The sequence below is a fragment of the Fistularia commersonii genome, chromosome 4, assembly GCF_037954325.1.
Source record: "Fistularia commersonii isolate RoL2024-O1a breed Wild chromosome 4, RoL_Fcom_v1.0, whole genome shotgun sequence".
NCBI classification, from domain to species: domain Eukaryota; kingdom Metazoa; phylum Chordata; class Actinopteri; order Syngnathiformes; family Fistulariidae; genus Fistularia; species Fistularia commersonii.
In genome coordinates this window covers 10,937,245-11,009,333 of record NC_141287.1, presented here as the reverse complement: position 1 = coordinate 11,009,333, position 72,089 = coordinate 10,937,245, and the positions used below count along the sequence as shown (strand labels likewise).

General features: G+C 43.1%; 1 protein-coding gene across 1 annotated transcript; it reads right to left on the bottom strand.

Moving 5' to 3' along the window:
• Positions 1-29,318: 29,318 nt before the first annotated feature.
• wnt10a (wingless-type MMTV integration site family, member 10a) lies at positions 29,319-52,996 on the bottom strand. Its single transcript, XM_086145289.1, has 4 exons — positions 52,419-52,996; positions 50,787-51,052; positions 43,161-43,534; positions 29,319-30,784 (listed from the first exon to the last, which is right to left on the bottom strand). The coding sequence occupies exons 1-4, from the start codon at positions 52,478-52,480 to the stop codon at positions 30,236-30,238; spliced, it is 1,251 nt and encodes a 416-aa protein (XP_086001415.1). The 5' UTR covers positions 52,481-52,996; the 3' UTR covers positions 29,319-30,235.
• Between the last annotated feature and the right edge of the window lie 19,093 nt (positions 52,997-72,089).

Sequence of the window (72,089 nt, the reverse complement as noted above, 5' to 3'; positions counted from 1 at the left end):
TCTTTGAGAATGTTAATACAGAAGTACAGAGAAGGCATTGCGTTTTTGTAGACCTTGAAAAGCATATGACAGGGTGCCAAGAGAGGAGCTCTGGTATTGTTTGAGGATATCTGGAGTAGCAGAGAAGTATTTTAGACTGGTGCAGGACATGTGTGCTAGCTGTGAGACAGTAGTGAGGTGTGCTGTTGGGGTAACAGAAAAGTTCAAGTTGTGGAGGTAGGGCTTCATCCGGGATCAGCTCTGAGCCCCTTCTTCTTTGGACAGGCTGACAGATGAGGGTAGACATGAATCTCCATGGACCTTGATGTTTGCAGATAACATTGTGATCTATAGTGAGAGCAGAGAGCAGGTTGAGGAAAACCTAGGGAGGTGCAGGTATGACTTTGAAAGGAGAGGAATGAAGTTTAGTCACAGCAAGACAGAGTATAAGTGAGTGAACGAGAGGAACTCGGGAGGAACACTGAGGCGACATAGAGTAGAGATCAAGAAGTTGGAGGATTTCAAGAACTTGGGGTCAGCAGTCCAGAGAAGCAGAGAGTGCGGAAAAGAGGGGAAGAGACAGGTTAAAGCTGGTTGGAATGGATGGAGAAAAGTGTCAGGGGTACTATGTGATAGAAGACTCAGCCAGAATGAAAGGAAAGGTGTACAAGACAGTGGTGAGACCAGCGATGCTGGATGGACTAGAAACAGTTACACTGACAAAAAGACTGGAGGGAGAGCTAGTGGTCGCAGAGATGAAGATGCTGAGGTTCACTTTGGGAGTGACATGGACAGATAAGATCAGGAATGAGTCCATCAGAGGAACAGCATGTTCTCTTTTTGGAGAGAAGGTCAGAGAAGCCAGACTGAGATGGTTCAGTCATGTAGAGTGAAGGGATAGTGAATATATTAGTAGACGGATGCTAGAATTGGAGCTGCCAGGCAGGAGGTCTTGAGTAAGACCGAAGAGAAGATTTGTGAATGTAGTGAGAGAGGATATGAAGGTAGTTGATGTGAGAGAGGAGAATACAGGAAATAGGGTTAAATGGAGAAGGCTGATTCGCTGTGGCGACCCCTGAAGCCAAAAGCAGAAGATGAACATTAAAAAGTTGTGTGTCTTTAAATGACATGTGAATGAGGGGATTAAAAGTTTCTTGTTTTTATATGACGTGTAAATGAGCGAACGAGTGGATTTATGTCTCTTTTTGATGTGTGAATGAAAGCGTTTAAAGTTGTATGACTTTATATGACATTTTAACTACAGGGTGAATCGTTGTATGTCTCTATATGAACCATGAATGAGTGAGTGAGTGGCTCTCTGTATTATGGCCTTTGCGATTGTCAGGCGAGGGTGAACCCCAACTTCTCCACCAATCACAGCTGAGGACAGGCTCCCCTGAGACCCTGACTGCAGGATCAACAACACAGTTAATAAATGCATGCCTTCATGAAAGAATGAATGTTTCGTTTGCTTCCTAAAAAGTCCCAAGGTTTTTCATCAAGGCCAAAAGTTTCACCAGGCTCACCAGGGATTTCATGAAGGTTTTAGAAGGACCTGACCGTCGCCTGGTTCCCATCTTGCAGAGGGCTTTGAGATGGTGCAACGAGAACCGACAGCCTCACAATTCAATTACACCCTCTAAATTCAAGGCAAGACATGGCCTGTTTTTATGTTGGTGCTGAGACCACATGTGACCTCCACAGGTCAGCCAGCAGGTGGATCAAAGATGGCAGGATTATGGAAAGATTTCATTGAGATGTGGAAAAAACATATACATAAACACACACACACACACACATGCACATATTTATATATATATTTATACATATACATTTATATGTATATATATGTTTTTGTGTGTGTAATATATGTACATATATTAAATCATATTATAAATATAAAAGGATATTATCAAAATCCAAAAATAAATTAATTGAAAAATTATTGAAACATTTCAAATTAAATTAAGTTAGATTTTGTTTTTTAATATATATATGTATATTAAGTTAAAATATTGAAAATTTAAGATAAAATTACATTACGTTATAAATTCTGAATACATATTTTTTAACATATCTTGATGAATAATTCCATAAATTATCAATATATATTACATATTTGCATGTACATAGACAAACACACATACATATGCACACACAACATGCATGTATGTATATATATATATATGTATATATATATATATATAAATAGGTGTGTGTGTGTATATATATATATATATGTATTTTATTACATCTGTCCTCAGACTGGTCAGTGGAGGTCACATATGTGTAAATATATATATATATATATATATATATATATGTATTACACATAAACGGCCGTGGGCGCTGAAAAAATGGTCGAAATTTTACAGGCCTCTGTTAAAACCATGAGCGTTCCAGCCAACTCATGGTAAACACATGACAGATATTACTTTCTTTATATAGACGCGGCCCTGCCCCAAGGTTTCCCCATGTTCTCATACGGGGAGGGAGATTATATTATGGGATGCAGCGATTAATAAAGCGAACATTTTGGGGGGAGGTGAGCGATGGCTGTCTTGTGTGAAAGGCGGAGGATGAGATGGGGAGATGAAGAAGAGGAGGAGGAGGAGGTTTAGTGAAAGAGAGATCAGAGAGGGGATGGACGGAGTCTGGATCTGAGCTCTTCAGAGGGAGAGACCGCAGAGAAAACCTCTGCGGCTGACGCATCCATCATCCTCGTGTTACCACCATGGGAAGGGATCCCTGACCTCACCGGCAGATGTGCAGCCCGCTGGTCCAGGCCGGGGCCGGGGCCGGGGCCGGGCCGGGACAACGCCATCGTGCACATGCTCAGGGGCGGATGTTCCTCCTAAGAGGAGTCAGCGACGCAAGGAGATATTTTGGAATCCCTCAGGTCCAGAAAGACAAAATAAAACTGGAGATCGGTGATCCGTGAAGTGACTGGATCAAAGTGGCACGTGCACGCCAACAAACACACACAGACATAAAACCTTTTCATCATGGCAACATCAATGCATTATTGTTGAGGTGCCATTTCAAATTGATTGATTCCTAAACCTTCAGTGAATTTAAGCTTTTTTGAGTATTTTCACTTTGCAGGTTTTTCGTTTTTATTTTATCTTGTTTTTAGAATTCTACTCACTTCTATGGATTATGTGCAATTTTAACCTTGTTTTTTTTTTTTTTTTTTTGGAGGGCCAATTACGATAGAAACGTCTCATTTAAATATATGGGTGATGAAAAAAAGGTTAAAAAAATTTACATTTTACAATTACAAATTTACAATTCATATTTACATTGGGACCCACTCACGAAGCATCCAATGCAAATGCGGTGAATGGAGAAGAAATTATCTAACACTAACCGTTCTAACAATAAAATGAAAAAAACAACACGGGTCATCAAACATAATTGAAAATGCGTTTTAATTTATTTTCCGCATCGCACCAAGTTCCAGCGAGTGGGGAGGGGGGCTTGGAGCTGATTTAGAAAAAAAAAAAACCCAAACCACCCCTTTCTTCAAACCTTAACCGACTGTTTTAGTAGCTATAATCACATGTGGGGAGCAGGACTCCGGCCCCGCTCTTCTAACAAGGCTTTCATACGACGCACGCCGTCGCCAGATGGGAAATGTTAAGATCATTTCAGAAAACCTATTTGTTCAGGCAGTAGTCTCTCTAGACACCGTCCTCAAGCGTTGTTTCAAACGTGAAGAAAAATAAAGTAAAAAATGACATATTTACGATGCTTGGAACGGGACATTTGGGACTTAAAAAAAAAAAAGAGAAGAAATGGCCCTGACACTGAAAACAAAAACAAAGCTGTTCAGTAATTACGGCCCAGCATGGAGAGTACGATAAACATGTTTACCTCGCGTTGACCACTCAGCCTGCACTACATGTCAAATACTCTCCTCCACTCATTCATTTAGTCAGTTTATATGTCAAAATGACCGTTTATAAGAAACGCTTAAACCCACATACGTGAGGGGGTGATGCTTTGTGTCAGATTTTTTCCAAATCTCATCGGCAATCCTCACGGCACCCTGGTTCGAGAGTTTCATTTCCGGGTTCTCTGGTTTCCTCCAACAGTACGTTCTTTGGAGAACAGATTTATGAAAGAATGAATGGTCGTCTGTATGTGAATGAGTGAATTTCCAATGACGCGTGAATGTTTATATGTGTCTAAATGACGTAAATTAGCGTCATCAGCGATCAGCTCTGAGCCCCTTTTTCTTTGCAGTGGTGATGGACAGGCTGACAGATGAGGTTAGACAAGAATCTCCATGGATCATGATGTTTGCAGATGACATTGTGATCTGTAGCAAGAGCATATTGGTAGACGGATGCTGGAATTGGAGCTGCCAGGCAGGAGGTCTAAAGGAAGACCAAGGACAAGAGTTATCGACGTAGTGAGAGAAGATATGAAGGTGAGAGAGGAGGATACAGAGAATAGGGTTAGTTGGAGAAGGTCAATTAACCCCTGAAGGGAAAAGCCAAAATGATAAGAAGAGGGAGGTGGTATGTCCTTACGTCATCCTTTGATGAAAGAGTGACTGATTTTATCTCTGTGGTAGTTCTCAGTCATCCAAGTTCTGGTGAATTCTTGTCAAAATCTTCTTGTCGTGGCAAATGGACTTGAATTTCTTCATTTAAAGCTATTTACGGCATTTATATTTGGAAATGACCGAAATTTTGGAAGAGGAAGGATGGCAGCAACTGCCTCCTGCCAGCTCATGTACGCCCCCTTCAGGTGCGGCACCGTCCTGCCTGCCTCACCTCATGTTTATATAGTCAGTGATCTTCTTGTCATGGTAATTGGACTTGAATTTCTTCACTTGAAGACATTTCCAGAAGATGTTGTTCGGAAACTTCCCACAGGTTATGAGAACCAAAAGTGAAGAAATTCTAGTCCAGTTGCCACAACAAGAAGAATTAAGAAAAAAATATTATTAGACCTTATTAGACCCCCTTTTTTGTCATTTTTGGACGACATCAGCATAGTTTAAAGCAGAGTTTAAATTCTTTCCACGTATTTTTGTTAAAAATGAGCAATCGCTGAAGTGGAAAATAGACACTTCTCTGGGTTCGACGGAATAGGACAAGACAGGGGATGCCGATGCTTACGTGACACAGGGTGAGAACGTGTAGAACAGTTGTGTGTGTGTGTGTGTGTGTGTGTCTGACACAATGATAACATGTTGATAAATAAATGATTGTATGTTCCTCAATGAGATGAATGAGAGGGTGAATGGTTATTGACATTTCTATAAGATAGATATACGATAAGAGAAACTTTATTGATACCCACAAGGGAATTGTCATAGCAGCGTAACAGTTATAAGTGTCAATAAATATGAATATAAATATAAATAGAGAGGCATTTAGGAGACAATTAGAAAAACCATAAGACATCCACAAATAAATAGACACCAGCGAGAACAACAACAACATTAATATGATGTTGGGACAGATGGGATAGACTCCGGTAACCCTGAGTGCAGGACAGGCCGGATGAGATAAGATAAGATAAGATAAGATAAGATAAGATAAGATAAGATAATGACAAGGATAGGAAGAGTGACCCGAATGACAACAAGGATAAAAATATACTGGGTGAGAATGGAATGACAACAATAAGGGATCAATAATGAATGAATAGATCAATGAATGAATGCATGGAATCCAAAGAAATCACGGCTGCAAATGAATACATGACCTTCGAAGTATGAAGATGGTTTTGCACAGACGTCCTGAACCTTTTTCTCTCTACACCCTGACCTTTGCTTAAACCTCCTCGGCTTTTTTCTCAGTATCCCTTGTTTTTCTTGTCCTTCCCTCCCCTGCCCGCTCCCGTCTCGGAACGACTTTCCCCGTTTTTTTCTCTTCTTTTTTTTTTTCTTTTTTGTTCTTTATTTGTTGACACATCGCACTCTCTCCCCGCTCAAGTTTCCCGAGCGTCCCGCTCCCACGTCTGCTCCTCGACTTTAGCCGTCACACCGGGGTAGCTGCGAGTGGTGTTTGGGTCACACTGGCGGGAGGAAGGCACGCTACTGGCGGCCGGCCTACCACATTAGAGGACTTTGTCGTATGTGTGCATGCTCGTGTGTGCGCGTGCACGTGTGAGTGTGTGTGTGTGTACAATAATAAGAGCCCTGCCGCCTGTAAGCCGCAAGGCAGCAGCTGCACCGGCCCACAGATTAGAGGCTTGCACTGCACTGGATGCCCTTAAAGAGCGGTTAGATGGATGGATGAATGAACAGATGGGAGGACGGATGAAGGGACGGCGGTGAGCTGTTGGGAACTGACCGTTCCTCTAGCCTCGCCCCTCGCTGTTATTTTACTACACCTGTCAAGCATTGCGTTCTAGCGTGACAGCAACACTTTTATAATAACAGCTTGCCATGTTTTTTCAGTGTCATGGCAGGGGGAAACTGGATGGCGTGATTGATTAAGGGATATTTATAAAGCGAATCTTGCCCGCGAGGGTATCAATACAGGGATTTATTTTCTGTTAAACTCGCGATTGTGTGTCTGCCGTTCGTGGCTGGTGAGGCAGTGACACTTTTTCAGATTTACAATGGTGGGAGATTCAATTTTCATGCATCGATATTGTGTATTGTATAATAATATGTTCTCATCAGTGTTTTTAGTTTTTATCTGCTTAACTTTTTTTGAAAAGTTTTAAATGTAAGGAATTATTCCAGAAAAGTCATGAAGTGAGGCAAGCAGTACCGTGCCGCAAGTGAAGGGGGTGTACGTGAGCTGGCATCCTTCTATGAGCAATATAGGATAGATAAGACAAACAAAACTAAATAATGAGGACTTTTACAACAAGGTTACAGGGCTTTTCAAGCAAACAAATAAAAGCAAGGCCGAAAATAGTTTTCAGTTTTGTGAAAAAATAAGCTGAGACTCGGTATGATTGATTAGGGGTATTTATAAAGCGAATCTCTCTCGCGAGTGTATCAATAAAGGGATTTATTTTCCGTTAAAGTTGCAATTCTGTGTCTTATCTTCACGCCTGGTGGGGCAGTGACTCTTAAGGAGTCAGATATACAATTGTTAGAACTTAAAAGAGTATCTGATTCAGTTTTCATCTATCAACATTGACTACTGGTAATGTTCATATTCATACCTCATCAGTGTAAATGTGTGATGGAAATATTCGCGGCTGATCAGGGAAAAGTCAAGAGGTGAGGCAGGCAGCACTGTGCCGCATCTGAAGGGAGCGCACGTGAGCACGCAGGAGCAGGTTGCTGCTGTTCTTGGAATAGGATATAGGTTAGATAAGGGTTGATGGCATACGGATCAGGGGAGGAATCATGAAAAATAAACAAACTAAGAATGGTAACATGAAAAAAAACTGAAGATTTATTCAACGAATAACATGAATGTATTTTCTGTGCGATTTCAATCATTTTTAACAATTCCATAAGGAAAAATCGCTTGATCAAAGCCAGCGTGAAAGCACGAGGTGAGGCAGCGGTGAGCCTCGCCTCATCTCACCTCTGCACGTGCACCCCCTCACAAACTCGGCTGCATGCCCGTTTCTGTTTCTTGACATGCCGCCAATAAAATGTTTGTAGAAAGATTAATTATATTATTATATAAAGACGGACTTTCTAAAGGCTGAAAAAGGTTTTAAGCGTAAGTGTGACAGGATTATTCCTGTTGATTGGAGGATAAACTGCAAGGAAAAGTTACGAGGTGAGGCAGGCAGTACCGTACCGTACCCGAGGGGGTTGTACGTGAGCTGGCAGGAACAGGTGGGCTGGTGTCTTTCTATTAGCAATATAGGATAAATAAGACAAATAAAACTAAATAAGGAGGACTTTTGCAACAAGATTACTGGGCTTTTCATGTATACAGTTAAAAGTAGGGCTAAAAATAGTTTACAGTAATAGAGTACATGTGCACAGGTGAGGCTCGGTTTGCCACCGCCTCACCACATGTTTTTGCCCCAGCTCTGATTGGCAAATTCAGTGATTTTCACTCAAGGCAATGTTAAAACCGATTTGAATTACACAGAAAATACACTTATGACACTGATGGGTGGACAAATATTCATGTTTATTCTATGTTATCATCGACCCCCATAAGTTAATCTTTGCATTGCATCAGGGATTGAAGCACCTACTCAAAACCAAGAATTCAAATACCGAAACCAGACCAGAGCACGTTTTTGCAATGATAATCCAGTCAGTCAGAAAAGACCTCAAAGTGAGGAGATCGCAAACTCACGTCCATATCCTCGTCATCAAATTGTACTTTTAGTTCAGGAAAAAAGACATATTTCCAGCACTTCTGGATGTCATCTGCAAATGCTTGCGTTTTATTCCGACTCCTGCTTAAATATAATCCGTTTTAGGGTGGAATTTACCCTCGGGTGGCAGCCATCAGTCGAGGCGAGGTACCTGCCGCCCACCCTCCTGACTCTTTTGTGTTTTTTTTTCTGGATGAGATAAAGGCTGTTTCCCTGACAATGGGAGGTAAAGGTGCGCTCTTAAATGGTGCCTCTTTGTGTCTGAACTCTGTGTTCCCTACACACATGAAGGCAATGGGGGGGCATGATGTACATGCAGACACACACACACACTCATGCACACACACGCCGTTTGTTGATCCTTGTAAGAGTATACTCTTTATGTCATAACCCCAATAAAAGTGTAGCCCTCCAGATGTCTGGTGTGTGTGTGTATCATTGTCAGATCATGTAAGCCGTACGCTACATCAGAGAGAATCCAGACGCGCGCACACACACACACACACACACACACACACGCACAAACACACACAAGAGAGCGTCATTCAGCGAGAAGGTGCGATCACGTCAGTGGTGGTGTTTGTCTCATACGGAGAGGAATGTTGTTCTCATGACATCTGGTGCAGGTAAGGATGTAACCTGGTCAGATGTTATGTCATCATGTTTCCGTTCTAATGAAGAGGGGGAAATTGTTTTTGTGTGCCTGACGGTGTCACGAAGTCGCACACCTGCGCCGAGCCAAGCTGCACAACAGCACGATAAAGGAATTCGCTACAGGACGTAACGAACAATTGCCAACAAAGTTGTTTTCATCACTGAATAATGAGTAATGTTGTTTCAAGTAAACATACACAGCTTTACTCAGATTTAGCGTAGATTTTATCCCAACCATTCAGAAAATGTTTTTCAGTGATGCGAAGCCGAATGCATCGTCGACGATGAAGTGATTGTACCTTGTGATCAAAAAATAATGTGACACCTTAGGTGTCAGTGATAGTTATTGATGACTTTCAATCGAGGGGGGATTCCAGTCAAGAGGAGTCATCCTCTCCCATTCACTGGGAGGTCCATGATCTGCAGAATATATACATTCACACATACACACACACACACACACACGCATGTGCAACGAATGCACGGGGCAGGTTTGAACACCGGCAGAAGTGAAACACTGGCACTCCTCACACTGACAAGTTCAAATCTGTCCTCGTTTCCAGATCCCTGCCCGATCACCTCGGGCCTGTCACATCAGAAAAGAAGAGGGGCGGGGGGGTCGTATTGCAGTTTGCATGCTCATCTGTATTTACCTTATATCTTAATAGCAGGTCAATACGGTTTTGCTTGGTTTAAGCTTAAAAGACAGCTGCGTTTTTTTTTTTTTTTTTCAAGGTTTTTGACATTAAATCAGCGGCTGGCGCCTCGGCGCTCCACTCCCCGTCACACCTGCGCGATGCGGTGAAAGTCTGAAAGCGACATTCCTCATACTCTTCTCTTTAGTTAAACGCTTGGACTTTACTGTATTTACCACGAGCATGCTTTCTGGAGGTAGCAGTTAGTGTAGCGTTTAGCGCCTCAGATACGAATGCAATGTGTGCCCCCAAGGGGGACGAATACGCTCGCAGATGCAGAAAGAGGAAAAAGATGCAAGCGGGTGTAGATTATATTACGGCGACGACGAGCGTAAGTGCAAGCCAGGTGATCCGGACCTGAACCTGGCCGGCCGCCCGCGCAGCACCACCGTCTGCGCAGAGGGTTGCCCTGCGGGAGCTTGGATGAGGTGGAAAGGTAGGGATGGACAGGAGTGGAAGGGGTAGGAAGGAATGCCAGGAATGAAGGCTAAGCTTAAACCTGGCAGGTCTGTGCAGAGACGGCGCGCGCCGTGAACTCGGGGTTGAGGTGGTGCAAAGGCCCCGGGGACATGTCTTGGTCTCTGTCTCGGGGCAGGAAAAGTTTTTGCCACGGATTCAACTGTATCCATTCGACTGTCGTGCAAGATCTGCCAGCCTCTGTCGGCAACCATCAGTGTTTGAATTGGTTGGGAAATAAACCGACGTTACTGCGCCCTTGCACCTGTGATGGGTTATTTCCAATGTGATTTAAATCCACCTCTCCCTCCGATGTGTTTATTTTGAAAAAGCCACGGGACGGGATGGACAGTAAGTGGGTTAATGGGGTGGGGGGGGTTCTGGCGTACCATTTCCACGGATATAATAATCAGTCAAAGCTTCGGGACAGATGCTGGCTAATATTGGGAACTCGCTTGGGCTGCTTTTTTTTTTTCTTTTTTTGGGGGGAGGGGGGCATTGCATTGATTATTGGGTTTCATTTTTTTGCATTTGCAATGATTATTTGCAGTGATTATTGGATCTCATTATTTTTGTCAACGGAAATAGAATGGAAATTAAAAAAAAAAAAGTAAATATACAACATCAGACGCTGATCCTTCCAGCATGGATCCTTCTTGTCTCTCCGGGTGTTCCATTTCTCTCCGGCGGTCCAAAAACATGCAGTGGTTGAATGGAAAAAAAAAGAATGGCAGGCTTAGATGTCTCTATATGTGGCCTTTTGATTGACAGGTGACTTTCACGGGGTCTACCCTGCTCACCTATGGTTGGTTCCAGTCTAAAAGCTGCTGGTGAGCAAAGAGATCAGATATGTCCTCTCACTGGGATTTGTTTGCAAGTAAAACAATGTAATATGGTTGTATTTATCAGCCCTTTTTGCACTGTAGGGATTTTTTTACAGTTCCTTGAACTAGGCTGTTTCTTGGTGCAATTGGACAGCATAGGAACCAGAGACTATTGAACTCAATTCCAAAATTATTTTAGCTCCTACTCCGAGGCAGGGTCTTCTCTGTGACATAGCTTGGTGGTTGGTAAAACTCATAAACTCTCTGCTTAGCACCATTTTTTTGAAAATTACTGCAGTCACTGATCAACTGATTCCTTACGACAAAAGCCTTTTCATTGTATTGATTTATTTTGGACTGTGGTGCTTAAGGTACCCATCGCAGACACTTACATCACATCCTGACTGCCTGCTCAGATGCAAAGCTAAAGTTTGCAGTGAGGTTCATGGCTGGTGAGGCACTGACTTCATCACAATCAGTCTTATGAACCTTACAAAGTAGTTTTACACCATTTGATGGGCAGTGGTTAATGGATTAATTTTACACATGTAAACACATGCAGTTGCTGGCAAAAAAAAAGCACTGTATATCGGAAATGTAGTTCATATAGCAAATGTATTTAAACATTTTAATAGCAACATACGGAGAGACAGCAATACAGTCCTAGTGTCAGCCACTCAATCTACATTGAGGCTCTCCAGTCCCCGGCCTCACCGCACATCTCTTCTTATCTGAACAGTAAATGTGAAATTCCAGCGATTTTGAATAAAAAACTAAAATGAAATCTAAATCTAAAAATGGTGAAGTTAGATGAAAAATACTTTTATAGGACATCACTGTTAAATATAACCATTTAATTACTTTTTTCTAGATTAGAAAGTGAGGCACGGCTTCTCCTGCCTCACCTGACTGCACGTCACTGAAACTTGGTATTTCTTTAATGGCATTTTGTGTCAACTGTAAATATCTAATCTAATTTTTTCTGTCCGAGTGAAAGCTCATGATCCCTCCTTCTGGGTTTGTGGCCTGACGATATATTTTTATAGACTTAAACAGACTGTTGTCTGAACAGGATAACTCCTTAATCTGGCTCTCTTTCCTCATCCCGTCATTTATAGGAGATCCGACAAGGGTTGAACATAAGTATTTTTTTAACATCTGGTTGTTATTTAGGAGGAGAGGCAGGTGGAACCTAACACAGACGGTCAGCGGATTTATTGGGGAGCAAAAAAAAAGAAGCAAACCAGGAGTAACAAAAGCACAAAACTGAAAAGATAAGGGAGTAGGAAGGAGTAGAAAAGCAAAATTGATATGGATCGCATTTTTTAAAACAAATTCTGGAAAAAGAAGCGTTCTGACACAAACTAGACCACAAGATAGAGGCAGGTGAGGAGCTGATTGGTGGAGAAATAGGTGGAACAGGAAGTGACTATTCAGCACTGATTACCTCACCTTACCTAAACTTACCAAATCACTATTGATGACTGATGGGATATCAAACCTTTGTGCTGTGATGCCAAAGCACTGACCACTGTTCCGCTGTGCAATAAGAAACGGAAAAAAAATTAAAAGCAGAGCAGTTCTACACAAACTGGGCTAATGGCTAACAACGAGTTTATACTAGAACCGCCAATGGATAAAATTTACCCGCTATCGTATATAAAGTCTATGAATCCCCATTTTCGACTTTTGTTTAAAAAAAATATAAACATAAACACAAACTTACGTTTTCAAAAATGTATATTCAGTCCTAAAAGTAGTGACTTTCACACGATTCATTTCACGATGTCATATGTTCCTATACCAACAAGTTTTTTTCAACCGCTGATTCATATATCATAAATAACAAAGCGATATGAAGACAGGCAGGCGGTGTGGAAATCATAATTCTGGCATTATATTTCCAAATTTCAATGAACTAAGGAGAATGTGATGGCACGGAATGCTGCTTGTGCTTGCGCCACCACGCCAGATGCTCTCTGGACTCAGCGACATTTCCCTTTGTGATTCACGCTCGGAGTCATCTGGAGGATATCCAGAGCTTCCCTGAAATGCAAGGCCGTTCCGCCCACCGCTTGGAGATTTAACCTACAGCCATTGCATTCATTTTAGTAACATCAATCATCAAAACTAACCATGATAGAGATATAGTTCCCAGCTAATTTCCAAGGTCATCTTCAGCACATATATTATTGTAAAAGTTTACAACACCATCGTCCCTGGTGCAACACCCTGGTGCAGAAACTTCATATACTCAGACTGAAACCCTCCCTCTGCAACTGGCTGCTAGACTTCCTGACAAACTCAGGACAGAGATGAAACCGTTGGGATGCATCACTAACAACAAGTCCAAAAACAGAGAGAAGGTGGAACACCTGTAGCAATGGTGCAAAGGAAACAACTTCTATATCGAGATGACTGAGGACTGGATGACTGAGGACCCCCTCCTGTGTACATTGGAGGAGCGGCCATGAAAGTGGTCTCCGGCTGCAGGTACCTGGGCGTTCAGCTTGGAGACGACCTCACCTGGAGCGACTGCGCATCCCACCTGGTCAGGACGGTTCATCCGCACCTCCACTTTCCAAGGAAACTGATCAGGGTTGGACTTAGAGGTTCAGTCTCATCCTCCTTCTACGGATGTATGGTGGAGAGTGTCCTCTGCATCTGTGTGGCACAGCAGCTGCTCTGTGGCTGAGAAGAAGGCTCTCCACAAGGTGGTTAAGGCTGCAGGGGGACCCCCACATACCCTGCACATGCACTTTTTTTGTCCCACTTCCTTCGGGGGAGAGGCTGCGGAGCATCCAGAGCAGGACCACCAGGCCGAAGCAAAGCTTCTCCCCCACAAATGTGAGCCCGCTGAACAGTGGTGCTGCAGTGTGCACACTGCAAACATTGCAGATTACCTGGTACATTTTACTTGGATGTACAGAGTGCCTTATCATACCGTGGTTTAATTATCAAGGCTTATTTTATATTATCTTTTCTTTTCAACTGCTCCCATCATGGAAGACGAAGAAGAAATGCTGTTATTGTGACATATAGTTATACTTAGAACACAACAAATTTGACAACTGTATTCAACCAGTACTTGATGAACCACGAGCACCTAAGGAGAGATGGGTGCTTGGAGATGGGAGTCAGAACCCCTGGCCGGGTTGTTCACACCTTCCTATCCAGATACGTCAAGCGCCTGACTCCCACACTGAAGCAGTACCACAGCGGCAAGCTTTCAGCCCACTTCCAGATGCCCACACCCCCTTACCTGGCCTCCGGTTCCTGCCCTTACCTGTATTTCAAGAAACTGCTCACCTGCAGCTGGACCATAAGAAACTTGTTCTTTGAACCCTCTCCGTTGGTGCGGCGTCTGGTGTTGCATTTGGATCCATACACACAATGAAACGTGACATGTCCAAAACATCAAACGTGAGGTCCCTCTGAAGAACTAATTCCTGATCCTATCCATTATTGTCACTCTCAAAAAGAAACCGCAACATCTCTGCCACCAACAGCTTTGCTTACTATTTTTTCCTGGCCTCAACACTGACTTGTACACCTCATACACACATTTCCTTCTTATTACTTGTATTACTGCTATTGGCTGTCTACCAGCATCGAGTAACACATTTTGTTCCATTCTCATCAAAATGGAATTACAATAGAAATCCTTGCAACCAAAATGACCTGCCATTCCCATCAAAGAGTAGTTAAGTAACATATAGAGACGTACAACTGTTCACTCGCTCTTTCACATGTCTCCAATGAGGCGACTGCAAGTTTTCGGAAGTGGGGGGAAACCCATGCAGACACTAGGGTAGCATGGAGAAGCCACAGAGAAAGGAGTGAACTTTGGACACAGACAAATGGGGCAAATGCGGATCCATCTTGAGCTGCCATGCAAGTCACTAACCAGGCCACCAGGATCACCTCTGGGTTCAGTGTTCTGCTCGAGGACAGTTCCGAAAGAAGACGGGACCCTGGATGGAATGACCAACCTTTCTGAACGGAAGGATGCTGGCTCTCCCAACTGAGTCACATCAACTTGGAAATACTGTTTCCTGGACGTCGGCAGAAACCTAAACAGATGCAAATGCAAAGGGATGAGTTGACTTTGCCTTTTATTTATAAAGAATTGATTAATAATTGCACTCAGGATCAGGGTAGCTCATTAATGAGATATCTCTGGACAGTTTGGGGTCTCCAATTAACCTACCACATGCTTTTGGACTCTGGGAGAAAACCAGAGGAAACCGAAAGCAGAAAGGGTCCCTCTTGGAATCCAACATTCTTTGTTGGGATTCAGGTCTATGAGTCTGCGTGCAGTTCCTTTCACCTCTCAGCTCTTGCAGCTCTTCACCAGAGAACCTCATAGAGCAGCAGCCCTGTAGGAGAATTGACTTCAGCCTGGTGCAGTGCACACCTGTAGATCAACAAGCCTTGTCAGACTTAGAATAAGAGGAACCTGTCGGCAGCCCTTTAGTGGCAGAGTGTTAAACTACAGCGGTTACTGTTACCAGTGTCCTGGACCTAATTGCGTGTCCTCCCGGCTTTTTGTGATTGACTGCAAAAATCTCTGAGGATTCAGCTGTGTTTTCTCCCTTGACACTCCTCTGAGCCCCCACATGGACTCATTCTGCTGAATTCTAATCATCCCTTCCTGGTGGATCTTCATCATCTCCACAGTAAGCTCTATTACTCCTTATTGTTCCCAAGTCCAGAAACCATCTCCGCATTCTTGAGGCTCCCGCAACTCCAGAAATAACTTGGACCCAGCACAATCATCCCTTTATAAATAAACACCTTACCTCCTCAGTGTTTTGCATTTGGGTCAGGTACTTGTTAAAAACACCCACGACATTCTTGCTGTGAAGCAGAAGCTCTTACCACTGTGCCACCATGTCATCCTTCACCTTTTATTGATCAAGCAGGCCTTCATTTAAAAACATCCGGGTCATGATATAGTAGGTTACTGATCGGTGACAAATGATTTCATATATCTAAATATAATTTCAAGAACTGAAGAGAATGCTTTGTTGTTTAACACAAAGGTATCAAGTCTTGTAAACATGGTGAATCCGCCACAATTGGGGTCCGGAGGTGCAGCATCTCGCAGTGGAGCTGAATTTAGCGCCGGAGTGCTCTGAGAATGGGAGGACACCATGATGTAACGTCTTCAAGAGACGGATGCATCCATTAAATTTTAAATGATAATCCCTGAATACAGTTGGTACATTTCCACTCTGCGTGTGTTTAAGTAAAATGTTCTGGCGGAGTGAGGGGATGTTCCATTCAAGAATGTCTGTCTGAATTCAGACCTTGATGTTCACCTAAGAAACTCCTTTTTTTTTTTTCCCCCGCTTCTCTTTTAAAGTCCTCATCGAGTACATCTGCAAGCAGTTTTGGTAATGACCATGACTGAGTTTGGTGATAAAGTGTTTCTTTTTTTTTTTTTTAATACTGAAAATATTTGGAATTCCTGGGGGTTGCATAGCTTCGCTGCAAATCTGGAATCTATATGGCGCAAACCAAAAATGGTGGGACAAAATGATGAAGCCTTTAAAAGTGCATGGCTAAGAAAATAAGTTTTTTTTGTTTGATTTTTTTTAAATGCAATAAAAATGAGGCAGAAAATAGGAAAACCTCAAGACTTTTAATGCTTTTCTTTTCCCATAATTTTTTTTTCTTCATAATGGACAATTTTACTGAATTGTAAATTGCTGTTTTGACACTTTTATCCATGTAAATTGTTGCTTTTGTTTGTTCAAGCTGTACATTATAGATGGACCAAAGCTCCATTTTGCACCAGCGATATGAGTTCTCCTTACTAGACTTTTGCACTTTGAAACTTTTTTGCAGATTTTAGTACTTTTTCAGGAAGTAAGCCTTAATGCGTTCATATTCCTTTGGAACATGGACCACAGACCTCAGGTCCTGGAACAATTTTAACTTCTGCTCTATGGCAGGGTCTTTTTACCATTCTGAATGTTAAAGTTACTATTCTACCCTGTCAGCAAGAACCATGTAATAGTTAGCGCTACTGTTGTCATTAGCAATGGATCATTTTTGGCTGTCCTGCCCGTGCCTCAACCAGTCGAGGCAAAAGGCCGCCCGCACCGAGCTGGGATCCGCCCAAGGTATCTGAACCAATAAAAAGCAGTATTTCCTCGCTGTGCTGTCGCCAGTTGCCTGCTCACAGGGGAATGTTGGGTTTCAGTAGATCCTTTTAAAAGTTGTGGCCTAGACCTGCTCTACATGGAAAGTGCCATCGGACAACCGGGTTGTGATTTGGCGCCATATAAATAAAATCCGACTTGAGTTAACTCATTTTACAAAGTGCAAAGACTCATTGTAAAAATTCCTCGACTCTTGTGATAGACGCCGCCGACGCTGTTAACTTCACTTCTTCCTCCCAGGAGTCAGCGGTTTGGCTATTTTGACCCGCCCGCTGTTATCTCTATCGTACCAAACCCGCACACGATACACAGAGGAGTGTGTTTCCTTATTCACCGGCGTTGCCTCCACCCAGCGTGTCACTCCGCATGCAGGGGAAACTTGACGACCGCAGAGGCTCTCAACCGAAGCTACCAAGGAAGAGATTTAGATTCACTATTCTCAGACTGCTCTCTATCCCCGCCCGATATTTATTAATATTTCTCGGTGTAAACCGTGGAGTCTCTTGAGATCATCTAAGGCGAGTAAGAAAATACCGAGTCTGATGTGGCGCGCAGCCCCTTTTTAGCTCAGCAGGAGTGAGGAAGCAGGAAGAACGTGGACGGGATAAAAGAGAACTATTAATCCAAAAGTCACTAATTCACAGTCCGCGACCTCCGTGGTCTGATCAATTACACGGCAGTTTAGCTATTACAAAGGAGATAATTGATCAAACCAGGGCTTCAAGTTCACGTAGAAGGAACACAAACAAAGGAATGATTGACGCGACAACATGGGATTGTGGTTCTGAGCATACAAGTACATTGGAACTGATAGTATCTTCAACGTTTTGGACATAGATATTTACTTTGAGGTATGTTTATTAGCAAAAGTAGGCATGAACTGTCTTTGAGGACAAAAGCATTCTGCACATGTAATAGGGGCTATTTGAATAAAAGTATCAGTATAATCTAATTATATCGTAAAAGTGTTGCGATGCGAAGCAATGAAAAAACAGGAAAGAGGAAAAACTACAACCCGCTCAACGCCCCCCAGACTCTCTCGGCCGTCTAGCATTACTCAAAATTGCAGGGTTTGAATGTGTTTAGAAAAAAAAAAAAGAAAAGAAAAAGGGGGGAGATAAATGGTGATGTTAAAAAAAAAAAAATCTCTGACTTTCAATTCGGATAAAGCTAATAAATGAGGATGAATAAAATCCTTTCTAGGTGCGACGTATTCCGTCGCTTCTTCTCCGATCCATTACTTCACCGGAGGAGCATTTGGATGCTTTCCAGAATTAGAACAAAAGGAAAAAAAAAACAATTCTTCGCTGCCGTTCTACTGAACAAGACAAATTCTGTTGGAACGTCATCAACATACTTAATACCTTTGATGTTCCAAGTATAATCAAATTTGGATGTGGGCTTCGGTTCCAGTGGGATTTTCGAAACATTCATAATTTTAACTTCTTCTGACAGTGATTTTAGGTTGCTTTTAAGTCGAACACTGGACCGGCACCAACGATGGATTTTCATGTCAACACGATTTTCATTCCAAATAAAATTTAACGTCTGCCCAACACCCTCCTGACACCAGACTGACATCCAGTTCCAGCTGGGATTTATCTATAGATTGAAAATTATAGCTTGACAGCTTCCGCGATGAGGAAAGAGACCGGAGTGGAAGTTCAGACGGCGCGGGGCCCGCCACTGTGAAATCCAGGTTTGAGCAATCCAAACCGGCTCTGCCAGATCGCCACATTATTGTAGTTAGACTCCCCGACTGTCCAGCTGGAGAGGGGGTGGATATGAATAAAATGCTTTCTGGCATTTTTTTTCTGGCCAGGAAAAAAAACAAACAAACAAACAAACAAACAAACAAAAACATGACGGATGAGGTAGGATGAGGAATGGCATGTAAGTCAAGAAAGATTTTATTTTAAATGATACTAATCCTACTGCTGTTGTCTCCTGACTCTGCTCAGGACAGAATGAATGCCAGAAAACTAAATAATTTCCCCGTGACAGTGACAAGGAAATATCTCAATGTGGGTGGCCTTCTGTCTTGACCAGATTTTCAAGGTGCACGGCTTGTAGGTTTTGAGTTATCTGAACAGCTGTAAATGGTCTGATTCAACAAATTATATCTGTTTTGAGTCTACAACCTTGTAAGCTTGCTGAAAGAACTGGCTGGAGTGAACTGGGTTAAAAGTTTGGACTGATTAAATTGAGGGCCATTTGTAATTGACGCTTCCTTGTTTGGAGAACAAATACCCGCCATAATCAACTCTTTAATTTGTCCAGATTGGCCAAATTTACATCCAACTTTTCTCTCTTTTAGCGTCCGTGGCATCCATGCGCAAATTTTAAAATTACCTTTTTTTTTTTTTACTTTAATGCAATAAGAAGAACAATTTGTTGTGATAGAAAAAGACTCATTAAAAAAAAAAAAATTGATCCCTCGCAGGAAATTCCTCTCTTTAGTAAAGACCACATGACCAGAGACCGATGTCCAGAGACAGCGCTGTATAACCCTGCGAGATACACCGATCGAGAGATATTTACATCGACCGATTGGCAGACCACGTGGCCTGTTCGAAGCTCTCTTAATAAAAACTTTTTATAATCAAGACGATATCAACAGAATCATCTTCTTCTACATCATCCTTTTTTGGGACACTCCGATAGGATTGTTGTCCTTCTGCTTAGCATACAGCTATATAAATGCTACCGGCTTTTTAGGTGGTGTCTGGTCAGTGGACCCGGCCAAATCTTCCAGTTTGCTGTCTCACCGAGCCAATCACATTCTGAGACTCGGCTTACGCCGGGTGACGCTCCGTGGAATGCACAAGGAGACGGGGACTTGACCGCCTCAGACTAACCTATTTCAAAAAGTTTTGTCGTATTCATCTAGATATTTGGGGCGCAGCGGTTCAGATTCCGACAAGGGTGGTCGAGTCCCGAGAGGCTCACCTGGAAACATCTGCGGTGCTGGATCACGGCACGCCACAGCAGCTTTACTCAGCCAGCAATGCTGGTGAGCATGCCGGCAAGACCGCCTCAGATTTGTGCCGACGGTCTTTTCACACCCCGCTTGCCTTGTGAGGCCCAGGAAAAACAAATCTCTGGATTCACGGTCTTCCGGAAAAGTTGGGACTCTGTCAATTTCCGATGAGCCGCGGCCGTCGCTCATTCAAGACCGTAATCGGACTTGATATCGAAGCCAATGCTGGAATCCAAGGTTACAGGAGACGGAAATATTTAAATAGGCCCCTGCAGCCGCTGAGGTTAATCTGAACCACTCGGTGTCAGGTGTTGTGTTATCAATCCATAAATTAGTAATATACAGTCAACTTCACAAGCCAGACTGACGATCGGCTTGGAAGCAAGAACCGTCTGTCCGACTTCGGTCGCGTCAACTTTGATTGAGACTTTGTCACATTTTAGTCAGATGTGCGAAGTTTCCCAAGTTTCCCAGCTGCCAGAACAAACCCGAGAAACGCACCCCACTCCCTTCCCCTGGAAAAATGTGTCCCTATTTAAATATGACCGCAAGTTGGCTTTCTTCAGGTGATCACATAAAATCCTGGGGCTAGAACAAGAGAAGTTGTTTTATTTTTAATTTCACAAGTGGTTAATATCCATATAAAAATATAAAAAACATTGTGGTCTTGCTGATCTCCTGCTGTCACTTCCTGCTTGATATAGTTTTTTTTACTGTCTCATTCACGCAGAGTCGAAACCGGTCACCCTCTTTTTCCACACGTCGTATCGAGACGTACGACCACTCGCGTTCATTAGATAATTGCCACGTAGCTTCTCCTCCGGGGTGACGGAGTTTGCAGTTGGACGAGAGGGACGGCGACGGAGACGCAACGTTCCAAACTTCTCCTCTTGGACTGATCCGCCCGGAACGATGAGGCTTGACCCTCTTCCATATTTAGCCCTCCTTGCCAGGGGATGTTTGACCCTCGTTAATCAATATTTCAGGGAAAGCATTTTCTCCACACCGCCTTATTCCCCATCAGGCTCGGGGAAAATGGAACTCCGAATCCAGCGAAGCGGGTGTCATTTTAGGTCAAGCGGAACATGTCGCAAATGGTGTTAAAAGCATGTACTTGTTGGCCTCCGCTCTAAATAATTAATGAGAGGAGGCACACATAAAATGATCTCTGTTTTCTCTTCGATCCTTCCCTGGTGGAAGGGAGCATGAATTAATAATACAGATCAAACTGTAGCGTTAGCGCAGATCAAGTATTTGTAAAGAAGCTGAAAGGGCTATGGAAGACGCCAGCCAGGCCCTTTCCTTGTTCCTGTCACATTGAATCTTAATGTGGAATGAAGCAATTCTATGAGGTATAAGGACGATAAATTAGTCATTAACAGCCAAGACCTATTTTTAGACGGAAACGTCCGGGGTAAGTTTTTTCAATGCCGTTACAAACTTTAAACCGAGACGTTCTCCGGTATCGCCGATATCCGAGCGACCCGGAAAGCGTAAGATTATACCGTCGTCGATCTTCTGGAGAGCGTGCGTGAATATAATTTGAAGCCGGCGGACAAATCGCTCGATTGCAGATAACTTTGAACCGATTCAACCTCGAAAGTTGGTCTGCAGCAGATTATTGGATTAAACTGTCCACTTGTGTGGGCTCCTCTGATCTAGCATCAACCGGGGCATACATGCCGACGTGGTATGTCTGGGATGACGGGGACGCCATGGCTTCAAACATTTATGTGGATTTTTTCTTTTCTAACGTGTCAAACGGTCCGCGCGGAATGCGGAGCGACCGGTCGCTTTCCGAAAGCACTAGATAGTATTTCTCTTAAATACATAGCCTAACATCACCCATGCCGACGCGTGACGCTGCAAAAATCCAGCATTTTGGGATAAATGCGGGGGATCTTTTCTTTAGTGCCGCTTGATTGACACTCTTAGACAGCACTCTTGGATTACCGTCATGCAACCGTCAATGTTCTGCCTCCTAAATTAACTTGTGGGGACCGATCCGTTACATCGGTTCCTGCCATTCTCCCTCCAGGCAAAAGAAAAGGAGAACATTTATTCCCCCATTAAGCTTGTGTAAGCCGTGTTGTGTAACAACCAGAGTACCGAGTTGGACTCAAACTTGGGACTCCCGGCAGGAGAGGCAGGCGTGATACCGAGGAGGCCGAACGTAACGGGCGCTAGAATCTGCCAGCATTTTCTCCAATGGAGTTTGAGGAGTGGATGATTGTGAGCCTGGTGGACACCGTTATACTCCAACTCTCTCCATGGTAGGAAACCGATTTCCAATTTGGTAAAGACGGTGACAAGGATGGTCCAAATTTGGCATCTCAGTTACATCTGCTCTAAGCTTGTGAGATTATTTACCTGCAATCGCCAATCAGAATATCCAAAAGTGTCTCAAATGTTGAAGAATATACAATAACCGTGAAGACACATTCAACGTTCCAACAAAGAAAACATTAAGATGTGCTTCTGAACTATTCTCAAGACGGTATGCTCAGACATAGCTAACATTCGGTACGGGTTTACTTAAAGTAAAAGCCCGGAAAAATCCAAAATGAAAATCGGGGATTTCGTTACAATTTCAATGAGTACCTTGAATCCTGCACTGAGTTGTGTTGGAGATTGATGGTGTGAATCCCCAAACCTACCTTGCCATCCATCCATCCATCAGTTCCCTACCGCTTATCCAGGATCGTGTCGCGGAGGCAGCAGCTGAATCAGAGAGGCCCAGACCTCCCTCACTCCCGGGGTTGTGTTGACAAGCTCCTGCGGGAGGATCCCGAGGCATTCCCAGGCCATCCTAGAGATGTGGTCTCTCCAGTGTGTCCTGGTTCTTCCCTGGGGCCTCCATCCGGTTGGACAAACCCGGAACATCTCACCGGGGGGGTTCAGGAGGCATCCTGACCAGATGCCCGAGCCGCCTCATCTGACTCCTCTCCGCATGGAGGGGCAGCGACTCTACTCTGAGCCCCTCCAGCATGGGTGAGCTCCTCAACTATCTCTAAGGCACAGCTCAGACAACCTGAGGAGAAGCTCATTTCAGCTGCTGGGATCCGTGACCTTGTTCTTTTGGTCACGGCCGATAGCTTGTGACCTTAACCGAGGGTAGGAATGTAGATCAACCGATAAGTTGAGAGCTTCGCCTTTTCACTCAGCTCCTTCTTCACCGTGACATGTCACTACTGACGATGCACCAATCCGCCTGGTCATCTCCATTATGATTGGCTTAGAATGGATGGACCTTGCAGATGTGCAAAGGCAGAACAAAACACGAGCCGGCAGATTCATCTGGCGGCCAGGCCGAGCAACCGTTGCTTTTCCATGGAAGAGAGCTGCCGTCAGCCGCCCTCTCTGACGCACCCTTCACTCAGCAGGACGCAGGGTCTGCGCGGCACCTGACACCACAGACGCGAAGGAGCACATGTGCACCGTGGTTTGACTTGAGAGGAAGCGCCAGCCCTGCCGCGAAAACACAAAAATAGACAAAAAAAAAAAAGAAGTCAACGTGCTCATTTTGGCCAAATTCATATTTGCTGGTAAACTGGAGTTTTGAAATGAGATGGCGGCTGTAAAGTATGATAAACATGTCCGTGCTGAACGAAAGAAATGCAAAAAAGAATGCAGTAGGTCCAAGCTACGAATTTTTTCTTTATCCTATCAAGGGCCATTTTAATTTTATGACATCCTCTGAGGCATTGCTGAATTATTGAAAATATGGACCGTATCACACTGCCCTCCCTAATGGGACGACTGGAGAGGCCTCTCTGTGGCAAGGCTTGCTGCCTGGGAGTGATGGTGCTACTTTCAGCAGGGTTTTAGGTCAGTCGATCTTAAGCGTTTTTTTACGTCCCGAATGGCGAGAGGAAGTCCGAGTCACGTTTTCTTGGCTTTGCTTCGCACGGCATTTGCGCCGCTGAACGCTGAAGCAGAAGGGAACACAACTCGGTTCCTTTTGCTTTTCTTTTTATGGCCCCAAATCTGTGGCCAAGTGCCTGCGAGAGTTTCACACACTCACCCACATGCTCAGAAATCACAACTGACTTTTGTTAGTTGTTTGCAACAGAGGGAAGTACACTTGTCTGGGTTACTACTCCTGACTTCTATTGTATTTCACCTCAAACAGAACCGGTTTCAGTTGGGTGGAGCATGCGGTACGGTGATTAGCGCTTCGGTCAAAATGCTCATTTTGACAGCGTTTGGGCAGCGTGGCGCAAGGGGAATTGGAATTGTATGTTTCAGGTTTAATTCCTGGCTCTTCCTAGCCTGTTGAAGTGTTGTTGAGCAAGACGCTGAACTCCCAACTGCTCCCCTGCTGCTGTTCAGGGGCTTGCTTAAATGCAGTGGTCAAATGTGGCTAATGTTGTGTTCTATGAATGTGACAATAAAACGTTTTTTTGTTCTCCATACAAAAACTTGCAGTAATTTATATGGAGGCTAAATTACCCAGATCTGTGACCGTCTCTATATGACAAGTGAATGAGAGGGTTAATATACTGCTCAAAAAAATAAAGGGAACACTTGAACCACACAATGTAACTCCAAGTCAATCACACTTCTGTGAAATCATAGTGTCCACTCAGGAAGCAACACAGATTCATTTTGACTTGTTTTAAGGACATTACATCAAAGTTGGATCAGCCTGGAGTTTGTTTTTACACTTTAATTTTGAGTGTGATTCCTAATCCAGACCTCCATGGGTTGATACAATTGATTTCCATTGATCATTTTTGTGTGATTTTGTTGTCAGCACATTCAACTGTGTAAAGAGCAAAGTATTTCATAAGAATATTTCATTCATTTAGATCTAGGAGGTGTTTTTTAAGTGTTCCCTTTATTTTTTTGAGCAGCGTAGTTGTCTCTATATGCTGTCCGGTGATCCACCAGCAACTGATCCAAGGTGAACCTTGTCTCTCAGCCAGTGGAAGCCAGGATGGGCACCAGGGCCGCCACCACCCTGCGGACAGGATAGTCATGATGAATAAATGGATGGATGAAGGTATGATTTTTGGTTGGTGCGCAAAAAAATCCATGTCCAGTTCCAAAACTCTCTAAAATTCACTTGAGTCTGATTCAATTTGTACTCACCAGTCTTTTGACCTGCCTCGCCTGTTTCACTTTTAGATGAGCCAATCGGAAACACGTGAAAAGGAGATAAGATTGTTTTGAAAAAAAAAAAAAAGTTTTACGGTCACCGTCCTGGAAAACGAGCATCGACCTTGGAAATATTCAAGCGTTTGATGATGAGTGACGCGGACCTGCCGGGTCACGTCAACGGATCGCAGCGTGATAAATCTCATTCGCCGGTGCGCTGTTGTTTCAGCTCGAATCCTCACTCTCTTCGGGACTCGCTCCCTATCAAAATAACTTGCTCAGATAAAACCCGACGCACAAGCCCGGGCCTGGCGTTCTGACAGTCACCCGTCCGCGACCTATATCGCCGAAGATTTATGCACGGCGTTCGCTATGGAAATCTGATATCAAACGGGTGTTTATCGAGGATTACGTTAGAAGTTCGGGCCCCCCGAGTGGTAACGCGATCGTCCGACAGGTGTTTCTTTCCGTGCGAAACCGAAATGACGAAAAGTCGAACGCGGGGAGGAGTGGGAGGGAGGTTAGTCCTTTTTTATGTACAATTTATTTATAAAAGAGGGGAACTTGGCTGCTCGTGGAAGCACGTTTGCAGAAAAACCCCGGGGCGAGTTAACCCTAGCCCTCGATGTCTCGGTACCTCGTAACCGCACGCACATACGCTTAAAGCCGTGAACGGTGCGCTTGAAAGGAAAAAAAAAAGAAACATGTGCTTGTGTAAACACACATGCTTGTGTAAACAAACAGGCGCGCGAGATCCGCACACGCGGGAGTAGCGTATGTGTACTCACATCAAGTATTTATGCAGGTAGAGAGGGAGATGAAGAGATGGGATGTATCAAACATTCAGTGCGATGAAAGATGCACGACAACGCATAAACCACGACGTACAGATTGCGTGCAGGGGGGGGGGGATCTGCTCCCCCCAAGCCGAATCTGAAATCTTTGGTTAAGAATAGAACCACGCTGCTCTGAAAATGGTTTGAGCTGCACATCTGTTTACTTAGAAAGTGTATCTCTGGCGTTATTACACTTGACTTGGTGACTTCATCGCCCCCCCAGCAGAATACCGAAGTGAGTCGGGACACTCAACAGGATTTCTCTCGCACGCAAGCAACTAGTAAGGGAGGGTCTGCACTTGACCGCAGGCTTGGAGGGGGGCGAGTGGGTTATCTGATTTGGGCCGCATCCTAAGGCTCTGTAGCAAGAAAATATTAAAAGTAATGTCAGGACTAAACTTAAGTGCTGCCAAATACGTGCATAAATATGTGTTATCTGTCAATCATAGAATCGCAGTTTCCTGTACATCCACCAGATTTTTGGTGTTTATTAGTCATGTCCTGCTGCCTCCAGTGGCAGTGACAACCAGTTTGGCACTATCGATAGATAGATCTATATATGATATGATGTGTGTGTGTGTGCACGCACACGCATGCACACACACACACACACACACACACACACACACACACACACACACACACACACACACACACACACACACACACACACACACACACACACACACACAAGAGGTGGAGCAATTTTCTGTGGAACCACACATTCCTGGTTCACTTCCTGGCTCCTCCTATTGTTTTGACGTGTTTTTGAGCAAGAAACTGAACCCCTAACTGCTGATGGATGGCAGCCTTCTGCTCATTTTTCATTCATGATGGGTTAATTGCAGAGAATGAATTTCCCCATGAGGGTTTTAATAGATTATATATAAAAAAATGAAATTGAAAATGTATTATAAGTAGACATAGATATAATTATACATATATGTATACTGTTTATCTACATTAAAATACAGGACTGTCTCAGAAACTTAGAATATTGTGATAAAGTTCTTTATCTTCTCTAATGCCATTAAAAAAACAAAAATTACTTTTTCATATTCTAATATTTTGAGATAGGATTTTTGAGTTTTCTTAAGATGTAAGCCATAATCGGCAATATTGAAATGATAAAAGGCTTGCAATATTTCAGTTGATTTGTGACAAATCCAGAATGTATGACATTTTTGTTTTTGTAATGGCATTACAGAAGATAAGGAACTTTATCACAATATCCTAATTTTCTGAAACAGTCCTGTATATTTATATATATTACATTTATTTATTTGTTTTAAGATATGATATATATAATTAAGATAAGATATGTATTTAAGATAAGACTGTTGCCAATTGAAAATAGTTAATAGATACAGCCGGGAAGAAGGTTGTTATCCTACGAGGAAATAAAAGGATATGTTTTCAACACATGTAATGGCAAACATGTCGTAAAAACAGTAGTAGTACTTTCAACACTACTCTGGAAGATAGTTGAAAAAAACAACTTTTTTTACATCACATTACATTCACAGAGAGGAAGCCTGCCGGATAGCCCTTTGTCTGTTTAGAGCATTCTGACTTGTCAAGGCAAGAGAAGAAATGCGGTTAATAATACAATTAAGAATGGCTGTATTCCAAGTTAAATTGTCTGCTGTGGAGAAAGAAAAAAGAAAAATAAATCTCATGCATATAGCATTTGAAATGCTGTCATAAGTAGGTCAGTCTCTTGAGTAATGTATTAAATGCCAGGTCAGGTACATACCTCTACCTGAGATAGCATGTCGGAGATGCAATGGGACCTCTCACTTTAGATTTCAAATTTACCCGATGCTTACGAAATGAAATGTCACATACGTATGATACACTGAAATACAACATTTGTGCCTTTGTGTCGCGGTATTTATGCGTGGTAAGAGCTTGTGAACAAAAAAACGTAAAACTGTTTTTAGGAAACACAGCTTTCATGTGTTTTATTGTTTCATCACATCCAGTCCCCTTATAATATTATGGTCTTTTTCTTTATTGTTTTACAAATATTAACTTATCCACAAAAATAAAATAACTTAGATAATAACCATATTAAAAACATAAAAAATACATACATTACATTACATTTATTACAGGGAAAATAACTGCCGTATAGCTCCCAGAGTTCTCCTGGACACAGTTATGGTATGTGCAAACAACTTATCAGAACGAAAATAATCCGCAACGTCCAAATTCCAGATTTTTCCCTCTGCTCTCAGCGCAGAAGCATATTTTAACCCCAAAAAATAAATTACACTTGTCTGATAAGAGGCCTCACTCATACGTGTCTGGGGGTGAATTCAGAATGTACGCGTATCAACACCGGTATTAATACTCGGGGGGCAACTCAACATTACGCCGTCCGCGGGTAGTACATATACACATGTAGCAGAGGTGTGAGGAAACTAGTGTATATTACAGTGTCACACGCGGTACTTTGTGGGATGACGCCGGCGGGCTGGGACCGAAGACATCCTCTGACGGTTGAATCGCGGACGTGTTTGAACGCATTTGCTCGCTTTTCAGAGGCGCGAGGGGACCGACCAGTATTTTTACAGCATCAATACCCATTTATTTACAACGCTGTTTGGCCGACGACGCTCTGAACGAAGCTGCGGTTCCAAGCGATGGCTTCGGCCAGGTTTACACGAAGAAAGCGGGCCGCAAGCTAAGCTAGCTGTGACATAATCAAAAGTTTCATGCAGATTAGCTCATGTGATTGGATCGGCTCTCTGGATTCATCCACTGCGATTGCAGTTTTGGTTGCATCCCAAAGGGGGGATCACTGGATATCAGCATATCGTTAGCTTTAGTTTAGCCAAGGCTAACGTTAGGCATGGCTAACTGCAATGCAAAGCAAACCTTGCCGGGTTCCTGTTTGTTTGTTCATGCAGTTAGACAAAAAAAAACAAAAAACTTGAAATGGAAAGTTTCTCAATGAGACTGTTGACATTTATCCTGTTTTGTTTTGTTTTTTTTTTTTTTTTTTGGGGGGGGGTGGAAATCCATCACAGGAAGTGATAGTGCACCGTCAACAATGGTGCAATGTCACCGCCCGGCGTCGTGCACCTTTATTGGAGGGGTTGCAAACACAGCCGAGACGGACGCCAATTTTTGCTTGAGTTTGCAAGGAACCTCCAGTGTGTGACGCCAGCCCTTAATACGAGGGTCTCACACACACACACTCACAAGCACATACACACAAACATCTCACCCACCCAAAGCTGATTAACGTCCATTTTCATTCCCTCTATTGAAGGGAAGGAAACTTTCTCAAGTTGTTGCGGTCTGATAGGATGATTCCCGGGAAGCAGCAGCAACAATAAGTTCTGTTTTGTTTTCTTTTTTTTTTTTTTTGATTTCTGATTCATCATCGCGGTGTCCTCCTCGCCACGTTGCTGTGTTAAAAAAAAAAATCCTCCTTGAGCGCAACCTTGTGGCCCAGGAGTCCGTTTAGGTCCATCGTTTGTTGGCAAAACACCTGGGTTTTCTATTACGCTGACGATGTGATGTCGCCGATGCAACGGCGTGTCAAATGATAAGCCCCCTGATTTTCTGCTTCCATCTCAAACTTGATAGCCATTATTAAAAAGACTGAAACTTCTGTGCTGCCCTTGAACAAGGCACTAAATCCTCGAGTGATCCAGGCCTGCTGAGACAAATCCCGCACGTGGCCAATCCTGTTTCCGGAAAGCAGTCTATATTTGTTACTGTATGTCAATACGGAATGGAAAAAAAAAAGCACTGCGTAACATTGTGTTTGTGCTGCAGACACACGCACACACACACACAAAATAAAAGGTCAGATCTGCGACAGGACGACTCACTGTGTAAAGGGTGATGAGTCTGAGAATAAATATCGGACGTCCTCCCCGACTTTTTTTAAGTTTCACAGGCTTTGGCTCCTGATGCAGATGGAGCTTTGAGGATTTTTATTTTACTTTTGTTTTACCTTTATTTGAGTCCTCTCCCCTAGCTTCCGGATGCACTGTCATCAACAAGAGCATTTGGAAAGACGCTCGACGGTGTGTGTGTGTGTGAGTTCGGTTTGATCACGCGCTCTTTACAGCATGCTGGCTCTTTAAAAGGGAAACGGTGGGCCTTCTGCAAAAAAAAAAAAAAAAAAGGACCCAGGTTGCGTAGAAAAAAAAGTCGGAGCCCCCGTTTGTTTTAAGTAAGCATCTGGATTTTGTGAAGCGTGGGGTTTTTTTTGGTTTTCTTTGCAGCGCGGTCTCTCGTTTTTTTTTCTTCATTTGCAGACGCTGACCCACTCGGTTATCCGGCACTCCTCGCACACCACGTAGCAGCACCAGTGGAACTTGCAGTTGCAACGTTCGCTCCGCGTCTGCTGCAGGATGTTGTGGCCCCTCCCGCAGCACAGGCTCTCGCAGTTGTCCATGCCGGGGCTGGTCTTGTTGCAAATCCGGCCCTGCGTGCCCGCCGAGTCCGACCCCAGGTCGCGCTCGCAGAAGTCCGGCGACTTTTCGAAATACACCAGTTCGTTGACGCTCGGCCTCCGCCGATGGGCGTGATGGTGATGATGATGATGGTGGTGATGATGGTGGTGGTGGTTGTTGTTGTTGTTGCTGTGGTGGTTGTTGTTGTTGTTGTGATGCGAGTGATCGAGCTGCCCGGTGTTTCGGTTGTGAGCTTTGATAAGCGTGGCGATGTGGAAGCGCTCTTTTAGGATCGAACCGACCACCCGGAACTCGGGGGTGACCTGCCAGCAGGTCTTCAGCTGGCAACTACCGGACGTCCCATGACACTTGCATTTCCTCCTCATGTGGTCGAGCACCACCTGGAAAAAGGGAAGGGAGGGGACGGAAGGTGCGAAGTGGGAAGCAGGTTGACAGACAGAAGAGAGATTCATGATTTTCTGAAACTGTTGCTGCACGACATGTTCTCATGAGGCATCACGAAACCTTTTTGCAATAGCCTCGGATATTAATTCCTTCAAACATTATTTGCAACCCTTACAGATAGCCAATGGTAGCTTAGAGTGGGTTCAACATGAGGCGCATTGATTAGTACTTTTATGTAACTACAGGAATGTCACGAGTTAAAAAATAACATATTTTCTATCACAACAAATCCTTCTTCTTCTTGCTTTGAAGTAAAATAAAGCAACAAAAAAAACATAATTTTAAAACGACTTTCAAATGTTTCAGCCCGCAATCGCACATGGATACCCCGAGCATTAAAGGAAAAAAAATTGGATTTAAATTTGCCCAAACTTGGTCAAATTTCACTAATGCTGTGCTCTATCTGTAACGGAATGTGACAATACAAAAGGTCTTTCTTCCTCATTCAAAAACTTGCAGCAATTTATCTAGAGACTATATTTTTGATTGTCCCTATATGACATATGATCAAGAGTGTGAATGATTGTGTGTCTGATCCTCTGATCCACCGGCGACCAAATTCAAGGTGATGTCGTTGTGCAGTATGCATAACTGAATGTGACAAGAAAGGTATTTCTTCTTCTTCTTTAGAATAATATTCAGTTTCTCATTGTGAAACGTGTCACATGGAGACATGCGACCATTCACTCTCTCATGTCTGTGGAGGATTCTCAGTCACCCAGGTCATGGTGAATTCTTGTCAAAATCTTCTCGTCCGGCAACTGGACTTGACTTTCTTCACTGAAGAACTGAAGAAGCTTCTCAAGTGAAGGGTAAAACGTCTTCAAGGGAAGAAATTAAAGTCCGGTCGCTACAAGTAGATTTCGACAAGCATTCACTCTCTCATTTACACGTCCGGTCTCCTGTGTGTTTTTGCACTGTAAGAGCAAACGGGAGAGAAAACTCCCGTTTGCTCCCACGCAGACACAGGGGAGAACACAGCTACGCACAGAAAGGCCCCACTCTTGGAATCAAACCAGGGACCTTCCTTCTTGCTGCGAGGCAGAAGCGCTAACCGCTGCGCCACCGCGACGCCCCTGGTTTGCATTTCAGTTATTTTGTGACAGCAAAATGCCTATGTCTGATTTCTGCCTATTATCCTGTTATACAGGCATGCCCACCCGTGTTAGAACACACACAGGTACATCCCACGTGGCGGGAGCTCTACTCATCCCTGTAATATTCCCTCAAGGCTCTGTGCGTATGTATGCGCGTGCACGCCTCGTGCATGTTTATCAATCAACGGTAGTTCTAAACTTTAAGATCCAATTACCGACAGGAACACCGGGGCCACCCAGAATACTGACAGACACAGCTTCTGCTGCCGCCCCTATCAGCGCAACACACAAACACACACGCATACACACACACGCTGGACACTTGCAGTTGAACATTTCTACACATGTGCTTGCAATAATGCTAATCACACACAAGCAAAAACTTCTGTCAGCGACACACATAAAATAAAGCAGAATCACAGGTGATATAAACTGCTAGTCTGTCCGGGCAGATTAGACAGTCATGCGTATGTGTGTGTGTGTGTGTGTGTGTGTCTTTGGTGTGTTTGTGTGCCTGTGAGTGCATGTTGTCATATAGGTTTGAAATGAATGAAACCCTACCTTTAAATGTGGTAAACAGATCATTTTCTCTGTTGAAATATTGGAATATTGTTCTGAGAAGTTTGTTTTGCAAAAACGAAGCTTGGTTACATTCCGAGTATTTCCAAATATCCAAAACGCCTAAAAAAATCAAATCACAGCTATCGGAGACCCAGGCTTAAAAAAATTCTGTAAAACCTATGTTAGCCCTAGGCTAGCCTATAGTAATGCTACCATAGGCTTGTTTTGCTGAGCGGACATCCCATGATGCACTTCTCTCATTCCTCCCCCTCGTCCCATCCCTCCATCAACACATGAACCTCGTATCTTCTCCTGGGCTCACACATCCACCAGTGTTATTTATTTTATGAATAATGAAGCAGCCATTGAATAATTTTGGCTATTAGCATGTAACTGCTAGCGCTACTACTATTATCAGCATGGGATCATTAGGGCCAGTCCCTCCCAACCCCCCGCTCCGCGTTAGATTCATGCATTATGTCGCCCTTTCCTATCTCACTCTCTTACTTTGTGCACCACTTGGTTGAGGCAGAAGGTCGCCCACCATGTGGTTGCGAATGTTTCAATGATAGATTTCTGACAGTCACTCTCGTGTGTTGTCCAGAGCCACTGCATCACTGCGCTACGATTTGGCTCTTACAAATCGACTTGACCCGGCCGTTTCACATTGTGATGATACTTGATCAAAATCCAAATTGCAGTGCAGCGAAATTTTTTTCCTCTGTTCAAAAAACACAGTTGTACCACCTCCATCAAAGTGTCAAAACCGACGCTTCCATGTGATTTCAGCATCAAAAAAAAAACCTCGGAGTGCAAAAACAAGTTATTATGATGTGCATTATGGTGTTTTTGTGAACACCCCATACGTGTGAACACGGCTTCATTTTGCAACTTGACAATTATAGATTCAACAAATAGATTAATAATCACCAACCTGCCTCCGATTAGCTTGTCATAACATTGGCCAGGGGCCAGATGTTTTTCTTTTTTTCGCAACGCCTCCAGATTGGCTCACCCCTCATCCATGTGGATCCTCGGGTCACATGTGGTGAGACCACTGGAGGTGAAGGACAAGAGGCAGTGCTGCTAAGTTACCAAGAACTAGGAGTTACCGAGCTCCTCTTCCATGGAATCATCTTCCGATCTCCATCTTTAAGCACTGCTTCCTTTTGAGAAAGTTAACAGTTAGCACTAAGCTAGACCATTGTTATGCTGCCATATGCATACCCTCCTGAAGGAGATCCCACTCTTCCAACCATTTATGCACTCATGTCCCTTCGCCAATGAATGATAGTAACCAAATGTCTACTCCCATGTCCCCAGGCTCTGTCATTTATTACCATGTAACTACCGACGCTACATCTATTATTAGTAAGAGATCATTTGTGCCTGTCCCGTCATACCACCTCTCTGGCTCTATCCCACTCTCACATTCTGTGTCTCCGCACTTTTCTCCCTTGCTCTCTCTCTTTCTAGCCCAACCAGTCGAGGCAGAAAGCTGCCCATGTTGTGCGGGGATCCGTCGAAAGTTAAATAAAAATCAGACTTGACTCGGCAGCCAAAGCTCGGGCCGGCTGGCATCGACGCATTCCTTAATTTCGGACAACGGATAAGAGGATGAAGCTGCGAGCACTGAACTGAGCCATCCGGCTCATTTGATCAGAATGGGTTGGAAATAAAGTGAAAGACTCTGAGTGTGATCCACATAGTCCAAAAATAATAGAACTCCACACCCTACTGGAATTGACGCAACTAACAGCTAGGGGCGACCTTTGTAGCCTTGGGATTTAGACAGCGTAAATACTCAATCACGCACGTTTGCGCTATCTTTGTAAATCCTTCAAATAACCGGGTTACGTTACCGTCACTCATCGAACCCGCCAGCAATGCGCGGTTATTTGGGAGAACAAAAATGTCATGGATTAAAATAACGCACAGCCGTACATTCTGATGAATACACAAAAGAATGCGAAATATTTTCAGCTTTTGGATCACTTGTATTTTTCTTTTTTTTTTTTTTTTTTTCAAAAATGCATACATTTTTTTGGGATAAACAGGGTTATTGAAAGTGTTGAAAAGGGAGTTACCGGGGGCCTCAGAGCCTCTTCTGTAAACAGCGATATAATAGCCGCCACGGCACTCACGCCGAGTTCAGACTGCAGCATTTGGTTCAGTTTTTTACATTCGGGTTTGCAGAGGCAACCCCAGAATCACAAACACGCCGGCCTTAAACACACAGCGGAGTCTGTAATCATAAAAAACTCTCTAACCCACTCCGACTTTAAAGAGTCGAACTGACCCGGGAGACATAATTGCATCCACATTGGCTACCGTTTGATGGTGCGTTCGCAGTGCGGCCGGAGGGCTGGGGAGAACGGCGACACCAGAAAAAGAGACGAAATCGGTGACGGCTAAATGTTTCCTCACAGAATTAAAAGGAAGATGGCATGATTTTTTTTTTAATGTACAACCATTCACTCTGACATCTGGGTTTCCAATGAACCTCCTGCACTGGGTTAGCGAGAGCGGTAACTACTGCGCCGCTCCACGCAAGAACCCATCATGCAAAACGTCCTAAAAAGGCGTTATCGCCGAACTTCCTGTTTTGGTCAGACAGGAAAACCCAACATGTAACCACAACCGATCGAACGTCGTGTTGGGTGGCTTTGAATCGACGTCGGGATGATGGCGTCACATTCAACACGTTCACGCAACGTCCGACAACCTGGGCAAGATAAACAAATCCCACTGAACTTCACCTTTGGTGTGGGAAATGTCAAATGTTCCTTTGACATTCAGATGAAAGGGGAACGAGCCGGCTCAAACCCCTAACAGGTAAAGAAAAAATAAAAAAAAGGGAACGGGGAAAGCTGTCTGCTCATGCCATTCCAGAAGCGGTCTGTCAGCATGCTCATCCAGGGTGTTGATCCGGCCGGCAGCGATCATTTTGTGCGCGTGGAGAAGAAAAATGGCAACAGTAGAGTGCAATTCAAATAACAAAGACCAGGATTAAAAAAAGTTATGTGAACCGACTGAATACATTTACTCAATTACTTCTACTGCTTGCAGTAATTGAGTAATTTCAACGCACTTCGATGCACTTGAGCTGCTATATCGAAGTTACGATACCAACAATTATGGATAAGAAGTTCCTGTAAGGCATGAATGAATGAATTCATTTACGTTTGATTGTTGTTACAATACCGCTTATGTTCAAGTGAAATCACCCGAGGGGTTTTACCTGTAATCAAGTACTTTTAAGCCACGGGATTTCTATATGACGCCAAGAAAGGCTGTGATTTTACGTCCCCGTAAAATGAAAGCTCAGCGAGCCGGGAGATGACACGTGTGTGTGCTCTGCCTATCTTTGTCTGAACGCAAGATCCGAATCAGCAAACTTTCTTTTTCTGTGGGCGGGGTGAAGGACCTGACGCTGTGATTTGTTGATATCCTGCTGTAGATCATGAGAATCGGCCTCGTCGGAGGAAGAGAAGCGGAAAAGAAAATGACTCGGGGGGGAGGAGAAGATCTTTGGACTATCTCTTTGGTGTTCCTTTCATAGCTTCTGTACAAAGGATCTGCGTGTGTGTTTGTGTTATAAATTGTAATCCGACTTTAACATGCAGCAATTTTCCACCCTGGTGCATCCCAAACACACATTCACACTCACAAATTATGACTCATATCACATTAATAACATAGTCTATCTTTTTGTTGTAGCAAAGCATTTATGACTATGTAATTAATGCGTTACAAAAAAAAAACAACTCAAAACTAGTTTTCAGTAAGGTCTTAAATCACGTTTCAATTGTTGGAAATAAACACTGATCTGGTCATGGGATGTTCACTACAAAGATGCCGTTTGCTTCAAATGCGCTGACCGCAGCGCCGAAACAAACATCTGGCGAGTGTTAATTGGCCCGCGGAGCGAGAGGGAGACATCTATAAAACAACACCAGACAGAGATCAAATGCAACATGTTGGTGGCAGATTAGGACTGCGGGCTACATGACACGCCAGGGTGGCGCAATGCGCACAACATATCTTGTGGCGTCGACTACTGTGCAAGGCGGAGGAGGTGAACCAAGCCGGAGATCAGAGGTAACTTTCTGGCTGGTTATGAAAAAAATCTGACGTCCAAAAATTAGCTCAAACTGCCTTTTTTTTCCTTTTCCTTTTTAGATAAAGTGGAACGTGCTACTCCCATTTTGGCTAAGGTCTCCGGGGGCAACCCCTGCAGTTTTAGATTCCTTCTCTGCAATATGCAAATAATCACTAGGCCATCGCTTTGGCATGCGACCGCCTGTCGTGTTTCTACGCCGCTACCGTGTGTGTCAAAGGTAAAGCATTTCCCCACTCCGATGTGTGTGTTTTTGACAAAAGTAGCATTCGGCGGAGACTCACCGATATCGCGTAGGGAAAAAAAATTGCATTCTGTAATTGTAACAGATTTGACAAAAAAATCCTGTGCCAGGATAAAAAGAAAAAAAAGCTTCATATTACAAATATCAATATGTGTTCTTGAAAATTGCCACGCCCAAGATAAAGCTTATATTTTAAGGTGTATCACGAGGATTATTATATCCCTATTTTTCGTGTGTATTCAACCAAATCGTCGGCCGATCGTGTCATCACCGCTGTGTGCCTTGGGGAAGCTCCTCATCTGCGTGTCCCGCGTCCGACCTTTCTCGCCGATATACGGCAGGCCGTCTGCGCGCTGCCTCAAGTTTGCCAGTTCAAAGCAAAAATCTACTGAGAGGCCTTGAAAGCGGCGCTAAGAAGCCGGGGAATATCAAAGCACACAAACAAATCCCACAGCAGCGCATTAAGCCCAGGCATCACTTTAAACAAATCAAATGCCTCGCATCAAAAGAACAGTTAAACGTACACAGGCTAGCACACTTGTGCGCACACACACACACACACACACACACACACACACACACACACAAACACTCGCATGCAGAGACAATGACATGCAATTACCACGCAAATACATACACCGGGAGTGAGTGTGTGTGTGTGTGTGTGTGTATTTACTCACATACAATGTCCACAGGTCTCATTTAGAGGCTCCAATAAAATGTTATTACCAGAATAAGCACTTCCACCTGTTGAGGGCTCAGATGAAACACTAGCGTGTGTAATGTGTGTGTGTATGTGTATGTGTGTGTGACAAGGGGAGCGGGACGGTTGTGAGTGGGCATGTGATAGATGGTCAGATCAAATGCTCGGCCTCCGTAGGTCAGGGATGGCCTCTGAGGAGCGGTTAGTCCCGTGCTAATAAGATGCACTTGTGCTAGCCTGCCCGGATTAACATGAGAATAATTCCATTTCAGTGAAAGAACAAAAAAAAAAATAATAACAATAGAAATTCAGAAATTAGTTATAAAAAAAAATCTGACACTTTCCTGGGCATTTTCTTATTTTCACACGGCTTGTTTCAGGAGCTTGCGCTAAGCGATATAAAGATGGGAATGGAACCTATGATTTCCATGCCAAATAGGTTGAAGCCGATGACGACGCCGATCAGCACGAATGAGAGTTCGGTCAGATGGAGGCAAGTGATTTTTGCTGACGTGACCCCGCGGCGAGGCCCAGGAATAGCATCTTTGAAATAAACAGCAAAAAACACATGAAAAATGAAAGATAATAGTATTTGTAATTTCAAGTACTTTTTACAGATCTTGTGGATCAGGAAGAGCACACACGAACGAAGTGTGATGAGCCGACCGAAACCGAAGCTAAATTTAGCTGCCAGTCGGCAAAGATCAGGGAATCAGCGAGTCTGCAAGTCTGGTTCTGCCTGGAAATTTTTTTTTTATTAAAAAAAAAATCCCCTTAACAGCAGCTTTAGAGCTCATTGAATAATTCTCGTGTCACATCTTGTTTTCTTTGAATTCTCACCAAGAAACTTAGCGAGGGGAATGGATACATTTCGACACATTTGCACGCCAGCAGTGGCGACAAGGATAAGAACACGCTCTGTAGTTTGGCGGAGCAGGACAATACCTCAGACCATCACAATATTATGGGATGGACACTAGATGACACCACTATGCAACCCCCCCCCCCCCCCCCCGGTACCATAAGAGCACTGGCAGTAAACTTTAAATACCCCCACGTTTTCCGGTAAATACTCAGGGGCAGGATTCAACAGGGTTAATGTTTGCGCCTACTGCAAACATGAACAGCGAAAAAGTCTGCCGGGCATTTTTGTTTAGAGGTGTGCTCGCCAAAGGACAGAGGTGAGCCCTTGGGTTATGTTTGAAAAAAAAAAAATTGGCAAAGGATTTTACAGCGCGAGCTCTTTGAACATCTCATAGTTTTTTTTTTTTTGTTTTGTTTTAATTTAAACTGCTGTTATTGACAGGAGAATTGTAATACACTATTGCGGCTGCAGCATTTTTATTTTTTAGGAGGTGCTAACGTGACATGCGTGGATAAAAAAGTATATATATATTCATGAATCAGCTGGCGTTAAGGGTGCATATTATTTATCAGCCCTTGACTCGGGCTACTTCCTAGAATGAAAACCCAACCTAGGTAGTCCTTCCAACTACATTCTCGCGTCTCTGCAACCGACGACCACCAGATTGCTAAACGTCAGTGAAAACGATAAAGAGGCATGAAACGCGACTTGAAAGACAAGGTCTCTTTCAGAAGGCGGGACGTGAAACGTTAAGTACGTGTAACATTAAAGAAAGATTTGCAGATAAGCCCCCCCCCCTCCACCGCACCTTTCTAGTGCTTCCAGTGTTGTAATCAGGAGAGGAGCTGGGATAGGCAGGCCGGGGGGAGGGAGGGCTCCAGGGGAGGGAAGGAAGGGCGAAACTCTTTCTACTTTCCACCCCGCGCTTGTTTGAAGTCTAAAATCTTTTTTGCAGGGTTTTTAAACATCTGTTTCCAAACTGCCAGCAGCCACTAATTAGGGCTAAAAACAAGACGGGACGTCGTGAGAACCCCGGGGTGGGCGTGAGGGGACATGCACACCGGCTAAAAAAAAAAAAAAAAAAGAAAACCCGCCGCATTCCTACACTTAAAGACTACTTCTCCGAGAGGGGCGGTGGGAGGATTCGGTGGCGGTGGTGGTGGTGGTGGGGTTCGGCCAGACCGAAAGACACGCGGGAGGTATTATCCCACCTGTCAGGAAAGGCTCCTGTGTAAAGGCCACAGTTTTTTCTGAAGATTTAAAAAAAAAAGTCATCGGGCCGACGTCGCGTAAATTCATACAAGAGGACGGCATCTGCTTCATCCCCCTTTTTTACGCGGGGAATTAGATCGTCTGTTTTGACTTATCAGTAGCAGCTTTGCACTCAGTTTACAGTTTAAAAAACCTTCAAGCCCACAGATTGAAAGTTGGTTGGAGGGTTCGACCCTCTCAATGATGATTGGAAGGAGAAAACTGCAAGTACAAGGATAGATAGATAGATAGATAGATAGATAGATAGATAGATAGATAGATAGATAGATAGATAGATAGATAGATAGATAGATAGATAGATAGATAGATAGATAGATAGCAGAAGGTCGAGCAGAAAGTACATACCATACATATGAAAAGTAGAAATGTTGAGTTATTTATAATGAATACAATAAAAGATTTCCCAAGTTGCTATTTAAACTCAGAATAAAAAAATAAATAAAATTCAGTTTAGTTTTAATATTTAGCTCTGGGCTGTCTTGTATTTTTATTGCCCACTCTACTACAGTCCTAGAAATGAATAAATTTAATAGCTGTGTTTCTTTCAATCTTCCCAAACAGCTGCCATTGGTTTTTAGTGGCATTTTAATTTATTTTTTTTAGAAAAAAGCAGTGTATCATCAGAGTATAATTTCTGTCTTTTTTTAACAAGAAACAAGTGAGCAGGCCAACTGACTTCTGCAGTAATTATATAATGGGAAGTGTCATGTCATCATCAGCTTAGACAATTGTACAAATAAATAGCACTTGACTATGGTGGAAGGAGGATAAAAAGCTGTGTCTTACCTCCAAAAAAGTGTCATTATTGGAAATTTAGAAGTGACTCGTAATAGTCACATGACTGGACATTTAAAATCTGAGAAAACTCACCTTAAATCTTTGCACTCAGTAATCTAACTTCTCTGATTTGTGTTGGCTGCGTGTACATGTGCACGCACACACAGACACACAGTTTCAGATAGAACTAGCCAAAAACAAAAAAAATATATATATAAATATATCTATACACGGTGAAACAAATGTACAGTGAAAACACATGGAAGGCACTGTGAAATAATTGTCCTCTAATGTTGTCTAATATTTTCGTGTTTTTTGGAGGATATTGCACTTTGCAGTGGCATTATTATCATTATTATTATTAGTAGTAATAGTAGTAGTAGTAGTAGTAGTAGAAGTAATAATAATAATAGTAGAAGAATCAGTGGTAGTAGTCATAGTTTTATTATTAATATAAAGAATCTGATAGTATTACTTGTGACAGTAATAGTATTATTCATCAAATATTTATATTTAAATATATTTATATACTACTGCAACTACTACTAATAATAATAATAATTCTTATTGTATTAATACAAAAATAATAATAATAATAATAATGAGAATTTTAATTTATTGGCAGTCGATCATTTATACAGGGAGTTAAGGCATAGTGAAATGCTGTCCATTTTTAGCCTATTCGATGGCACATTGAAATTCGGCCAGTAACAATTTTAGAGTTATAAGCACAGGACTGCATCGGGGTGTATAATCAGAACTCCACGGCGGTACAGTGGCACGCGCTTCCAAGAAGGTCCCCGGGTTAATTCCGACAGGGGGCCTTTCTGTGAGGAGTTTTCATGTTCTCCCCATTGATGCGTGGGTTTTCTATTACCTCTCTGGGTCCCTGCAATGGTCCAGGTTGTGGAATTTTAAAAATCAAAATGTTTACACGACACTTGTGTAGTGTTGCATTGCTTTAATCCTATTTCCACTCATGTACTCATGGGCAAGGGGAAGAAGTGGGCTGACAACCTGGTCCTTTGATTGACTTCATCCAAACAATACAATAAATCAATAATGATTGCCTTACGAGCGGTATCGACTGCCACTAGATACAGACTGCAAAATGTTTGCAGATTTTAATTTTTTTTTTTTTTTAAATCAGCCATCAGAGCTCCCACTCCAGCCATCAGCATCTGTGTTTTGTCTGCATAATCAAGGAAACCAGGAGTCAGCTGATGGAGAGATATGGGGCCAAATTGCTCCGTAGGAAACGGGGAACAATGAGCAATTTGCAGTTGCTTCTTGTCTCCTCTCTCTCGCTCTCACAGCCCGAGGCACGACGCTCTGTGCACGGTTAGCTATTCGGTCGAGACGGGAATTGCACTAAGGTGCCGAGCTTGGAGGTGCATCATCACATCAGACCTTATCCTAAGCATGGAAGACACAATTGACGGATGCTTGTTTTCAGGAGATCTTCCTTTTTTCATGCTTCCATGGAATTATATTTTCCCCGTGATTTAGCAAACAATGGCAGATAAGGACAATTTTTTTTTTTTTATTGAAGTAAGAGAACTGCCAAAAAACATAAAAAAGAAAAGGAAAGAAACAAATTTTGTTATTTAAAGCCACTAATGGATGTTGAAATCATATTGGATCAATATTAAATTAAAATTAAAATTAAAATTGATTTTACTTTTTTGTTTGCTTGTTTGTTTTTTCAGGTCAAGTGCAGAATTGACAGTCATCCAGAACCTTGCTCTTGGACAAATCCCTTGCGTCTCATACCACAAAAAAAAAAGGCCGTTGATTGAGACTCGGGATGCTTCTTACATTTTTTCAGCCTGAATCTCAAACAATCCAATGACAAGCGGAAGATCCTATCAAAAGAACAACAATGGCACGACAGTGAATTAACGCTTTTGAAATCCCACTTAAATCAGGGTTTCTAATGTGTGGGCGAATTGCTCTCCCAACACGTGCCGGGTCACCCCTAAGGCAGGCCCTAACGCATAAAAAAAGGGAGTATCCTGGTGGGAATACCCATTGCGGCCTCCATGTCTACGCATTCTTTAGTTTACACTTGGGGGGGGGGGAGAAAATATGAAGAGCCCCTCTTCACTTTTAACCGCAGGGCGTTTATCACGGACGGTTCTTGACCGCGGGGGCTTCTGAAAACACTCACACGCTCGAGTGTGAGCAACTGACCCGGGCCTGACACGCCACCAGGATTGATTTGCAGTCCAAGCTGTCCCAGCAAGTTTTTTTTTTCCTTTACTATCTTGATCACTGATGTATTTCATTTTTTTTTTACATTGGAAAAAAAAACATGTTTAAATTTGTCCCTGAATCTGCAAGACTGTAAGTTTGTAAGATTGCACAGTTCAATGACACCACACACACACACACACACACCGAGCCAGCCCAAATAAACAGTCGTGTTGTAATGATGGGAGATTTGGTTGACGTTGCCAATAAAATCAGAACAAGTTGTTCGGCGTATATTATTATTGGATTCCCCCGCTCACCTGCCTTACGTCTCACGCATTGTTCAGGAAAAAAAAGGGTCCATGCAGTTTTTGCCACCGGCAACTGCAGTGACAAGGGGGCATAAAACTCCACAAGACTGCGGTCATCTTTGACGCACCTGTAAGAAAGGTCTATCGAATCTCAACCGTCCCGACTCACCTGTCTGCCGACTCTGTTGTTATGAAGCCTCATGCGGGCGTGGATGTCCCTGTAGGTCTCGCGGGCATCCAGGAAGTCCCGTGAGAACTTCTCGCCGAATTCCACATCGGGGCTGCAGCCGCCCCACTCCCAGGAGTCCTGCGGTCCCGGCAGGTCGGCGGGGAAGTGCTCCATCACGCCGTGCACCATGCCCTTCCCCCGGTGGATGGCCTCGAGCTGCAAGCGGTGCAGCTTCATGCGGAAGGCTTCCTCATCGCCGCGACGCTTCTCGTCACAGCCACATGCCTTCAATTTGCCCATGGAGCAGGCGTTGGCCACGGCATGCACCACCCCGGCCGCCGCGATGGCGTACGCGAAGGCGCTCTCTCGAAAACCTATCGGGGGTGGAGGGAGAGAGCGGTTTCGTAACAGAATATCCCACAGATATGTTCAAAAAATTCCTGCTGACACCACAAGAAGTTCTAATGAACTGCTGAATGAGACGGAGACTCGAAAGCTTGGATTACTGGTTCAGTCACTGAAGTTACGTGACTCTATTTAAGCAACCCACTTCACGAGCACAAAAGATTTTTAATTTGACAGAAGTTATGAGAGTCTTGGGCATTAAAAGTTAGCATCTCTCTTGCAGCATGGTGGTGCTCTGGCTCATGCTTCTACATCGCAGCGAGGAGGTCAATGGTTCAATTCCGGCGGTTTACCTCCGGTTTCTTCCCGCAAGCCATAAACACATAGTTGGTCAATTGCCCAGATGGGCGAATGGTTGTGTGTCTCTATATGTGATAAGCAACCGGTTTCAACCATTGACAGTGGGGAGAGACTACAGCCTCCCAGCGACCCTGAATGCTGGATAAGCAAGAGAGATAATGAATGAACAAAAATCTCTCCCGCTGAAAAGTTCACTTTGGCTTCTTCAACGTGATTGGCCGATTGTCTGACACTCACAGCAATCACAGAAGGACTTACGATCTGCTGAATATCTCGAGACGTGACCTCTATTCGACCTCGACTTGGCTCGACTCAAAGCCCGAGCCTGACCGAACTCGGTTTTAACCACCATGACTCCAGAATAAAAGACTTTCCCAATTTGACCTTTTGGCAGAGAATTGAGAAAAAAATATCCAAACTACATTCAAACACAATTAAAACCATGGTGCTGACAAACGCCCAGCAAAATTCTGGATTTAAACTAGCTAAGCTTTGGCCATGGAAGTGATTTTTAACTGCAGAGGTCCAAGATTCAACTAATTCACATACTTGACTGCAGCTTTGTGTGATTGGATTGTCCAAAAAATAAGAAAAAAAAATGTGATGATTAAGAAAAGCAGCCGCCTCAGTTTTGATGGAGATAAACACCAGAGGTCATTCACGCATTTTAGAAACCGGGCGGGACAGCGGCAAATAAACACTGGGGAATCCCGAGTTCTTGAACGTCATGTCTCACCCTGTCCGCTCACTTTATCACGCACAAGACCACTGTTGGGCGACTTGTCCCGCTGCTCGCACGCCGTTTTCACCGAACACTTGACTCATCTGAATAAGCACCACGGCGGCCATGTGCTAATCAAGTCCCGATGGAGATTGAGAAACACATTTCTGGGTTTTCAGCCGTCCCACCACCAACTGTCAGTCATGCTCTTCGTTAATATTGCCTACACCTTCTTCTCAAGCTTCCAAATCCTTCCAGAGACCCCCCCACCCCTCAACCCTGTGGCCAACACTGTTTGCTTTTCTTGGGTAAAGACAGTGCTCTCGGCATCTCGGCATCTGAGTTCCTCCCTTGGTCAACTGAGTGGCAACAGATGTCTGGAGTTTGATACTTTTTATCTTATCGGTCAAAAGCATACCGCGCTGGTTATCCTCCGAAACAAAAGTGAGCGTTCTGCGTGTTGGATTAGAGCTACGCCTTGCAGTCATGTCCAATTATCACAGCCGGACTAGCTGCATGTACGGTAAGTCTTCGCCACATGTGACTGTTTTTCGCCCTGTTCTCTCCGGCGGGGCACTTTGTTTTTCCATGAGTCTCGCTTGTGCACGGCACATGACGCTAACTGCGTGATGTGCCGCGATAGAAAACAATCAGCTGCGTCTGACAGCAGCGCTTGTATCCTCAACAGCTTCCCTTGTTGTCCCTCGCCAGATCCCCGGGCCACCGGCGTGCTACCCTAGGGTGCTTTGAAAGCGCCCATCCCGCTAACCGGCGAAGAAAAAGAATGAAGGTTACAACAGAAAACTTGCGAAGAAAACATGAAAAGAAACCACGCGGGGAGTTTATAGCGCAGCCCGAGGAGGGGAAAAATGATTCAGACAGCTTGAAATAAAACCCTATTAACTGCGAGTGCCTCTTTTAGCACTGCTTGATGCTATTTCCTTTGTTTATTTATATGGATGTATTTTTAAAATGTGACGTTTCGGGGTTTGTTTTGTTTTTTTTCCTCAGTCAATAAGGGAAATACACGCTTTTGTGTTTCAAACCCTGCGTCAGAGGAGATAAACACACCACACATCAGCAATCAGGGTTCTTCCACGCGTCTGCAGTTCAGGTCTTCCTGAAGTTTTCTACTTGTTGCTGCTGATTTCTGATATCTCAGAAATTAGATAATATACATATATCCATCCATCCATCCATTTTCTGCCACTTATTCTGCACTCAGGGTTGCGGGGATAATATATGTATACATATATAAACAGAACAGAAGGTAGGCCAGGATTTTAGACTCCCTAATTATTTTGATCCTTGTCAAATATATATATATATATATATATATATATATATATATATATATATGTATATAGATATACACTTAAGTGGGTTTTTGAAAATTTAGAGTCTTAGCGCCTTCAAACAGTGACAATATTTTTTATGCATGTTCAGCACCAAAGTTAAATTACTATTTCTTTTGATATATTTTTATTCTTTCATTAATTATCTATATAGACATTCAACCGTTCATCCTGGCATTCACATGCCATATAGACATACAACCATCTACTCTCTCATGTGTCATATAGAGAAAAAAAAAACATTCACTCTCACATTCACATGTCAGAGAGACATATAACCATCAACTGAGACATTCACATATGTCATATAGACCCATGTAACCATTCGCTCCGTAAACCACCATGTAGAATCATGCATTCTCTCATTCACATCATGTAGGAGCATAAAACCATTCACCCAGTCATTTTACATGTTATAGAGACATGCAACCATTCACTCATTCAACCGCAATATAGAAAAATACAACGTGCACTCTCATTTACACGTCATATAGCGACATATAACCATTCCCCAAGTCATCCGTGTCATATAAGCATACAACCATTCACCCAGTCGTTCAGATGTTGTATAGAGCAAAACAACCATTAACTCTCTCATTCACACATCTGGCCAACTTAGGGTCTCCAATGAATCTACTGCATGATTTCGGACTGTGGGAAGAAACCAGAGACCCCAGACAAACCCAGAGCGGACACAGGGAGGACATGCAAGCCTCACGCAGAACGCCCCCCCTGTTACACTCAAACCAGGGACCTTTTTTCTGCTAACCACCACCACAACGTAATACTGTACCAACATAAGGAGCAGTACTAATAGTGGACACACACTCATAACTCAATTGTAGAAGTATAACTTTGCTTCACGAGCGATCTAAAGTTGCTCTCAAGTTAAGACAAACAAACCTAAAGCAAGTTGCACAACCCTATATTCTGTGTGTGTGTGTGTGTGTGTGTGTGTGTGTGTGTGTGTGTGTGTATAAATATATATATATGTTTATGTATCATTTGAGTCACTTACTCACACTCTGCACCCGCCCACCTCAAGAAAGAGCGGGGCAGCACTCAAGCACTGCCTTCTACATAGAAAGCCTGTTTTAGGTCTTTCCCTCTTCCGAGCCCGGGGGCCACCGTGGTGGAGGGCCCCCTTAAGACCGGGAACAAATCAACCTAACAAATAATTCACCGGCCGCGGCATGCCCGGCTGAACTGATGGCAGAGGAAGTGGCAAAATGAAATGAAAGATTAAAAGGAAACTGTCACTTTGGGTTACGGAAACCGACTAAACAGGTTTATGCTTTTCACCACAGAGAGTTGGGAAAGTGCTGAGAGCAAATTCACAAGCCCTCATGCACTGGCAAGGGAAGCAAAAGCATTAGGAGCAGCACGGCGAGGGAGCACGAGAGAGACACAGGCAGCGACAGAAAGGGAGAGATTCTCCTATTCCTGTCTATTCATGTCTGGCTTGATGTCCTCTTTAGCCTACTTTTTAATGCAAGCTAAGCGGGAATGAATATGGACCCATGAAACGGAGGAAAATCCATCGGGGGCGGGGGGGGATATGTACGCGGCCGAAAAAATCTGATCCGGTAAAAAGTAGATGTCCGAGCAGACAGCGGTGGAGGATGGCATGTGCTTTTGCAAGCAAGCGAGATAAAAAAAAAAGGAAAATTAATCTGACAAGAATACACGCAGATGTAAGGATGACTATAAATATATAGTCAGGGATATATAGGGATATGGGTTTTAATTAAAATAACACAGAGGAACTTTTAGCAATGTTTTATGGTTTTAAAAAAAAATGTCAACAAATCTTTTCTTCACATGTAGCAAATATGCAAATTAACCCCAGGTAATGGCAATAAATTGGTCTTGTTGCCCATGGCAACATGTTAGCCTCTATTAACTTTTTAGTTCCCGTGGAGCCGAAACGAGGAACTCAGAGCGAGAAACTTCACTGCTTGTTTGTGTATCTGTGGTGAGTGAGTGTGTGTGTGTGTGTGTGCGTGTGTGTGTGTGTGTGTGTGTGTGTGTGTGTGTGTGTGTGTGTGTGTGCAAATAAATAAAAAAAATAAATAAACAAGAAAAAGCACAAAAGTCTAAATACTTGTAAATAACTTCTGTTTCTACAGTGGCGCTACAGATCACCGGAAAGCAGACGGCACGGAGAGATGAAGGCCTGTAAAATAATATCGTCTCTGCGGCGGCTGAAACCACAAGAACACATTAAAGTAAGGAGAGCCGCACGTGAAGTGCACTAGGCAACACACGCAAACCAAAAGAAAATCGTCAGAAACCGGGCGCCCGGAATAGAAGACCATTTCGAAGTGTGCGTAAGTGTGTGTGCATGAGTGTGTGTCTCCACGAGGTAGAGATTCACTCAATGAGGAAAAAAAAAACAGCATGCTTATGTATATCCCCTCAGCCTCCCAGCAAGAGATTCAAATTAAATATTATTGCAATACTGTCATTAATATTCACTTGTGGTAATTAATTGTGATTCTGACATTTCATTTGATGTGTATAAATCTGGGCTGCGTTTAACACTGAGAACTGGAAAACCTCATTTCAATGTAGCAATATTGAAATATTAGCGATTGAGCTATTGAGAGTTTTGTCCGTCAGGTCGGTGTCTGAAATATATTCCCAGTTTGTGTGGTCATCCCTGGGGTTATGGGTTAATCTTAGCCTTTCGTATCAACACGTTACAGATGATTCATCTGACGAGAGAGGCTATTTACGTCTGGACTGTTTTGAAGTTTCTGCGCCCGAGGCTAACCGGGGATGCCAGTCGAGAAGTGACTGCCTCCGCTGGTAATGGCAAACAGCCTCCGAGTGAGTCAAGGAGGAGCGAAAGTACCACCAGAAGTGAATAAGCATGCACCGCTTTTCTTTTTTTTTTTTGTTTGTCTGCTTTCCAACCTGTTCTCAATAACAGTTGAAAACCAAGCAAACCCAGGTCTATAATTGTATATATAGGCCGCAGGTTTTTTTGTTTTGTTTTGTTTTTTTCAAGTTGGGGATTTCCATTATGTCATAGAACAGCGTGAGCCATTTTCTTAAAGGTGAGATAAAACAAAAAAAAATTATTTTGTGAACTTGTGTGATGTGAACGTATCGCAAAGTACATTAAAACGTTAAAATGTGAAAAAAAGTCCTTGTGTTGCGAGCGACTGCCTGGAAAGAGTAGATGTCATTATGATTTCAACCAATCATTCATCCTTGAGCAAAGTAATATGAACATTTATATAAGTATAATTACAGAAAATATATATGTATCCATACATATATACATGTGTAGGTATGTGTGTGATAAATATGTATATACACATATGTATATGCCTTAGATACTTATACACACACACACACACACACACACACACACGATATATATATATATGTGTATATATATCTATATATATATGCATACGTATATAGAGAAAGATTTGTGTTTATATATTTATATATCATATATCCATATATGCTTTGTATAGGTTTATATATATATATATATATATATATATACACACATACATATACATGCATTTTAGATCTATGTGCATATATATATATATATATATATATATATATATATATATATATATAGGGGAGACAGGGTGGCTAAGTGGTAAGCGCTTCAGCCTCACAACCTTTCTGTGTGTGGAGTTTGCATGTTCTCCCCCGTGTTTGCATGGGTTTCCTTTGGGTTCACCGGTTTCTTCACACAGTCCAAAAACATGCAGGTTGATTGGAAGAAAACAAATTGGGAAAATTGCCAGAACGAAGAAGCGAGTGAATTAATGGTTGTTTGTCTATATATGTGGCCCTGCGATTGATTGGCGACCAGTCCAGTGTGTACCCTGCCTCTTGCCCGATGACAGCTGAAATAGGCTTCAGCGTCCCCCGCAACCCAGAGTGCAGGATAAGCAGACGAAGATTGATAGATGGATATACATATATATATATATATATATATATATATATTATTTATTTATTTATTTATTTATTTATTTTCATCTTTTTAAGACGTGTAAGGCATCAGACAAAGCCAAACCCCAAGATTTTGAGTTTCAATTCTAACGTGTAGCTCTTGAGGCTGAACCCGCTCCCTTGCATGGCGAAACCAAAAGCCAACTCAAACTAACCACCGCTTCCACTTGCCATCAGGGAAACGGACGCCTCCTCCTCCTCTGCTAGATAACCAGACGTGAGTAAATCTGAGGGCTTCCCAACAGGTCTTCTCTCTTTCATCCTTTTGTGGCCGACTCGCAAAAGCCCTGCCCACTTCAAAGTGCGGGGCGGAAAGTTGATCCGCGGGGCTGTCTGGTTATCTTGAGGTGACTAACCGCTTTTGAAGTTAGCCGCTCTTTTGTGCAACCCATTGAGGAGACGCTGTTGGGTTAGAAAATAGACACCAGTCTAATAGTCACTACGGATAACTCACTAGAGATGACTTACCCGTTTTGCATGGATTCATTCACTTTTGTGTAAATGGGCGAACATGATCTCTTTTGTGCAAAGCTGGGCGAGTAGCCTCTGGGGCGGCCAACCTCCCCTAAGAGCTTCTCCTTTTTTTGACAAATTCTCTGACAGTGGCAGTCTATTTTTGGGCAAACTAGATTCAAATCTGGTCCGCGTGATGGAGATGAAATGGAATCTTCCATCCGTCGGCTCCTTTTATTGATATCGATCCAGCAAATGGCCATTTTTAGCTAATCTCGCGCTTTCAACTTTTGGGAACTTTTGAACATTAAGTTGCTTTGTTGATGCTGAAACTTTGGTGACAGGACAGGTTACAGCTCACAAGTAGATTCCATATATCTTCCAAAGCAGGGGGTAAAATCTGACCTCTTTTGAAGACGATGCTGTCGTAGGGTATTTTGTTTCTCGTTTCCAAGCTGGAGCAGTTCCAGCGGTGGCCCCTGAACTGGTGCTGGCACTCGTGGATGGCGATCTGGATCCCCTGGATGGCCGAGGCCGTCACGTCCGGGTTCCGCATGCACACCTCGAGCTGCCGCCGCGTCAACCCAGGCAGCGTCAGGCACACCGTGTTGGCGTTCAGGATGGGGTCGATGTTGGGCAGCTTCAGGCCCAGGATTTCATTGGAGTCCGCCCTGCACGGCACAACAAGATGGGGTTAAGACGTTTGACACAAAGGTGCTCATTTGAGCCCTGGGACAGGATACTTTCTGGGGTTCTGACGGCCCATGTGGAGGGAAAATCCTTTAAAATTCCAATAATGCAAATACTGAACTTTCCAGTACCTTCTACTAGAACATGAGGATGTGGAAAACCATTACTGGCCATTGACATTATTGATTATTGACCAGTGATGAGATAATCGCGTCTAAATCACATTTCATGAAACTTTTTTCCCATGGATGCTGGAGTCAAAGTACTTCCCTTCACCCTAAGGCTTTATCATTTCTGTAAAAGTTGAATATATTCGTTTTGAGGGGGGAGAACAGGTGGAGGATGCAGCAACCACTTTGCTGGCATGACTCCAGAGAGGATGTAGCGTTAAAATAATAATAAAAAAAACAGAAGGAGCTACCTACCCTACCTGCCCACCCTCGGGAAATCTGTTATCATGTGAGTTCAGGTATTACTTTAATTTGAGGCAGGCCCCCGCTCGACTGCCAGCCGCTCCCGTCGCAGATCAATCACAGCAAACAACAGTAATTCGTCTGACAGCGGATGAAGCTCTTTTCCACTTCACAGAGAAACAGTAAAAACAGTAACAAGGAAAAGACAGGCTGCGCCAATGATGATGATGATGATGATGATGCTGCTGCTGCTGCTGATGATGATGATGGCTGGAGAGCAGAGAGGTGCCCCGCTCGTGAAGACACATACTATATTCCTACAATTTTCTTACTATTCCTACTATTTTCTACTTTTTCAACTTTATTTTGTTATTACTTTCCAATCTTTGTCTTTCCATTTTGAGCACTTTTTCTGAGCCAGGGGCAGCAGGAACTGTGTTTTTTTTTTCTTTTTTGTTGCTACCTGTTGGGCTCCCCTGCCGGAAGGGGCAGACCTGTTCTGACAGACATCTTTTTATTTCAATTTTTTTTTCTTTTCTTTTTTATGAGGCTGAACCATTTGTTTTGCAACAGGGTGTTAGGGGGCCTTAATTAGCACTAGGTCATGATTAAATTAATTAAATAGGAAAAAGAAATATTAAATCAACAAGATTCAAATCAACAAGAAAGTAAGTAAATAGATAAATGAGAAAAATTAAGCACATAACTTCAAAATGAATAGTGTGTAAGTACAGAAATGAGAAAAAGAAATATCTCATTTAAAGCACAGTGAAATTAATGAAAAGATTGAAGAAGAAAATGTTAAAAATGTGTATCTATATACATTAGGATGCACTTTATCAAGAGACTCCTAGAGATCAAAGTTTGTGATACTGAGCGCGTCTTATCATCTTTTATTGATCGGATTCGATCGGCTATCAGTTATCGAACTCACCTTTTATCCAGCAGACAGATCGCCAGCAGGACGCAAGTCCATCTCGAGAGTGCGTGTTCCATTTCGAAGTTTTATTTGGAAAAAAAAAAAAAAAAAAAGAAGAAAGAAATAAATCTAAAAAAAAGAAGCGAAGAAGAGATATGAAAAATAAAAAAATAAAAAAAAGGTTTGCAAATAAAGATTCAGAGTCCAGTATTCCAGTTTTAAAGTTCTGAGGAGGGAGAGACCCGGTCCCGGTTCCCGGTTAGAGTGCGGCCGAGAAAATACGGGATTCTCGTCTAGGTTCGCGTCTCGCCGAAAAGAAGAAGAAGAAAAAAAAAAACCTCCACCGCACACGCGCGCGCGCGGGGGACGCTCGCTCGAACTTTTGCGGGGTCTCTCTCGTCAGCCGGCTGCACGCACTCACCCCCCGCGCACAAGCCCGGTGCCCCGCGCGTCGGTGTGACATCCGCGGAGGCGGCGGGGGGGAAGAGAGAAGAAGAGGAGGAAGAGGAAGAGGAAGAGAAGGAGGAGGAAGAGGAGGAGGAGGAGGAAGAGGAGGAGGAGGAGGAGGACAGGACCGGACGCTTTAGAAGTGAAGTCCACCGGAGGAGTGATGTTCCCGTGCGCGCGCGCCGGGTGCTCCTCTAACTCCTCCGCCGGCCCACTTTCTCTTGCGTCACGCGCGCGTGGAACCGCGCGAGAGGTCAAGTGAGAGCGATCCTTCCGCGCCCCGCGCGCACCGATGCTGAGGATGAGGGTGACTTTTTCATTTTTATTTTTTTTTTAAACACTAAAATGACGTCAGTGTTAAAAAGTACAAATTGACATAGCTGACGGACAGATGACGTCATGACAGGCTATTTTTTTTTTTTGTTAAAGTTTTTTTTCCTGGGAAAAAGTTAGCACCTTGAACGCAAACACAGGCGTGATGACGTCATCCGGGCTAAACGAGGACCCCTGTGTAATAAGTGATTTATAATCACTGTTATAATCACTTTTTTGGCATAACTTAAGAGTGAGATCAGAGATGATCGCTCACAACTATCAGTCCCCAGTTACAAATTGATTGGGTCGCATTGCGTTTAACTTACAGTGTGTGTGTGTTTGTATGTGTTTGTCCTCGTTGTTGTGTCCTCGGGGAGGAAATGTTGGAGGAAGATTCAATTTGGGGAAGACAATCTGTTTTTGTGTTTTATTCCTTACACGAGTGATTTATGATGATGAAATGATGACAGGCTGTAACATTATTTTTGTCCTGAAATCAAACCATGATTTCTCCTCCCTCCTTTTTTACCCCCCTTTTCTCTCTCTCTGCTGTGTGTGTGTGAGTGTGTGTGCATGTGCGTGTGTGTGTCTGTTGTGCGTTTGCTTACGCCTAAACACACTGTTTTGCAAGTATCAAGAAAACTATTATTTTGGAGAAACCGGTTACATCCTTTACTTCAACCGTTGGCTCCTTGTTACGTGAATTCTATTTTTTGCAATATCTGAGGTCAACACTGGAAGAGTAAGTAGAATAAGAAACAGAAGAAAAAGGAGAAGAAGAAAGACGGACAAAAAAGAAAACAAACAACTGAAACAACCTGAATCCAGCACTTAAGCATCAATAATGGTGTATCATCAAAAAAGTATTGATAAAAGAGGAAAATATAGTACATTTTACAATATACATATATTTTTACATAGTATTAACTTATTAGATCAAGGGACAGAAATTAAACTAGTACATATACATGTGTTTGTGTATGTGTGTGTATGTAGAAGCGTGTGCATCCATGTATATTTATATATATATATATATGTATTTGTGTGTGTGTGTGTGTGTGTCTGTGTATAAAAACATGTTTACATATACACAAACATATACATACATGTATTCACTCAGTTACATATGTGTATTTATATATGTGTGTATACATATGGGTAGTGCATGTGTGTGTATGTTTATACACGCCATATACCAGTGGCGTGCAGTCAGTAGAGGCAGGTGAGCCCGGGCCTCACCAGGCATCATGGAAAGAAAAAAATGTAAAATGAAAAAATAAATAAAATGGTAATATTTATTCAGTGATTTGTACTCTACAGTTATTTTCCACCAAACTTCACCATTTTTTGTCTTTTTTTTTCAAAATTGCCAAAAAAAATCTAATTAAAAAATTGCTCAATGATTCTGCTAACTGTGCTGCCATGCTATGCACTAAGACCATAGTGCTGTCTGTGGATGTCACTATTAAAACACTTCAAGCACTAATATGTAAACTAAATTTCCATACTTGAGCTGATGTCTATATTTTTTTTCGTCAACATCTGTAACGTGTTTCTCCTGCCGAGCAATCGTAAAGCGGCAGCGAAGACACACTAAGTGAGGCACGCAGTGACAGGGCCTCATGGAAGGGGGCACTGGTGATCCTTTTTACTACTCAGCTAAAGAATAATAGAATTTGCAATAGCAAGCTATTGTAAACAGTTAGCAAGTCAAGTGCAGCCATCCAGTTATTTTCTCCTCTTGCTTGGCTTTACTTCCAAAATGGGGGATTACATAGCTAAACTGAAAGAATTTTCGAAACTGGTCTTCAGTCGAAGCAGGAGACGATAAGTAAGGGAAGACCAACGCCAGCGCTAACAGATTTGCTTCAGACTACGAGAAAGAAGACTCGGTCTTTTCAAACGGAGTGGTACACACGAAAAGGCTGGCTATGTGGATGTCTAGTAAGAAAGCGGGTTTTCTGCTTTCCTGCATTCTTTACTCAACTTCTGACAATGCCTGGAGTCAAATGGGATATTGTGACCTGAAGAATCTGCAAAGAAGCCTAATCAAACATGAGCGGTCAGCCACTCACATTCAAAGTCAAATTGCGCTAAAAAACACTCGGGATTACCAGGATAGATGTGGCTTTGAATGAACAGCAAAGACTCAACATCAGGATCCACAATGCGAAGGTAAAGGAAAACCGAGAGATTAATTCTCCTCACTGAAAAGACTAAAAACATACAGTCGGAACAGGACTGATCAAGAACGACTGTCTTCACTGGCAGTGATTTTGAGAGAGACACATTTTTAAAACTGAAGAAAGACAAGGACGATTTCTACAAGCAAGTTACCGATGCTTTTCTTCCGAAGGAGCGGCGCATGGACTTCATTGATAAGTAGAGGTAAGAGATAACAACGTTTTTTTTTTAATGCGCTTTTTTCTATGCAACAGTTTGTATATGTAAAGAATGGTGATATGATATTTCAAACAAAACATGTTAACTGCTGCCAATAAAACGGTGAATAAGCTATTATATGTTTATATGTTTGTAAATCTGACTGTGATGACGTCAGTGCCTCGCCAGCCATGAACCTCACCTCACGTCAGTGATATAGACACATGTCTATCTATCTATCTATCTGTCTGTCTGTCTGTCTGTCTGTCTGTCTGTCTGTCTGTCTGTCTGTCTGTCTATCTATCTATCTATCTATCTATCTATCTATCTATCTATCTATATCACTTTCATCTCCCCTCTCTTCTTTATGCAGCACTGAAAGCCACCATTGAAAACACATTTTGCTTTATTACATTTTTGACCCGACGGTCAAGAATCTTCCTGGAAACCAGTCGTTCCCTCAGAGCTCACAGACCTCTTACTTCCATGAAATCTTTCCTGAGAAATCAAACGGGTTTTCCAGTGATTTTCCTTTTTTTTCTTTTCCTAATTATTTTCATTTCTGGTTAAAAAAAAATATGGTGGCCTCCTGACCTATTTTGAGCAGAATACAGTGGAGGATATCATTTTTCCACATTTTTATTTGACACCAAAAATAACATGCAGATATATCAAAACAGTGGTGAACACCCGCCATGCTTCTTGCTGCTGGCTGAAAAAAATAACTTGAGGTGCTTGAACAATCATAACTGGCCAGTGAGAGGTGAAATTTGAATTAATTGTATATTAACAATTCAAAATTGAAATAGCTTTTTATGTATTTTTTATTTAAATAACTTTGAGATGGCTTATCAACCATCACCTTTTTAAAATTAACATTTTATGGCATTTTCTCACCATTTTCAAGGCGATTTGAAAATATGGGATAATTCATATGTAATTTGGATGGGTCCATAGCTGTAAGTATTTCTGTGGTACTCGAAACAGTACGAATAGCCAGACTGGATTTAAAGGTGTTGCTTCTTACCCATAAAATAATTAATGGCATTGCACCATCTCGTCTTATCGGATTATGTGAGGTCATATGTCTTCTAGGGCTCTAGCCTTTGGCACATCAATCAATGACAGGAAAAAGACTGTTGGCAAGAGGGTCTTTTCTTTTCGCGCACTATTAGTCTCAATATCTCGGTGACGTAACCATCATTTACCTCTTGCCATTGTGTGCGAGTCCTGAATGGTGTTTGTGTGAACAAATGTTGTGTTAAGGCCTTCTTCCTTTCCAGCAAGACGGTGCTTTTGGCTCACAAGCTACTTTGAAAATTAGCAAGTTGAAACGAGCAATCAACAATAAAAAGTCTAAGCATATACTAATTTGTACGTACACACATATACACATATATATATTTTATCCCATTTATACCATTGTTTACACTGAGCACATCTGAATATAAGCTGCACCGGCTAAAAATAAATAAATCAATAAATATATGTGTACATATAAAGGTTGCTTTTATCCATAAGCCCCAGGTGTCCACATAGTAATATGAGATATTTACACAGAAAGATGTTAAACAAAAACGTCTTTTTTTTTTTAAACTTTTAATTAGATACATACCGGTAACATCCATAAATACGTACTGGAAATGCTTTTTTTCCGAACAGTTCCTGTAACATGGCTGATGAAAAAGAATAATAATAAATAACATAAGAAAAATTCCATCGAAATCCATTTTCTATCCCCGCTACTCCAGTTGATCACTATCTTCGCCCTCCACCTTTGCACTAAAACTGTTACGATAATTTCATTGGTCCGATGAGATAAGGCTTAAAGTCCTGGCGGCATGAAGCTAATTAGGCCAAAAAAAATCCGTAAATTAGCCATATCATTGTTTAAACTGAAGTGTTCAAAGCTCGAGAAACAAGTAATGGCTTATAGTCTGGAAATTACGGTACATTGTATGAACATGTATGGAACCATGCAACTCTGTATATATTGTTGACCATTACCTTACTCTGGTGACGTCTGGGGCCGAATTCTATCAGCCAAGGTTGCCCAGTGTGGACAATAGTTGGTAGCCAGGCTAAAACACACTTCCAAGTGATCACCAGTCATAGCAAAACAGTATTTTGATCATGGTCTCATTAGACGTACCTTTTGTAAATCAGATGATGTAGTTGGGGTGGAGGAATGATAGGCTTAGAGCTAAGTTTAATAACTCACCATCCATCCAAAATACCTGGACTGCAGTGCATTCTATTCACTCACTTTTATTTACCGTGATCACCGTGTGTGAAAGAACCCGCCATGGACCTGCGTTACCTCGGCGACCAACGCCAGACAAACCCCCTTTGATACCCTCTCTATTGAAAAAGCTGAGTAAATGAATGTGCACTCAAGTATATATGTATATATTTTTAATTGAATATAAGCATTTCTTTATATAGTTCACACTGTGGCCACTAGGGGAGCCAGCAATCTCTTAGATCGCTGCCGGCACATTTGGCCCGATATCTTTTTTTGCACATAATCCATCTAAACCTCCTTGGCAGTGCTAGGAATAACATTCACACTGGAGGAGGGTTTGCAAGGTTTGGACGCTGTCAAAATACATATCGGTTTGCGCTCGCCAAGTAGAAGCCATGGTGAAAAAACGTAGGATCACGAGCGTTTCCAGCTGACGTTGCCACTGCTTCCTGACCCCGTCTGCGTGTCACCGCCTTTCTTCTATCAATTTAAATTACAGTGAGGCACAACAAAAAAGCTCCCTCGCCGATAAAAGCCACATGATTTTGCTCGGAGCTTTATCGGTAGTCTGGAATAAAGATTCAGGGGGAACCACAAATGAAAACCCCCGCCCTCACCGGTGGCGGCGCAGTAAATCACCGCATTATTTAAGCAGTCAGACGCAATCGCAACGCCGTGCCTAACCGAATGGGAGCTGCCGAGATGATCCCACATCAGATTTGCACCCAGAAGGATTTATTGCCGCATTTATTTGTGGATTCAGCAAAGCAATTGTTGTGTTTAATTACGTGAAGGCATGTGAAGAAAAACGAGCTGCTCAGTCGCTGTGGTGGTTTTTTTGTCGAGAGTCTGAGCGTTTTTTTGTTGTTTTTTTTTTTCCCCCGCCCTGTGTAAAAAGGATGTGTCTCTCTTGCCCTCATCAGGAATGATAATAACATGCCTAAATTACTTGAGGACGACAAGCCTGTAAATGTGAGTCATATATTACTCCCCTCTTTCAATTGGGAGAAAAAAAAAAGAAAAAAAAGCTCAGGGAGGCCTCGTGCGTGGGACTGAAACCTTCATATAAACCTTTGATCGTAAATGTGGGGTGATATGGAAGCCTAAGTTTGCCAAAACAAAGATACAAACACAAAGAAAAGAAAGATATTATATTGCGCAATGAAAACTAAACAACTGGCAGTGGTTAGTGCTTCCAACTCACAGCAAAATGGTCCCTGATTCGATTCCGATTTCTGTGTGGAATTTGTATATTCTCCCCATGCCTACATCGGTTTTCCTCCTTCTTATTCCTCTTCTTCTTTCCGGTGCGGCTGTGCGAGAGGGAAGCGGCGATTGAAAGCATCTTTTTGGGAAACATTTGGGCCATTTTTTACACTCACCTTTTTCCGTTTATGTTTTTTTTTTAGTTTATTTCTGTCTGTGTTCTTTCTGTTCATATTCACGATTTTTTTTGATTGCTTTGTTCGATTGTTTGCGTCCTTGTCCACACCCCCGACGCAGATCACCGTTTCCGTTTGTTCCAAACGGTCTGTCAGAAAGTGAACTAAAAAGGTTTGGAAAGTTCGCCAGTGGCTTTAAAACTGTGAGCCTGGGGTACAAGGATCTTAAGCTGAAGCATGTTTAGTCTCCGAGACGGCAGGTCTTCATGTTTTTGGAGGCGCCGTCACAAACCCTGGAGGTCACATTCTAGGTGAAGAATGGAGATGCCTCACTTTTCTTCTATATAGTGTGCTGGTGGGGCGGTGCCAGGACTGGTGAGGTCAATAGGCTCCATAAGATAGCCAGGAAAACACGCTCGGCGGTGAGACTGAACCTGGACCATCTTCAATCGGTGGCAGTGGACAAACTGGGAGCTGTCCTGGACAATCCTTCCCCAACCCCTACATGATGAGCTGTGGCTGATCTGCAGTTCCTTCAGCCAACGGTTCATTCCGCCCCGGTGCAAAACGGACGGAGCGCTTCAGACGCTCCTTCGTGCCCACGGCCGTCAGACTGTACAACAGCAGTCTCGACAGCACACGGCCTGAGTGCACCTGAGCTGCTTCCACAATTCAACAATCTCACTACCCTACCCGATTCACTACCTCACCCATTCACATCATATCCTAACTCTGCTGTCTTTCTTATCCTTCTTTGTCCCCAGCCCGCACACATCCTGCCTACTGTATTTTTGTTTATTTATTTTACTCGTTGCTATTTATATTTGTCACTCTATTTATATTGTTGTTTAATTCTAGTCTGTATTTTTCACCCTCACTGTTCCTTGATGTTGCCCATTGTCATTTCTGATGTTGTTGTTGTTGTCTGCTGTCTTTATCTGCTGTCTATTTATTCATGGATTTTTTTTTATCTTGCTATCTTCGGTCTTTCTATTTATATTTATAGTCATACTTATTTCCTTTTTTTTTGACGTTATAATTGCTACGCTGTTGTGACAAAGGGTCAGGGACAGGTGAGCTCCCCAACTTTTCAGGTCACATACATGATGACAGTTGAGGCAGGAAGCTGATTGGGTGAGGGCGAAGGTCCTTAGAGGATATAAATTACTTCTTAGAGGAACACGCTCCTCCAGGATAGGGTAAAGGGAGCTCTGATCAGGTCCCAGTTCCTCCACCTTAAGGATTTGGATGCCCCAAGCTCATTCTTTTTCAACCAGGAAAGATCTAATGTGCAGTGAAAACTGATGCTCTGCTTGAGGCTACCTGGAGGCAGTGACTACCGATCCAGCTGAAATGAGGGCTCATGAACTCCGCTTCTATAGAGATCTTCTTGGGAGAGTGGACCATGACTGTGGAAGCCGTGAGGATCTCCTGAAGGACCCTCTCCAACTCGGAATGGAGGAGACAACGGCTCTTGACCAGGAACTGATCATTGAGGAGCTCACTACAGCCATAAACCAGATGTTCCTTGCCATGCTTCCAAAGAAAGGATACCTGCTGAAGAACTGGAGGCCTGTGAGAAGTTCTGAAATGAGCTAGATGAAGTTATGCAGAATATCCCCAGAGATGAGAGAGTTGTAACTGGTGTGGACTTCAATGGGTCTGTTGGTGCAGGCAATAGAGGGGATGAAGAAGTGATGGGCAGATTCGGTACACAGGATAGGAACACAGAGAAACAGATGGCGGTAGATTTGGCGAAAAGGATGGCAATGGCTGTAGTAAACATTTTTTTCCAGAAAAGACATGAACATAGGGTAACTTATAAGAACATAAGAAGGAGCACGCAGGTAGACTACATCTTGTATAGATGAGGTAACCTGAAAGAGATCAGTGATTGCAAAGTAGTTGTAGGTGAGTGTAGCCAGACAGCATAGGATGGTGGTTTGTAGGATGATTCTGGTGACAAGAAAGATCAGGAGGACAGAGGCAGTGAAGAAGACAAAGTGTTGGGAGCTGAAAAGGGAGGAGTGTTGTATAGTTTTCAGGGAGGAGTTGAGAAAGGCTCTGGGCAGTCAAGGAGAGCTTCCAGATGACTTGATAACTACACCAGAGATGTGCAGTCAGTAGAGGCAGGGGAGGCCGGGCCTCACCTGTCATCATGGAAAGAAAAAATGTAAAATGAAAAAATAAATTGTATGGTTATATTTATTCAGTGATTCGTACCATGAATTTATTGTCCACTTAACTTCCCCTTTTTTTTTTTTCCAAAATCGAAGAGATGGGTTCAAGCAGATTGGAATGGGTGGAGAAAAGTGTCAGGGGTACTATGTGATAGAAGACTTTCAGCCAGAATAAAAGGAAAGGTGTACAAGACAATGGTGAGAACAGCGATGATGTATGGCCTTGAAGCAGTTTCAATGACGAATAGACAGGAGGCAGAGCTAGAGGTCACAGAGATGAAGATGCTAAGGTTCTCTTTGGGAGTGATGAGGATGGATAGGATCAGGAATGAGTCTATCAGAGGAGCAGCACTTATTAGATGTGTTGGAAAGAAGGACAGAAAAGTCAGACTGAGATGGTTCAGTCATGTACAGAGGACGGATAGTGAATATATTGGTAGATGGATACTTGAATTAGTGCTGCCAGGCAGGAGGTCTTGAGGAAGACCAAATAGAAGATTTGTGGATGTAGAGAGAGAGGATATGAAGGTAGCTGGTGTGTGAGAGAGGGGGATACAGAGAATAGGGTTAGATGGAGAAGTATGACTCGCTGTGGCGACCCCTGAAGGGAAAAGCTGAAAGGAGATGTAGAAGAAGAAGAAGAAGAGGAATAATTCATCCAATGGATGTGTGCGGCCTTATTCAATAACCATACATAAGCTTCATGCCATTGAGCAGGAAGCAGCGATATAGGCCCACGGAAGTCAATCGGTTTCTCTATGATGACAGCTGTAAGCAAACAAAAGCTGTAGGATAGCATTGGGCTACAATTGATGCTAGCCCAACAGTTTTACTTTTCTTTACAGTAGAGCCTCGGCTTGCGAACGCCCCTGATTACGAACAAATCACTCTACAAACAGAGTTTTGGACCAAACTGTGAATCAAGCTGTCAACAAGCCTCGGAGCACACAAACAAACAAACTCACAGACTTTCAGTGTTGTGGTGATGTAGCATAGCAGCCTGGCTGCAGTCGTGCGTGGTACGCCGCATTGTGTACATCGTTCATCATTGCGTTCCCATTGTAATGCTTTTTTTTCAGTAAGCTGACCCTCATTATGGCTCTCAAGAAGTTAAAAGTGCGAGAAGAAGTTAGAAATTACAGTCCATTTTACCAAGGAAATTATAGCTAAACATGGGAGCGTTGTTCGTTTCACAGATCCCGACAAGCACTAAAGCATTGCTCATCTCACGGAGAAAATCCCGGAGAACAAAAATGCGACAAAGTTGGCTGATGTGGCTAAAGGGGCGGCAACGCTAACGAAGCAAAGTTCTCAAGTCTTTCTACCTCTCAAGAAGTAGAAAAGTGATTTTTAGTTTGGATGAAGGAAAGACAGCTCGCTGGACATACCGTCAGCATCTCATATGAAAGAAGGCTTTATTTACGCTGATTTAGTGAAGGAAGCACCATGTATAAGTGCTGGCAAGAGGAGAGAGAACACCAGAAACAGTAATAATTAAGGTTATTCGCAATTTCTTTGTTTATTTTTGCCACAAATAAATTCATTGCGGTATGTTTTTTGGGCCTCGAGAACAGATCTAAGGGATTTAAAAAAAATAAATTAAATTCATAAGCCGTGGTTCTGCTGTACTTTACTTTTCTTTTGCTTCGGCGACACCCACTCAAGTTCTAAAACGAGCTTTAAACAAACAGTTGTTTACTCCTTGTTGTGATTCCATCCAACATTCACTCAAGCCATCTCAATGAGATTAACATCTAGAATCCCGGGAGACGCCTTGGAACGGCAAAAACACTGACAATCAGCAACAGCAACAACAAAACCACAGGACAAGAGCAAAATAAAAAAACAAACAAAAAAAGATAGGAGAATCAAAAGAACCACAATATAGAGAGTTGAGATGAAAATTCTCTGGAGTGATAAAAAAAAACAAACAGAAATAAATTTTAAAATGTCTGATGTGATATATGAGTAATTGCCGGTGGAAGTTTGTAGATATCATCTAAAAGGCGCCTGAGATAAGATTTAACAACGCTTCAACAGCGCAACATAAATCTATGACATCTGCACAATGACTCGCGGAGAAAAAATCATAGTTAGAGTTTGGCCCTAAATTATGTCTGGTCAAGTGTGCGTGAGAGTAGGAGCAGTCTGGTGTTATACAAAATAGCCAAGATAGCCAAGAGTGGGCGGCGGAGGCAGGGAATCAAAATTAACCTTGATTAAAATTACATTGGGAGATTAGTAAGTCTGATTTTATTTGTTTACATATATATATATTTAAATTTTTTTGGAAGACCTTCTTATAGTGAAATGAGAAACAATTATCATTGCCAGTTTATGATCTAAGGGCAGCAACAAGCTTTCATATCCACCAGTCTTACAAAAGCATCAGTCATAACACTAAATCTGAAATATGACTTTTGTTTTAAAAAAAAAAACAATTAAAATCTAATAAGGAGCTGAGTCAGACTTCAGCTGCAGGCATTTAAAAAAAGGAACAAAAAGAATAATAATAAAAGCCAAATTGGTGCATACATATACAAATTTAAATATAAATATATATATACACATATATATAAATACACACACAAATACGCACCATTTATATGTATTTAGAAGAGCATATATATACGCTCCAATTTTCTTATATTGATTATTTATTCAATGAAAATAATCTAATAAGAAATAATAAAAGCCAAATATTCATAAATATATATATGGAACATATACATTTATATAGCAATTATCAATTACAACTATCATTTGGGGTAATAAATTAATGATAGATAATGAAAGGCAAATTGGAGCATATATATATGTATCTATACATATATATGTATATATATATATGTGCATATATATGTACGTGTGTGTGCAAATATACACCAAATTTGCCTTGTATTATAATTTTATTATATTATTTTAAAAGGCTAATTGGGGCATACATACAGAATATATATATATATTTATCCAATTAGCCTTTGCAAATGCATCTGTGTTAGTTTGAAAATGTGAGTTTCACACTCCATTTTGTGATTCTGAGTGTCTTTTCTCGCAAAACAGATGAAACGGCAGTGGCACCGGACAGACTCCCTGGGGGTTTCCTTTTTTTATGTATTTCTTTTTTTATCATACAGTATTGCATTGGTCGGTCGGCCGTACTTTGGCCTTTTACATTTTATTCATTAAGTAAAACAACAAGGGCTTCCACATCTGGACTGCTCCACTTTGCCAACAACCTGGCTTCATCCCTTTCGGTTTTCCCTGACAGTTTTCTCTGTCGAACTCTTCATCGCCCGGTTCTTCTTTCTCTCTTCACACACACACACACACACACACACACACACACACACACACACACACACACACACAGGGTCACGCAATGGCTTAATTGTTTCCCATTCTTTATAACAAAGTGTGTTCTTGTTCAATTATAATAATCTAAAATGATGTGGGAAACCTTCTTGTCCAAGTCTGGTTTCAGCGTGGTTCCCGTGTCCAGAGACATAAAGACTCCACTTTTTCTTCCTCTTCTTTTTTTTTCCTCCTGTTACTCAAATATTCACCAGGAACGCCGCGCCAGGTTAATTTCATAGTCCCTCGTATCATGTTGGAAAGGGTTTCGTTAGAGCTTTGTTTTTCCTTTTTCGACTCTGAAAACATTTATTATTTTATCTCGCGCTGCTCGCTCCGGCACCACCACGTGAAACACGAACCTGACGAATGTATAATTCAATAATAAACTGAAAACACGGGAGTTTTCCCAGTAGCGCCTGTTCTTTTTGTCGACCCACGGCGTCTGGTTCAATTGAAACTTAATTGTCCTTGGGGAGGAGACATGTCCAAGCTAAGTTTTCACAGTCTGCTGGCGAGTGCCATGTAAACACATTAGGTCATTCAGTATTTTTTCTGAGGCTGCACTTTTCTTAGTTTCGCATGGACCGAGTGTGAACTTTTTTTTTTTTTTTTTTTTTTTACTACAATGATATCACGAGACAGAGTGGCTTTTACAACTGTATGTCAATGTGCATGGGCTTTTTTTAGGTTTTCAAGACTCCATAGAATTTTTGGGAAATGCTGGGGTCACGTGGAGCTACGGGCGGTAGAAAAAAAAAAGGGTGAAGGGCCGATTTTGTCATGTGGCCTCCGCTCCGGGCTCCCGGACCCCGAACAATGATGTCTTATTTAAAAAGACATTCTTCCTCTTCATTGCTGACACACTCCTTGCTACATACTTTCAAGCGTAATACTATACAGTACAAAAACATATATTAAATCTATGCATTGCATAATGTAAAAAAGATGGTGTGTAGTATAGTGATGTAGCGATGTACTAACTGGGAGTACAGATACATGTGTGTAATGGCAAAAGTACTAATTCAGCTTACTTTGTCAAGTTATAGGACAGAAATAACATTACTGTACTTTACTGGATTTTGTGGAACTACAGTCAGCTATCTGTTGTAAACAACACTTTAACGAATATTTTTCACCATATTTACTTAAACCTTTTCAAGCCGGTTCAATTTTAGTAGGTCAAAACTACTATCACTGTTTTATTACTTTTTCTAATATATTAAATGGCTTTTATATAAACAGTAAAGTGTATAACTAACTTTGTGAGCCTTCCGCAGTGCAGCGATGACATTTCTAAAGTTTAACAGATACAGCACTGACAAAGACGTGCCTCATCGTTGCAGAAATAGCAAATCGGGCGTCATGGTTACCGGTTCGTCCCATCGCAGAATACACCCCGAGCAATCGGAACCCGGTTTTTCGTTCGACCCTGGGATCACAAAATCTGGAAGAACGACTCACGTCGGGAGGGTAGTGGGAAACCCGTGGTTATTATTCTGAGATGCGAGACTCATAGTTCACTAATCACATTACGGTTCATTCTCAACTAATCATACCATTACTTGCGTTACAACATGTGGAATAAAAAAATTAACTGTGGCTTTTATGACTTTTGCTATTAGCACGTTTAATAGTGCATGCATTTATAAATGTGTAATTACAGTGTCATTACTGAACATGAACCTGATTTGGAATTTATTCATTAATCAGGAAATCTTAAGGATCACTGAATAAAGAAATTCTTTTCCGGAAAAAAGCAATGGGTGATGGGGATACATTTCTATATGTTTTGTTTTGTTTTTTTTTGACCAAGAAACCTAAAACGCCACCCTGTCCGTCCGCCACGTGTGTGTGTGGGGGGGGGACAGTATTAACCATCTGTCACACCTTTTGTGTCTCTGACAGGTGAGTTCAAGCAAAGTTCATGTTTCTTGGAGAGTTTTTCAGGGCCTTTGCCGATGAGAGCAGAGGTTAGTCAATTACAAGGCTCTGCCTCTTGTAAGAAAACCCTCTAACAGGCAAAACACTCTTGATGCCTTGTGCGTGTGTCTTTCTAGCGTGCGCGCAGGAGACGGAGCGCGGCCAAAAGGAGGCGTTTTGGTGAGCTCCCCGCGCGCACGGACGCACAATTTATGTGTAATCTTGTGTGAAATGTTTTTGAGCAGACAGGAGGAGGGGGGGTTGGCGGTGGAAGGGGCAACTGCCAATTACGCTGTAGGTCATTACACAAATGACAGGGTCGACAGCTAAACAGTCACTTTTCCGAGATCGATGGCGTCGCCGATTGAAGTTCGCGAAAGAGAAAGTTAAAAACAAAAGCTTGTATTTTTTCGGGGGGGCTCCCCCCCTCCTCACTCAGCTCTTCACTCCTTCTCCGCCGTGGACGAAAAAAAAAAAGCGCAACAACCTTGCATGGATTTGGATCGCTCTGTGCTAATATGCAACATGTCAACTGGCCGCAAATGCTAGCCACGATGTTTCTCATCAATGGAGGAAGGAAAAAAAGTATATATAAACAAGAGGGGGGGGACAACTGTTTTTATTTTTGGACGATCCCAATGATTCCCAAAACATAAAGTACAGAGAGCACAAGCCCCGGAGGATGTAAATGACATTTCTTGGAGGAGGAAGGGGTAAAAGGGAACCCAAAACATTATTTTATTCAGATATTTGAATGGTATTTGAAGCAGTGAAGATTTGTGTGTCTATTCATCTGTTCATCTGTCCATCTCCTACCGCTTACCTGGTGTCAAGGCAGAGGACGGCAGCCAAAGCAAAGGCCTGGACTTCCCTTTCCCCAGCCACCTGATCCAGCTCTTCCAGAGGGATACCGAGGCATTCCCAGGCCAACTTAGACACTCTGCTCGGAACACAGGAGGCATCCTGACCAGATGCCCGAGCCACCACATCTGGCTCCTCTCCACATAGAGGAGTAGCGATTCTCCTGGATGGGGTAACCCCTCACCCTATCTCTAGGAGAGAGCTCAGACACCCTGCTTCCAGCTGCTTGGATCCGCAACTTTGCTTTTTCGGTCATGGCCCACCACTCATGAGCATAGGTGAGGGTAGGTACGTAGATCGACCGGTATCATGAGACCTTTACCTTTTGGCTCAGCTCCTTCTTCACCAAGACAGACTGGTGCAGAGTCCTGCATCACCGTTGACATTGCACTAGTCCTCCTGTCCATCACCTGCTCCATCCTTCCCTTACTAGTGAACAAGACCTCAATATACTTGCCCTCCTCCTCTTCCTGTGGGCACACCTCCCTTTCCCATCTGAGAACCATGGTCTCGGATTTGGAGGTGCTGTTCCTCATCCCCGCCACCCCTGGATATCACTGTCCAATGACGCCAACAGAATCACATCCGAAAAAGCAGAGACCCAATCCTGAGACCACCACCAAACCGGATCCCCTCAACACCACGGCTGCACCTAGAAATTCCATCCATTGAAATTATGAACAGAATCTGGGACAAAGAACAACACTGGCGGAGTCAAAAAGGACCAAATGGCCCATATTTCAGGGATCAGCACCCCATACTCATGGAGCACAGGACACAGTTGAATGCCCTCTCCAGGTCCACAAAACACATGTAGACTGGTTGGGCAAACTCCTATGCACCCTCAAGGACCCTGCCGATGGTATAGAGCCAGTCCACTGTTCCACAGCCAGGACCAAAACCACGCTGCTCCTCCTGGATCTGAGGTTCAACACCCCATTCGACTCTCCTCTCCAGCACCCCCAGTAGACTTTTCCAGGGAGGCTTAGGTGTGCAATCCCTCGGTAGTTGGAGCACAGCTTCCGATCCCAGTTTTTAAAGAAGAGGCACACCATCCCGGTTTGTGCCAATGGAGCCAGGCCTACAACAGCGAGAGCCATAAGGAACCCAGGGCGTCCCAAAGACTTTTTGACTACATCGGCAACTTTAGCCCCAGAAATAGGAGAGTCCAAAAGTCCCCAACTCTGTTTCTTAATTGGAAGGTGTGTCATACGGATTTAGGAGGCCTGGGAGGTAGTCCTACCATCGATCCACAACATCCCCATCAAGATCGACAGCCCGGCATCCCCACTGTACAATATCAATGGTGTACTGCTTCCCCCTACTGAGCCACCGGACAGCGGATCAGCCTCCGTAGGTTATTCTCCGTTCTCGTTATGCGTCTCTTCATGACGTTTGAATGATAGGGTGGATGTTTGCACGTGAACAATTGTATGTCTCCCATCTCCGCCGACCCCCGAGTGCAGGATTTGCGGTATAGCTCAAAAATGAATGAATGAGTCAATAAACTCCTAGCAGACATCCACTCAAATGTTAAAGAAGCTCACCTCTGACTCATATGGGAAAAGGTTGCCCCTATAGAGCGGATGCATCTTCTGATCGGAAGGTCGGGCGCTCGATTCCCGGGCCCTCCTGTTTGTGTCCTAAGGCACTGAGCTCCTCCTCCGCAGATGACACTGCCATTGCGGTGTGAATGGGTGAATGGCGGGCTTTGAGACCGCAAGGGGAAAGTAAATACGGTAAACTCTTGAATATTTTGTGAAAAGTACTAAAAGGGCAAAAATACTTACCTAATTGATTGCATTCTAAGTGACCACTTGGATGTAGTATAACAGGATGTGTGTGTGTGTGTGTGTGTGTGTGTGTGTGTGTGTTTGTGTGTGTGTGTGTGTACTCTAAATCATCCCTAGTGCAGTCAATGCTGTCAGACTTCACCAGTCCCAGGTCTGGGCGTCAACATTCTGCTCCGAGGGCGACATCTTGTGGTCAAATATCAAAACATGAGCTGAAATCTGTGGTGGTCTGTGTGTGTGTGTGTGTGTGTGTGTGTGTGTGTGCGTGTAACTGCTCCGTTACTCAAACAACTGATGCGGGTCAAAATTGTTGGTGATGACATCATCCCCATGTGACCGGTGATCCCTGTGCACCACAGGTGTGCAAAACCAATACTGTGGGATCAGCTACGCCAACACACACACACACACACACACACACACACACACACACACACATACACACACACACACTTGAGCCGGCCAATTGTTCACTCTCCCCATCAAGGAAGCCATGTTTATTGTCTCTCCTGGGGAAGAAAAGAGACCCACCCCTGGCCTTCACACAAACACTCACACATACACACACATATACACACACACACACACACACACACACACACTAACAGACCCTCAGCCAAAGGCCTCTGACGGCCATGTTTTTTGCACGCCAACCTAACAGAGAGAAGGCGGGGCCGAGGGAATGAGTCAAGTAAAAGACAAGGGAGTGATGAGTGAAAGGTTGCATCGCCCGAGGTGGCCACTATATTTATATATCCTCCTCGAGAAGACCCCCCCTCGCATTCTGTGACCCAATTCTCATGTGTGTGTGTTTGTGTTTGTCAGAGCACCTACTGAAACAACGCCTCTCTGGATCCATCCGCAAACACCTCTCGTGCAAGATAAGCCGCGTCCAATGAATTGGCCGAAGGTCGCCGACATTGTGTCTTAGAACTGCAGGTGACATGAATCGTTGAGGTTTCTATCATATTCCGGGTGGCATTACCTATGGCGGCCTTGTGTTACCTCATCTCCCTTCCTTAGCAGGAGTTGCTCCATTTTTCTAGCGGAAGCGTGTTAGCGGCGTTGCCGGGAATGATGACAAATAGCACCCTGTGTGTGTGTGTGTGTGTGTGTGTGTCTCATTCCCCCTTCTTTTTTTTCCCGCAGTTTTCCAACCCCTCGCCCTTTCGTGTAAGCAACGTCTCACGACTCGAGATTGATAGGATTGGAGGCGAGCTCGCGCAAATGCTGGAGCATTATAGTGTCGGGTTTCCCGCCCTGAAGTCCTCGTTATCTCCCGCCCGCTCATTTCTCTTTTTTTGGAAGACGCTACGAAGGCTCACGGCGAACAACGGCGCCGTAAATAAAGACAGAGGACCACCGGGGGTGGGGGGGTCGGGAGATAAGAAAACAGCAGGATTCCATCCAGCTGATCTACGGAAATGACTGTCAGAGGAAGGGAGGGGGTTATACTGTAGATCCACTGAGAGTGGCAACCCGTCATTAATGGTGTGTGTGTGTGTGGGTGCGCGTGTGTGACTGTGTGTGTGTGTGTGTGTGTGTGTGCGCCTAGGTGGAAACCGAACTCATGATGTTGCATTCCTCAGGCACAATTTCTTTTTTCACAGGGAAGACATGGAAAAATACACCCTTTCCCCCAAACCTGACCAACAAACGTGCTCCCATGGACACACACATCGGGATGATGACGCTCACCCATGCAGGCCCATACACACGCGCCTGTGCTCTAACACCAACTGACGGACATGCACATGAGGCCACATGCGCGCAGATGTCGACGGGCGACTAATATTTATACCAATTCTTCAATAAATCTATCCGCTCTCTTGTCTGTTTGCTCTGGCCGAGGCCACGCGGAACGACGTGCCTGTGTAGAGGAGAGGAGGACGAGAGGAACGGAGGAAAGAAAAGAGGAGAGGAGCCCGATGGCATTTTCCCTCCTCCCTTGGCCCACCCCTGTGCCTTGAACGCCACTGCTGGCCTCACTCTGCAACAAAACCACCGTGCAACAAATTCCTGGAAAAAGTAAACTTGTGTCAACTTGCGCGGGGTCCACCACCCCACCCCAACCTTTTTTTTTTTTTTTTTTTTTTTTTTTTGCTGAGTCGCAAAAAGGGTCGACATGGGGCACATTTGTCTGATTTTGCCAGAACAAAATTTTTTTATTTTTTTTTTTGTGTCCATTTCCTCCTGATGAAATATCCTTGGTTTGATTAAAAATAAATAAATAGATGATGTGAAATCCTCGTAAACAAAGCGAATCTTTTTCCAAGAAATTCAGTTCATTTGAACTAAACCACGTCAGTTTTTTTTTTTTTTCTAAAAATCTGCTATTTGGCAAAAAATAATTACCAATAATAAATTAATTAATTTCAAATAAAATGACTAGAATGTTCGTAAACACGTCATACTATTCTCTTTGCAGGAACGCTTCCCAAGGGAAAACCAGTCAAAACTGCCACAGGCTTACTGTGGTGACATACATCCCATAATGCACTTCTTTCTACATTTTCCCTCATCAATGCATGATAGTAACCTTGCGTGGCTTCATCTCCTGCTGCGTTTTTGCCAGATGTCTGACTTTTTAAATCTTTTTTAGGAATATAAAAGCTATAAATGATGTCAAGTGGCCAGTTAGCCCTCCTTCTACCCAACCTGGTCGAGGCAGAAGGCCGCCCGCAGCGAGCTGGGATCTGTTCAAGGTTTCCACAACGGAAAAAGTCAGTTTTTTTTTTCACACGGGGGGGAGATGTTGGGTTTCTGTAAATCAAGCGTGTGGCCCAGACCTGCTCAACACGGAA

What these genes read in the sequence shown, in the direction of transcription:
- wnt10a (XM_086145289.1), bottom strand. Translation starts at nt 52,480, where the DNA reads ATGGAACACGCACTCTCGAGATGGACTTGCGTCCTGCTGGCGATCTGT. An exon ending in ATCTGTCTGCTGGATAAAAG is followed by an intron (nt 51,053 to 52,418) that starts GTGAGTTCGATA and finishes TGTGCCGTGCAG; the next exon opens with GGCGGACTCCAATGAAATCC. An exon ending in ACAACAGAGTCGGCAGACAG is followed by an intron (nt 30,785 to 43,160) that starts GTGAGTCGGGAC and finishes CCCTTTTTCCAG; the next exon opens with GTGGTGCTCGACCACATGAG.